Below are 72,089 nucleotides of genomic sequence, written 5' to 3'. Positions count from 1 at the left end.
TTCTTTAGATTCTTTAGATTCTTTAGATTCTTTAGATTCTTTAGATTCTTTAGATTCTTTAGATTCTTTAGATTCTTTAGATTTTTTAGATTCTTTAGATTCTTTAGATTCTTTAGATTCTTTAGATTCTTTAGATTCTTTAGATTCTTTAGATTCTTTAGATTCTTTAGATTCTTTAGATTCTTTAGATTCTTTAGATTCTTTAGATTCTTTAGATTCTTTAGATCCTCTAGATTCTTTAGATTCTTTAGATTCCTTAGATTCTTTAGATTTTTTAGATTCTTTAGATTCTTTAGATTCTTTAGATTCTTTAGATTCTTTAGATTCTTTAGATTCCTTAGATTCTTTATATTCTTTAGATTTTTTAGATGCTTTAGATTCTTTAGATTCTTTAGATTCTTTAGATTCTTTGGATTCTTTAGATTCTTTAGATTCTTTAGATTCTTTAGATTCCTTAGATTCCTTAGATTCTTTAGATCCTTTAGATACTTTAGATGCTTTAGTTTCTTTAGATTTTTTGATTCTTTAGATTCTTTAGAATCTTTAGATTCTTTAGATTCTTTAGATTCTTTAGATTCTTTAGATTCTTTAGATTCTTTAGATTCTTTAGATTCTTTAGATTCTTTAGATACTTTAGATTCTTTAGATTCTTTAGATTCTTTAGATTCTCTAGATTCTTTAGATTCTTTAGATTCTTTAGATTCTTTAGATTCTTTAGATTCTTTAGATTCCTTAGATTCTTTAGATTCTTTAGATTCTTTAGATTCTTTAGATTTTTTAGATTCTTTAGATTCTTTAGATTCTTTAGATTCTTTAGATTCTTTAGATTTTTTAGATTCTTTAGATTCTTTAGATTCTTTAGATTCTTTAGATTCTTTAGATTCTTTAGATTCTTTAGATTCTTTAGATTCTTTAGATTCTTTAGATTCTTTAGATTCTTTAGATTCTTTAGATTCTTTAGATTCTTTAGATTCTTTAGATTCTTTAGATTCTTAAGATTCTTTAGATTCTTTAGATTCTTTAGATTCTTTAGATTCTTTAGATTTTTAGATTCTTTAGATTCTTTAGATTCTTTAGATTCTTTAGATTCTTTAAATTCTTTAGATTCTTTAGATTCTTTAGATTCTTTAGATTCTTAAGATTCTTTAGATTCTTTAGATTCTTTAGATTCTTTAGATTCTTTAGATTCTTTAGATTCTTTAGATTCTTTAGATTCTTTAGATTCTTTAGATTCTTTAGATTCTTTAGATTCTTTAGATTCTTTAGATTCTTTAGATTCTTTAGATTCTTTAGATTCTTTAGATTCTTTAGATTCTTTAGATTCTTTAGATTCTTTAGATTCTTTAGATTCTTTAGATTCTTTAGATTCTTTAGATTCTTTAGATTCTTTAGATTCTTTAGATTCTTTAGATTCTTTAGATTCTTTAGATTCTTTAGATTCTTTAGATTCTTTAGATTCTTTAGATTCTTTAGATTCTTTAGATTCTTTAGATTCTTTAGATTCTTTAGATTCTTTAGATTCTTTAGATTCTTTAGATTCTTTAGATTCTTTAGATTCTTTAGATTCTTTAGATTCTTTAGATTCTTTAGATTCTTTAGATTCTTTTGATTCTTTAGATTCTTTAGATTCTTTAGATTCTTTAGATTCTTTAGATTCTTTAGATTCTTTAGATTCTTTAGATTCTTTAGATTTTTTAGATTCTTTAGTTTCTTTAGATTCTTTAGATTCTTTAGATTCTTTAGATTCTTTAGATTCTTTAGATTCTTTAGATTCTTTAGATTCTTTAGATTCTTTAGATTCTTTAGATTCTTTAGATTCTTTATATTCTTTAGATTCTTTAGATTCTTTAGATTCTTTAGATTCTTTAGATTCTTTAGATTCATTAGATTCTTTAGATTCTTTCGATTCTTTAGATTCTTTAGATACTTTTGATTCTTTAGATTCTTTTGATTCTTTAGATTCTTTAGATTCTTTAGATTCTTTAGATTCTTTAGATTCTTTAGATTCTTTAGATTTTTTAGATTCTTTAGATTCTTTAGATTCTTTAGATTCTTTAGATTCTTTAGATTCTTTCGATTCTTTAGATTCTTTAGATACTTTTGATTCTTTAGATTCTTTAGATTCTTTAGATTCTTTAGATTCTTTAGATTCTTTAGATTCTTTAGATTCTTTAGATTCTTTAGATTCTTTAGATTCTTTAGATTCTTTAGATTCTTTAGATTCTTTAGATTCTTTAGATTCTTTAGATTCTTTAGATTCTTTAGATTCTTTAGATTCTTTAGATTCTTTAGATTCTTTAGATTCTTTAGATTCTTTAGATTCTTTAGATTCTTTAGATTCTTTAGATTCTTTAGATTCTTTAGATTCTTTAGATTCTTTAGATTCTTTAGATTCTTTAGATTCTTTAGATTCTTTAGATTCTTTAGATTCTTTAGATTCTTTAGATTCTTTAGATTCTTTAGATTCTTTAGATTCTTTAGATTCTTTAGATTCTTTAGATTCTTTAGATTCTTTAGATTCTTTAGATTCTTTAGATTCTTTAGATTCTTTAGATCCTCTAGATTCTTTAGATTCTTTAGATTCCTTAGATTCTTTAGATTTTTTAGATTCTTTAGATTCTTTAGATTCTTTAGATTCTTTAGATTCTTTAGATTCTTTAGATTCCTAAGATTCTTTAGATTCTTTAGATTTTTTAGATGCTTTAGATTCTTTAGATTCTTTAGATTTTTTAGATTCTTTGGATTCTTTAGATTCTTTAGATTCTTTAGATTCTTTAGATTCTTTAGATTCTTTAGATTCTTTAGATCCTTTAGATTCTTTAGATTCTTTAGATTCTTTAGATTCTTTAGATCCTTTAGATTCTTTAGATTCTTTAGATTCCTTAGATTCTTTAGATTCTTTAGATTCTTTAGATTCTTTAGATTTTTTAGATTCTTTAGATTCTTTAGATTCTTTAGATTCTTTAGATTCTTTAGATTCTTTAGATTCTTTAGATTCTTTAGATTCTTTAGATTCTTTAGATTCTTTAGATTCTTTAGATTCTTTAGATTCTTTAGATTTTTTAGATTCTTTAGATTCTTTAGATTCTTTAGATTCTTTAGATTCTTTAGATTCTTTAGATTCTTTAAATTCTTTAGATCCTTTAGATTCTTTAGATTCTTTAGATTCTTTAGATCCTTTATATTCTTTATATTCTTTAGATTCTTTAGATTCTTTAGATTCTTTAGATTCTTTAGATTCTTTAGATTCTTTAGATTCTTTAGATTCTTTAGATTCTTTAGATTCTTTAGATTCTTTAGATTCTTTAGATTCTTTAGATTCTTTAGATTCTTTAGATTCTTTAGATTTTTAGATTCGTTAGATTCTTTAGATTCTTTAGATTCTTTAGATTCTTTAGATTCTTTAGATTCTTTAAATTCTTTAGATTCTTTAGATTCCTTAGATTCTTTAGATTCTTTAGATTTTTTAGATGCTTTAGATTCTTTAGATTCTTTAGATTCTTTAGATTCTTTGGATTCTTTAGATTCTTTAGATTCTTTAGATTCTTTAGATTCCTTAGATTCCTTAGATTCTTTAGATCCTTTAGATTCTTTAGATGCTTTAGTTTCTTTAGATTTTTTGATTCTTTAGATTCTTTAGAATCTTTAGATTCTTTAGATTCTTTAGATTCTTTAGATTCTTTAGATTCTTTAGATTCTTTAGATTCTTTAGATTCTTTAGATTCTTTAGATTCTTTAGATTCTTTAGATTCTTTAGATTCTTTAGATTCTTTAGATACTTTAGATTCTTTAGATTCTTTAGATTCTTTAGATTCTTTAGATTCTTTAGATTCTTTAGATTCTTTAGATTCTTTAGATTCTTTAGATTCTTTAGATTCTTTAGATTCTTTAGATTCTTTAGATTCTTTAGATTCTTTAGATTCTTTAGATTCTTTAGATTCTTTAGATTCTTTAGATTCTTTAGATCCTTTAGATTTTTTAGATTCTTTAGATTCTTTAGATTCTTTAGATTCTTTAGATTCTTTAGATTCCTTAGATTCTTTAGATTCTTTAGATTCTTTAGATTCTTTAGATTTTTTAGATTCTTTAGATTCTTTAGATTCTTTAGATTCTTTAGATTCTTTAGATTCTTTAGATTCTTTAGATTCTTTAGATTTTTTAGATTCTTTAGATTCTTTAGATTCTTTAGATTCTTTAGATTCTTTAGATTCTTTAGATTCTTTAGATTCTTTAGATTCTTTAGATTCTTTAGATTCTTTAGATTCTTTAGATTCTTTAGATTCTTTAGATTCTTTAGATTCTTTAGTTTCTTTAGATTCTTTAGATTCTTTAGATTCTTTAGATTCTTTAGATTCTTTAGATTCTTTAGATTCTTTAGATTCTTTAGATTCTTTAGATTCTTTAGATTCTTTAGATTCTTTAGATTCTTTAGATTCTTTAGATTCTTTAGATTCTTTATATTCTTTAGATTCTTTAGATTCTTTAGATTCTTTAGATTCTTTAGATTCTTTAGATTCTTTAGATTCTTTAGATTCTTTAGATTCTTTAGATTCTTTAGATTCTTTCGATTCTTTAGATTCTTTAGATACTTTTGATTCTTTAGATTCTTTTGATTCTTTAGATTCTTTAGATTCTTTAGATTCTTTAGATTCTTTAGATTCTTTAGATTCTTTAGATTCTTTAGATCCTTTAGATTCTTTAGATTCTTTAGATTCTTTAGATTCTTTAGATTCTTTAGATTCTTTAGATTCTTTAGATTCTTTAGATTCTTTAGATTCTTTAGAATCTTTAGATTCTTTAGATTCTTTAGATTTTTTAGATTCTTTAGATTCTTTAGATTCTTTACATTCTTTAGATTATTTAGATTCTTTAGAATCTTTGGATTTTTTAGATTCTTTAGATTCTTTAGATTCTTTAGATTCTTTAGATTCTTTACATTCTTTAGATTATTTAGATTATTTAGATTCTTTAGAATTTTTAGATTCCTTAGATTCTTTAGATTCTTTAGATACTTTAGATTCTTTAGTTACTTTAGATTCTTTAGATTCTTTAGATTCTTTAGATTTTTTAGATTCTTTAGATTCTTTAGATTCTTTAGATTCTTTAGATTCTTTAGATTCTTTAGATTCTTTAGATTCTTTAGATTCTTTAGATTCTTTAGATTCTTTAGATTCTTTAGATTCTTTAGATTCTTTAGATTCTTTAGATTTTTTAGATTCTTTAGATTCTTTAGATTCTTTAGATTCTTTAGATTCTTTAGATTCTTTAGATTCTTTAGATTCTTTAGATTCTTTAGATTCTTTAGATTCTTTAGATTCTTTAGATTCTTTAGATTCTTTAGATTCTTTAGATTCTTTAGATCCTCTAGATTCTTTAGATTCTTTAGATTCCTTAGATTCTTTAGATTTTTTAGATTCTTTAGATTCTTTAGATTCTTTAGATTCTTTAGATTCTTTAGATTCTTTAGATTCCTAAGATTCTTTAGATTCTTTAGATTTTTTAGATGCTTTAGATTCTTTAGATTCTTTAGATTTTTTAGATTCTTTGGATTCTTTAGATTCTTTAGATTCTTTAGATTCTTTAGATTCTTTAGATTCTTTAGATTCTTTAGATCCTTTAGATTCTTTAGATTCTTTAGATTCTTTAGATTCTTTAGATCCTTTAGATTCTTTAGATTCTTTAGATTCCTTAGATTCTTTAGATTCTTTAGATTCTTTAGATTCTTTAGATTTTTTAGATTCTTTAGATTCTTTAGATTCTTTAGATTCTTTAGATTCTTTAGATTCTTTAGATTCTTTAGATTCTTTAGATTCTTTAGATTCTTTAGATTCTTTAGATTCTTTAGATTCTTTAGATTCTTTAGATTTTTTAGATTCTTTAGATTCTTTAGATTCTTTAGATTCTTTAGATTCTTTAGATTCTTTAGATTCTTTAGATTCTTTAAATTCTTTAGATCCTTTAGATTCTTTAGATTCTTTAGATTCTTTAGATCCTTTATATTCTTTATATTCTTTAGATTCTTTAGATTCTTTAGATTCTTTAGATTCTTTAGATTCTTTAGATTCTTTAGATTCTTTAGATTCTTTAGATTCTTTAGATTCTTTAGATTCTTTAGATTCTTTAGATTCTTTAGATTCTTTAGATTCTTTAGATTCTTTAGATTTTTAGATTCGTTAGATTCTTTAGATTCTTTAGATTCTTTAGATTCTTTAGATTCTTTAGATTCTTTAAATTCTTTAGATTCTTTAGATTCCTTAGATTCTTTAGATTCTTTAGATTTTTTAGATGCTTTAGATTCTTTAGATTCTTTAGATTCTTTAGATTCTTTGGATTCTTTAGATTCTTTAGATTCTTTAGATTCTTTAGATTCCTTAGATTCCTTAGATTCTTTAGATCCTTTAGATTCTTTAGATGCTTTAGTTTCTTTAGATTTTTTGATTCTTTAGATTCTTTAGAATCTTTAGATTCTTTAGATTCTTTAGATTCTTTAGATTCTTTAGATTCTTTAGATTCTTTAGATTCTTTAGATTCTTTAGATTCTTTAGATTCTTTAGATTCTTTAGATTCTTTAGATACTTTAGATTCTTTAGATTCTTTAGATTCTTTAGATTCTTTAGATTCTTTAGATTCTTTAGATTCTTTAGATTCTTTAGATTCTTTAGATTCTTTAGATTCTTTAGATTCTTTAGATTCTTTAGATTCTTTAGATTCTTTAGATTCTTTAGATTCTTTAGATTCTTTAGATTCTTTAGATCCTTTAGATTTTTTAGATTCTTTAGATTCTTTAGATTCTTTAGATTCTTTAGATTCTTTAGATTCCTTAGATTCTTTAGATTCTTTAGATTCTTTAGATTCTTTAGATTTTTTAGATTCTTTAGATTCTTTAGATTCTTTAGATTCTTTAGATTCTTTAGATTCTTTAGATTCTTTAGATTCTTTAGATTTTTTAGATTCTTTAGATTCTTTAGATTCTTTAGATTCTTTAGATTCTTTAGATTCTTTAGATTCTTTAGATTCTTTAGATTCTTTAGATTCTTTAGATTCTTTAGATTCTTTAGATTCTTTAGATTCTTTAGATTCTTTAGATTCTTTAGATTCTTTAGTTTCTTTAGATTCTTTAGATTCTTTAGATTCTTTAGATTCTTTAGATTCTTTAGATTCTTTAGATTCTTTAGATTCTTTAGATTCTTTAGATTCTTTAGATTCTTTAGATTCTTTAGATTCTTTAGATTCTTTAGATTCTTTATATTCTTTAGATTCTTTAGATTCTTTAGATTCTTTAGATTCTTTAGATTCTTTAGATTCTTTAGATTCTTTAGATTCTTTAGATTCTTTAGATTCTTTAGATTCTTTCGATTCTTTAGATTCTTTAGATACTTTTGATTCTTTAGATTCTTTTGATTCTTTAGATTCTTTAGATTCTTTAGATTCTTTAGATTCTTTAGATTCTTTAGATTCTTTAGATTCTTTAGATCCTTTAGATTCTTTAGATTCTTTAGATTCTTTAGATTCTTTAGATTCTTTAGATTCTTTAGATTCTTTAGATTCTTTAGATTCTTTAGATTCTTTAGAATCTTTAGATTCTTTAGATTCTTTAGATTTTTTAGATTCTTTAGATTCTTTAGATTCTTTACATTCTTTAGATTATTTAGATTCTTTAGAATCTTTGGATTTTTTAGATTCTTTAGATTCTTTAGATTCTTTAGATTCTTTAGATTCTTTACATTCTTTAGATTATTTAGATTATTTAGATTCTTTAGAATTTTTAGATTCCTTAGATTCTTTAGATTCTTTAGATACTTTAGATTCTTTAGTTACTTTAGATTCTTTAGATTCTTTAGATTCTTTAGATTTTTTAGATTCTTTAGATTCTTTAGATTCTTTAGATTCTTTAGATTCTTTAGATTCTTTAGATTCTTTAGATTCTTTAGATTCTTTAGATTCTTTAGATTCTTTAGATTCTTTAGATTCTTTAGATTCTTTAGATTCTTTAGATTTTTTAGATTCTTTAGATTCTTTAGATTCTTTAGATTCTTTAGATTCTTTAGATTCTTTAGATTCTTTAGATTCTTTAGATTCTTTAGATTCTTTAGATTCTTTAGATTCTTTAGATTCTTTAGATTCTTTTGATTCTTTACATTTTTTAGATTCTTTACATTCTTTAGATTATTTAGATTCTTTAGATTCTTTGGATTTTTTAGATTCTTTAGATTCTTTAGATTCTTTAGATTCTTTAGATTCTTTAGATTCTTTAGATTCTTTAGATTCTTTAGATTCTTTAGATTATTTAGATTCTTTAGATTTTTTAGATTCCTTAGATTCTTTAGATCCTTTAGATACTTTAGATTCTTTAGTTACTTTAGATTCTTTAGATTCTTTAGATTCTTTAGATTCTTTAGATTCTTTAGATTCTTTAGATTCTTTAGATTCTTTAGATTCTTTAGTTTCTTTAGATTCTTTAGATTCTTTAAATTCTTTAGATTCTTTAAATTCTTTAGAATCTTTAGATTTTTTAGATTCTTTAGATTTTTAGGTACTTTTGATTCTTTAGATACTTTAGATTCTTTAGATTCTTTAGATTCTTTAGATTCTTTAGATTCTTTAGATTTTTTAGATTCTTTAGATTCTTTAGATTCTTTAGATTCTTTAGATTCTTTAGATTCTTTTGATTCTTTTGATTCTTTAGATTCTTTAGATTCTTTAGATTCTTTAGATTCTTTAGATTCTTTGGATTCTTTAGATTCTTTAGATTCTTTAGATTCTTTAGATTCTTTAGATTCTATAGATTCTTTAGATTCTTTAGATTCTTTTGATTCTTTAGATTCTTTAGATTCTTTAGATTCTTTAGATTCTTTAGATTCTTTAGATTCTTTAGATTCTTTAGATTCTTTAGATTCTTTAGATTCTTTAGATTCTTTAGATTCTTTAGATTCTTTAGATTCTTTAGATTCTTTAGATTCTTTAGATTCTTTAGATTCTTTAGATTCTTTAGATTCTTTAGATTCTCTAGATTCTTTAGATTTTTTAGATTCCTTAGATTCTTTAGATTCTTTAGATTTTTTAGATGCTTTAGATTCTTTAGATTCTTTAGATTCTTTAGATTCTTTAGATTCTTTAGATTCTTTAGATTCTTTAGATTCTTTAGATTCTTTAGATTATTTAGATTATTTAGATTATTTAGATTCTTTAGATTCTTTAGATTTTTTAGATTCTTTAGATTCTTTAGATTCTTTAGATTCTTTAGATTCTTTAGATTCTTTAGATTCTTTAGATTCTTTAGATTCTTTAGATTCTTTAGATTCTTTAGATTCTTTAGATTTTTTAGATTCTTTAGATTCTTTAGATTCTTTAGATTCTTTAGATTCTTTAGATTCTTTAGATTCTTTAGATTCTTTAGATTCTTTAGATTCTTTAGATTCTCTAGATTCTTTAGATTCTTTAGATTCTTTAGATTCTTTAGATTCTTTAAATTCTTTAGATTTTTTAGATTCTTTAGTTTCTTTAGATTCTTTAGATTCTTTAGATTCTTTAGATTCTTTAGATTCTTTAGATTCTTTAGATTCTTTAGATTCTTTAGATTCTTTAGATTCTTTAGATTCTTTAGATTCTTTAGATTCTTTAGATTCTTTAGATTCTTTAGATTCTTTAGATTCTTTAGATTCTTTAGATTCTTTAGATTCTTTAGATTCTTTAGATTCTTTAGATTCTTTAGATTCTTTAGATTCTTTAGATTCTTTAGATTCTTTAGATTCTTTAGATTCTTTAGATTCTTTAGATTCTTTAGATTCTTTAGATTCTTTAGATTCTTTAGATTCTTTAGATTCTTTAGATTCTTTAGATTCTTTAGATTCTTTAGATTCTTTAGATTCTTTAGATTCTTTAGATTCTTTAGATTCTTTAGATTCTTTAGATTCTTTAGATTCTTTAGATTCTTTAGATTCTTTAGATTCTTTAGATTCTTTAGATTCTTTAGATTCTTTAGATTCTTTAGATTCTTTAGATTCTTTAGATTCTTTAGATTCTTTAGATGCTTTAGATTTTTAGATTCTTTAGATTCTTTAGATTCTTTAGAATCTTTAGATTCTTTAGGTTCTTTATATTCTTTAGATTCTTTAGATTCTTTAGATTCTTTAGATTCTTTAGATTCTTTAGATTCTTTAGATTCTTTAGATTCTTTAGATTCTTTAGATACTTTAGATTCTTTAGATTCTTTAGATTTTTTAGATTCTTTAGATTCTTTAGATTCTTTAGATTCTTTAGATTCTTTAGATTCTTTAGATTCTTTAGATTGTTTAGATTCTTTAGATTCTTTAGATTCTTTAGATTCTTTAGATTTTTAGATTCGTTAGATTCTTTAGATTCTTTAGATTCTTTAGATTCTTTAGATTCTTTAGATTCTTTAGATTCTTTAGATTCTTTAGATTCTTTAGATTCTTTAGATTCTTTAGATTCTTTAGATTCTTTAGATTCTTTAGATTCTTTAGATTCTTTAGATTCTTTAGATTCTTTAGATTCTTTAGATTCTTTAGATTCTTTAGATTCTTTAGATTCTTTAGATTCTTTAGATTCTTTAGATTCTTTAGATTCTTTAGATTCTTTAGATTCTTTAGATTCTTTAGATTCTTTAGATTCTTTAGATTCTTTAGATTCTTTAGATTCTTTAGATTCTTTAGATTCTTTAGATTCTTTAGATTTTTTAGATTCTTTAGATTCTCTAGATTCTTTAGATTCTTTAGATTCTTTAGATTCTTTAGATTCTTTAGATTCTTTAGATTCTTTAGATTCTTTAGATTCTTTAGATTCTTTAGATTCTTTAGATTCTTTAGATTCTTTAGATTCTTTAGATTCTTTAGATTCTTTAGATTCTTTAGATTCTTTAGATTCTTTAGATTCTTTAGATTCTTTAGATTCTTTAGATTCTTTAGATTCTTTAGATTCTTTAGATTCTTTAGATTCTTTAGATTCTTTAGATTCTTTAGATTCTTTAGATTCTTTAGATTCTTTAGATTCTTTAGATTCTTTAGATTCTTTAGATTCTTTAGATTCTTTAGATTCTTTAGATTCTTTAGATTCTTTAGATTCTTTAGATTCTTTAGATTCTTTAGATTCTTTAGATTCTTTAGATTCTTTAGATTCTTTAGATTCTTTAGATTCTTTTGATTCTTTTGATTTTTTGATTCTTTAGATTCTTTAGATCTTTTAGGTTCTTTTGATTCTTTTGATTCTTTAGATTCTTTAGATTCTTTAGATTCTTTAGATTCTTTGGATTCTTTAGATTCTTTAGATTCTTTAGATTCTTTAGATTCTTTAGATTCTTTAGATTCTTTAGATTCTTTAGATTCTTTAGATCCTTTAGATTCTTTAGATTCTTTAGATTTTTTAGATTCTTTAGATTCTTTAGATTCTTTAGATTCTTTAGATTCTTTAGATTCTTTAGATTCTTTAGATTCTTTAGATTCTTTAGATTCTTTAGATTCTTTAGATTATTTAGATTCTTTAGATTCTTTAGATTCTTTAGATTCTTTAGATTCTTTAGATTCTTTGGATTCTTTAGATTCTTTAAATTCTTTAGATTCTTTAGATTCTTTAGATTCTTTAGATTCTTTAGATTCTTTAGATTCTTTAGATTCTTTGGAATCTTTAGATTCTTTAGATTCTTTAGATTCTTTAGATTCTTTAGATTCTTTAGATTCTTTAGATTCTTTAGATTCTTGAGATTCTTTAGATTCTTTAGATTCTTTAGATTCTTTAGATTCTTTAGATTCTTCAGATTCTTTAGATTCTTTAGATTCTTTAGATTCTCTAGATTCTTTAGATTCTCTAGATTCTTTAGATTCTTTAGATTCTTTAGATTCTTTAGATTCTTTAGTTTCTTTAGATTCTTTAGTTTCTTTAGATTCTTTAGATTCTTTCGATTCTTTAGATTCTTTAGATTCTTTAGATTCTTTAGATTCTTTAGATTCTTTAGATTCTTTAGATTCTTTAGATTCTTTAGATTCTTTAGATTCTTTAGATTCTTTAGATTTTTTAGATACTTTAGATTCTTTAGATTCTTTAGATTCTTTAGATTCTTTAGATTCTTTAGATTCTTTAGATTCTTTAGATTCTTTAGATTCTTTAGATTCTTTAGATTCTTTAGATTCTTTAGATTCTTTGGATTCTTTAGATTCTTTAGATGCTTTAGATTTTTAGATTCTTTAGATTCTTTAGATTCTTTAGAATCTTTAGATTCTTTAGATTCTTTATATTCTTTAGATTCTTTAGATTCTTTAGATTCTTTAGATTCTTTAGATTCTTTGGATTCTTTAGATTCTTTAGATACTTTAGATTCTTTAGATTCTTTAGATTCTTTAGATTTTTTAGATTCTTTAGATTCTTTAGATTCTTTAGATTCTTTAGATTCTTTAGATTCTTTAGAATCTTTAGATTCTTTAGATTCTTTAGATTCTTTAGATTGTTTAGATTCTTTAGATTCTTTAGATTCTTTAGATTCTTTAGATTCTTTAGATTCTTTAGATTCTTTAGATTCTTTAGATTCTTTAGATTCTTTAGTTTCTTTAGATTCTTTAGATTCTTTATATTCTTTAGATTCTTTAGATTCTTTAGATTCTTTAGATTCTTTAGATTCTTTAGATTCTTTAGATTCTTTAGATTCTTTAGATTCTTTAGATTCTTTAGATTCTTTAGATTCTTTAGATTCTTTAGATTCTTTTGATTCTTTTGATTCTTTTGATTCTTTAGATTCTTTAGATTCTTTAGATTCTTTAGATTCTTTAGATTCTTTAGATTCTTTAGATTCTTTAGATACTTTAGATTCTTTAGATTTTTAGATTCGTTAGATTCTTTAGATTCTTTAGATTCTTTAGATTCTTTAGATTCTTTAGATTCTTTAGATTCTTTAGATTCTTTAGATTCTTTAGATTCTTTAGATTCTTTAGATTCTTTAGATTCTTTAGATTCTTTTCTTTTGATTCTTTTCTTTTGTTTCTTTAGATTCTTTAGATTCTTTAGATTCTTTAGATTCTTTAGATTCTTTAGATTCTTTAGATTCTTTAGAATTTTTAGGTTCTTTAGATGCTTTAGATTCTTTAGATTCTTTAGATTCTTTAGTTTCTTTAGATTCTTTAGATTTTTTAGATTCTTTAGATTCTTTAGATTCTTTAGATTCTTTAGATTCTTTAGATTCTTTAGATTCTTTAGATTCTTTTGATTCTTTTGATTCTTTTGATTTTTTGATTCTTTAGATTCTTTAGATTCTTTTGATTCTTTAGATTCTTTAGATTCTTTAGATTCTTTAGATTCTTTAGATTCTTTAGATTCTTTAGATTCTTTAGATTCTTTAGATTCTTTAGATTCTTTAGATTCTTTAGATTCTTTAGATTCTTTAGATTCTTTAGATTCTTTAGATTCTTTAGATTCTTTAGATTCTTTAGATTCTTTAGATTCTTTAGATTCTTTAGATTCTTTAGATTCTTTAGATTCTTTAGATTCTTTAGATTCTTTAGATTCTTTAGATTCTTTAGATTCTTTAGATTCTTTAGATTCTTTAGATTCTTTAGATTCTTTAGATTCTTTAGATTCTTTAGATTCTTAAGATTCTTTAGATTCTTTAGATTCTTTAGATTCTTTAGATTCTTTAGATTCTTTAGATTCTTTAGATTCTTTAGATTCTTCAGATTTTTTGGATTCTTTAGATTCTTTAGATTCTTTAGACTCTTTAGATTCTTTAGATTCTTTAGAATCTTTAGATTCTTTAGATTCTTTAGATTCTTTAGATTCTTTAGATTCTTTAGATTCTTTAGATTCTTTAGATTCTTTAGATTCTTTAGATTCTTTAGATTCTTTAGATTCTTTAGATTCTTTAGATTCTTTAGATTCTTTAGATTCTTTAGATTCTTTTCTTTTGATTCTTTTCTTTTGTTTCTTTAGATTCTTTAGATTCTTTAGATTCTTTAGATGCTTTAGATTCTTTAGATTCTTTAGATTCTTTAGTTTCTTTAGATTCTTTAGATTCTTTAGATTCTTTAGATTCTTTAGATTCTTTAGATTTTTAGATTCTTTAGATTCTTTAGATTCTTTAGATTCTTTAGATTCTTTAGATTCTTTAGATTCTTTTGATTCTTTTGATTCTTTTGATTCTTTTGATTTTTTGATTCTTTAGATTCTTTAGATTCTTTAGATTCTTTAGATTCTTTAGATTCTTTAGTTTCTTTAGATTCTTTAGATTCTTTAGATACTTTAGATTCTTTAGATACTTTAGATTCTTTAGATTCTTTAGATTCTTTAGATTCTTTAGATTCTTTATATTCTTTAGATCCTTTAGATTCTTTAGATCCTTTATATTCTTTAGATTCTCTAGATTCTTTAGATTCTTTAGGTTCTTTAGATTTTTTAGATGCGTTAGATTCTTTAGATTCGTTGGATTTTCTAGATTCTTTAGATTCTTTAGATTCTTTAGATTCTTTAGATTCTTTAGATTCTTCAGATTCTTTAGATTCTTTAGATTCTTTAGATTCTTTAGATTCTTTAGATTCTTTAGATTCTTTAGATTCTTTAGATTCTTTAGATTCTTTAGATTCTTTAGATTCTTTAGATTCTTTAGATTCTTTAGACTCTTTAGATTCTTTAGATTCTTTAGATTCTTTAGATTCTTTAGATTCTTTAGATTCTTTAGATTCTTTAGATTCTTTAGATTCTTTAGATTCTTTAGATTCTTTAGATTCTTTAGATTCTTTAGTTTCTTTAGATTCTTTAGATTCTTTATATTCTTTAGATTCTTTAGATTCTTTAGATTCTTTAGATTCTTTAGATTCTTTAGATTCTTTAGATTCTTTAGATTCTTTAGATTCATTAGATTCTTTAGATTCTTTAGATTCTTTAGATTCTTTAGATTCTTTTGATTCTTTAGATTCTTTTGATTCTTTTGATTCTTTTGATTCTTTAGATTCTTTAGATTCTTTAGATTCTTTAGATTCTTTAGATTCTTTAGATTCTTTAGATTCTTTAGATACTTTAGATTCTTTAGATACTTTAGATTCTTTAGATTTTTAGATTCTTTAGATTCTTTAGATTCTTTAGATTCTTTAGATTCTTTAGATTCTTTAGATTCTTTAGATTCTTTAGATTCTTTCGATTCTTTAGATTCTTTAGATTCTTTAGATTCTTTAGATTCTTTAGATTCTTTAGATTCTTTAGATTCTTTAGATTCTTTAGATTCTTTAGATTCTTTAGATTCTTTAGATTCTTTAGATTCTTTAGATTCTTTAGATTCTTTAGATTCTTTAGATTCTTTAGATTCTTTAGATTCTTTAGATTCTTTAGATTCTTTAGATTCTTTAGATTCTTTAGATTCTTTAGATTCTTTAGATTCTTTAGATTCTTTAGATTCTTTAGATTCTTTAGATTCTTTAGATTCTTTAGATTCTTTAGATTCTTTAGATTCTTTAGATTCTTTAGATTCTTTAGATTCTTTAGATTCTTTAGATTCTTTAGATTCTTTAGATTCTTTAGATTCTTTAGATTCTTTAGATTCTTTAGATTCTTTAGATTCTTTAGATTCTTTAGATTCTTTAGATTCTTAAGATTCTTTAGATTCTTTAGATTCTTTAGATTCTTTAGATTCTTTAGATTCTTTAGATTCTTTAGATTCTTTAGATTCTTCAGATTTTTTGGATTCTTTAGATTCTTTAGATTCTTTAGATTCTTTAGATTCTTTTCTTTTGATTCTTTTCTTTTGTTTCTTTAGATTCTTTAGATTCTTTAGATTCTTTAGATTCTTTAGATTCTTTAGATTCTTTAGATTCTTTAGATTCTTTAGATTCTTTAGAATTTTTAGGTTCTTTAGATGCTTTAGATTCTTTAGATTCTTTAGATTCTTTAGTTTCTTTAGATTCTTTAGATTCTTTAGATTCTTTAGAATTTTTAGGTTCTTTAGATGCTTTAGATTCTTTAGATTCTTTAGATTCTTTAGTTTCTTTAGATTCTTTAGATTCTTTAGATTCTTTAGATTCTTTAGATTCTTTAGATTCTTTAGATTCTTTAGATTCTTCAGATTTTTTGGATTCTTTAGATTCTTTAGATTCTTTAGACTCTTTAGATTCTTTAGATTCTTTAGATTCTTTAGATTCTTTAGATTCTTTAGATTCCTTAGATTCTTTAGATTCTTTAGATTCTTTAGATTCTTTAGATTCTTTAGATTCTTTAGATTCTTTAGATTCTTTAGATTCTTTAGATTCTTTAGATTCTTTAGATTCTTTAGATTCTTTAGATTCTTTAGATTCTTTAGATTCTTTAGATTCTTTAGATTCTTTAGATTCTTTAGATTCTTTAGATTCTTAAGATTCTTTAGATTCTTTAGATTCTTTAGATTCTTTAGATTCTTTAGATTCTTTAGATTCTTTAGATTCTTTTCTTTTGATTCTTTTCTTTTGTTTCTTTAGATTCTTTAGATTCTTTAGATTTTTTAGATGCTTTAGATTCTTTAGATTCTTTAGATTCTTTAGTTTCTTTAGATTCTTTAGATTCTTTAGATTCTTTAGATTCTTTAGATTCTTTAGATTCTTTAGATTCTTTAGATTCTTTAGATTCTTTAGATTCTTTAGATTCTTTAGATTCTTTAGATTCTTTAGATTCTTTAGATTCTTTAGATTCTTTAGATTCTTTAGATTCTTTAGATTCTTTAGATTCTTTAGATTCTTTAGATTCTTTAGATTCTTTAGATTCTTTAGATTCTTTAGATTCTTTAGATTCTTTAGATTCTTTAGATTCTTTAGATTCTTTAGATTCTTTAGATTCTTTAGATTCTTTAGATAATTTAGATTCTTTAGATTCTTTAGATTCTTTAAATTCTTTAGATTCTTTAGATTTTTTAGATTCTTTAGATTCTTTAGATTCTTTAGATATTTTAGATTCCTTAGATACTTTAGATTCTTTAGATTCTTTAGATTCTTTAGATTCTTTAGTTTCTTTAGATTCTTTAGATTCTTTAGATACTTTAGATTCTTTAGATACTTTAGATTCTTTAGATTCTTTAGATTCTTTAGATTCTTTATATTCTTTAGATCCTTTAGATTCTTTAGATCCTTTATATTCTTTAGATTCTCTAGATTCTTTAGATTCTTTAGGTTCTTTAGATTTTTTAGATGCGTTAGATTCTTTAGATTCGTTAGATTTTCTAGATTCTTTAGATTCTTTAGATTCTTTAGATTCTTTAGATTCTTTAGATTCTTCAGATTCTTTAGATTCTTTAGATTCTTTAGATTCTTTAGATTCTTTAGATTCTTTAGATTCTTTAGATTCTTTAGATTCTTTAGATTCTTTAGATTCTTTAGATTCTTTAGATTCTTTAGATTCTTTAGATTCTTTAGATTCTTTAGATTCTTTAGATTCTTTAGATTCTTTAGATTCTTTAGATTCTTTAGATTCTTTAGATTTTTTAGATGCTTTAGATTCTTTAGACTATTTAGATTCTTTAGATTCTTTGGATTCTTTAGATTCTTTAGATTCTTTAGATTCCTTAGATTCCTTAGATTCTTTAGATTCTTTAGATTCTTTAGTTTCTTTAGATTCTTTAGATTCTTTAGATTCTTTAGATTCTTTAGATTCTTTAGATTCTTTAGATTCTTTAGATGCTTTAGATTCTTTAGATTTTTAGATGCTTTAGATTCTTTAGACTCTTTAGATTCTTTAGATTCTTTAGATTCTTTAGATTCTTTAGATTCTTTAGATTCTTTAGATACTTTAGATTCTTTAGATTCTTTAGATTCTTTAGATTCTTTAGATGCTTTAGATTCTTTAGATTTTTAGATGCTTTAGATTCTTTAGACTCTTTAGATTCTTTAGATTCTTTAGATTCTTTAGATTCTTTAGATTCTTTAGATACTTTAGATTCTTTAGATTCTTTAGATTCTTTAGATTTTTTAGATTCTTTAGATTCTTTAGATTCTTTAGATTCTTTAGATTCTTTAGATTCTTTAGATTCTTTAGATTCTTTAGATTCTTTAGATTCTTTAGATTCTTTAGATTCTTTAGATTCTTTAGATTCTTTAGATTCTTTAGATTCTTTAGATTCTTTAGATTCTTTAGATTCTTTAGATTCTTTAGATTCTTTAGATTCTTTAGATTCTTTAGATTCTTTAGATTCTTTAGATTCTTTAGATTCTTTAGATTCTTTAGATTCTTTAGTTTCTTTAGATTCTTTAGATTCTTTATATTCTTTAGATTCTTTAGATTCTTTAGATTCTTTAGATTCTTTAGATTCTTTAGATTCTTTAGATTCTTTAGATTCTTTAGATTCTTTAGATTCTTTAGATTCTTTAGATTCTTTAGATTCTTTAGATTCTTTAGATTCTTTAGATTCTTTAGATTCTTTTGATTCTTTAGTTTCTTTTGATTCTTTTGATTCTTTTGATTCTTTAGATTCTTTAGATTCTTTAGATTCTTTAGATTCTTTAGATTCTTTAGATTCTTTAGATTCTTTAGATTCTTTAGATTCTTTAGATACTTTAGATTCTTTAGATTTTTAGATTCGTTAGATTCTTTAGATTCTTTAGATTCTTTAGATTCTTTAGATTCTTTAGATTCTTTAGATTCTTTAGATTCTTTAGATTCTTTTGATTCTTTAGATTCTTTAGATTCTTTAGATTCTTTAGTTTCTTTAGATTCTTTAGATTCTTTAGATTCTTTAGATTCTTTAGATTCTTTAGATTCTTTAGATGCTTTAGATTCTTCAGATTCTTTAGATTCTTTAGATTCTTTAGATTCTTTAGATTCTTTAGATTCTTTAGATTCTTTAGTTTCTTTAGGTTCTTTAGATTTTTTAGATGCGTTAGATTCTTTAGATTCGTTAGATTTTCTAGATTCTCTAGATTCTTTAGATTCCTTAGATTCTTTAGATTCTTTAGATTCTTCAGATTCTTTAGATTCTTTAGATTCTTTAGATTCTTTAGATTCTTTAGATTCTTTAGATTCTTTAGTTTCTTTAGATTCTTTAGATTTTTTAGATTCTTTAGATTCTTTAGATTCTTTAGATTCTTTAGATGCTTTAGATTCTTTAGATTTTTAGATGCTTTAGATTCTTTAGACTCTTTAGATTCTTTAGATTCTTTAGATTCTTTAGATTCTTTAGATTCTTTAGATACTTTAGATTCTTTAGATTCTTTAGATTCTTTAGATTCTTTAGATGCTTTAGATTCTTTAGATTTTTAGATGCTTTAGATTCTTTAGACTCTTTAGATTCTTTAGATTCTTTAGATTCTTTAGATTCTTTAGATTCTTTAGATACTTTAGATTCTTTAGATTCTTTAGATTCTTTAGATTTTTTAGATTCTTTAGATTCTTTAGATTCTTTAGATTCTTTAGATTCTTTAGATTCTTTAGATTCTTTAGATTCTTTAGATTCTTTAGATTCTTTAGATTCTTTAGATTCTTTAGATTCTTTAGATTCTTTAGATTCTTTAGATTCTTTAGATTCTTTAGATTCTTTAGATTCTTTAGATTCTTTAGATTCTTTAGTTTCTTTAGATTCTTTAGATTCTTTATATTCTTTAGATTCTTTAGATTCTTTAGATTCTTTAGATTCTTTAGATTCTTTAGATTCTTTAGATTCTTTAGATTCTTTAGATTCTTTAGATTCTTTAGATTCTTTAGATTCTTTAGATTCTTTAGATTCTTTAGATTCTTTAGATTCTTTAGATTCTTTTGATTCTTTAGTTTCTTTTGATTCTTTTGATTCTTTTGATTCTTTAGATTCTTTAGATTCTTTAGATTCTTTAGATTCTTTAGATTCTTTAGATTCTTTAGATACTTTAGATTCTTTAGATTTTTAGATTCGTTAGATTCTTTAGATTCTTTAGATTCTTTAGATTCTTTAGAATCTTTAGATTCTTTAGATTCTTTAGATTCTTTAGATTCTTTAGATTCTTTAGATTCTTTAGATTCTTTAGATTCTTTAGATTCTTTAGATTCTTTAGATTCTTTAGATTCTTTAGATTCTTTAGATTCTTTAGATTCTTTAGATTCTTTAGATTCTTTAGATTCTTTAGATTCTTTAGATTCTTTAGATTCTTTAGATTCTTTAGATTCTTTAGATTCTTTAGATTCTTTAGATTCTTTAGATTCTTTAGATTCTTTAGATACTTTAGATTCTTTAGATTCTTTAGATTCTTTAGATTCTTTAGATTCTTTAGATTCTTTAGATTCTTTAGATTCTTTAGATTCTTTAGATTCTTTAGATTCTTTAGATTCTTTAGATTCTTTAGATTCTTTAGATTCTTTAGATTCTTTAGATTCTTTAGATTCTTTAGATTCTTTAGATTCTTTAGATTCTTTAGATTCTTTAGATTCTTTAGATTCTTTAGATTCTTTAGATTCTTTAGATTCTTTAGATTCTTTAGATTCTTTAGATTCTTTAGATTCTTTAGATTCTTTTGATTCTTTAGATTCTTTTGATTCTTTTGATTCTTTTGATTCTTTAGATTCTTTAGATTCTTTAGATTCTTTAGATTCTTTAGATTCTTTAGATTCTTTAGATTCTTTAGATTCTTTAGATACTTTAGATTCTTTAGATTTTTAGATTCGTTAGATTCTTTAGATTCTTTAGATTCTTTAGATTCTTTAGATTCTTTAGATTCTTTAGATTCTTTAGATTCTTTAGATTCTTTAGATTCTTTAGATTCTTTAGATTCTTTAGATTCTTTAGATTCTTTAGATTCTTTAGATTCTTTAGATTCTTTAGATTCTTTAGATTCTTTAGATTCTTTAGATTCTTTAGATTCTTTAGATTCTTTAGATTCTTTAGATTCTTTAGATTCTTTAGATTCTTTAGATTCTTTAGATTCTTTAGATTCTTTAGATTCTTTAGATTCTTTAGATTCTTTAGATTCTTTAGATTCTTTAGATTCTTTAGATTCTTTAGATTCTTTAGATTCTTTAGATTCTTTAGATTCTTTAGATTTTTTAGATTCTTTAGATTCTTTTCTTTTGATTCTTTTCTTTTGTTTCTTTAGATTCTTTAGATTCTTTAGATTCTTTAGATTCTTTAGATTCTTTAGATTCTTTAGATTCTTTAGATTCTTTAGATTCTTTAGATTCTTTAGATTCTTTAGATTCTTTAGATTCTTTAGAATTTTTAGGTTCTTTAGATGCTTTAGATTCTTTAGATTCTTTAGATTCTTTAGTTTCTTTAGATTCTTTAGATTCTTTAGATTCTTTAGAATTTTTAGGTTCTTTAGATGCTTTAGATTCTTTAGATTCTTTAGATTCTTTAGTTTCTTTAGATTCTTTAGATTCTTTAGATTCTTTAGATTCTTTAGATTCTTTAGATTCTTTAGATTCTTTAGATTCTTTAGATTCTTTAGATTCTTTAGATTCTTCAGATTTTTTGGATTCTTTAGATTCTTTAGATTCTTTAGACTCTTTAGATTCTTTAGATTCTTTAGATTCTTTAGATTCTTTAGATTCTTTAGATTCTTTAGATTCTTTAGATTCTTTAGATTTTTTAGATTCTTTAGATTCTTTAGATTCTTTAGATTCTTTAGATTCTTTAGATTCTTTAGATTCTTTAGATTCTTTAGATTCTTTAGATTCTTTAGATTCTTTAGATTCTTTAGATTCTTTAGATTCTTTAGATTCTTTAGATTCTTTAGATTCTTTAGATTCTTAAGATTCTTTAGATTCTTTAGATTCTTTAGATTCTTTAGATTCTTTAGATTCTTTAGATTCTTTAGATTCTTTAGATTCTTTAGATTCTTTTCTTTTGATTCTTTTCTTTTGTTTCTTTAGATTCTTTAGATTCTTTAGATTCTTTAGATGCTTTAGATTCTTTAGATTCTTTAGATTCTTTAGTTTCTTTAGATTCTTTAGATTCTTTAGATTCTTTAGATTCTTTAGATTCTTTAGATTCTTTAGATTCTTTAGATTCTTTAGATTCTTTAGATTCTTTTGATTCTTTTGATTCTTTTGATTTTTTGATTCTTTAGATTCTTTAGATTCTTTAGATTCTTTTGATTCTTTAGATTCTTTAGATTCTTTAGATTCTTTAGATTCTTTAGATTCTTTAGATTCTTTAGATTCTTTAGATTCTTTAGATTCTTTAGATTCTTTAGATTCTTTAGATTCTTTAGATTCTTTAGATTCTTTAGATTCTTTAGATTCTTTAGATTCTTTAGATTCTTTAGATTCTTTAGATTCTTTAGATTCTTTAGATTCTTTAGATTCTTTAGATTCTTTAGATTCTTTAGATTCTTTAGATTCTTTAGATTCTTTAGATTCTTTAGATTCTTTAGATTCTTTAGATTCTTTAGATTCTTTAAATTCTTTAGATTCTTTAGATTTTTTAGATTCTTTAGATTCTTTAGATTCTTTAGATATTTTAGATTCCTTAGATACTTTAGATTCTTTAGATTCTTTAGATTCTTTAGTTTCTTTAGATTCTTTAGATTCTTTAGATACTTTAGATTCTTTAGATACTTTAGATTCTTTAGATTCTTTAGATTCTTTAGATTCTTTATATTCTTTAGATCCCTTAGATTCTTTAGATCCTTTATATTCTTTAGATTCTCTAGATTCTTTAGATTCTTTAGGTTCTTTAGATTTTTTAGATGCGTTAGATTCTTTAGATTCGTTAGATTTTCTAGATTCTTTAGATTCTTTAGATTCTTTAGATTCTTTAGATTCTTTAGATTCTTCAGATTCTTTAGATTCTTTAGATTCTTTAGATTCTTTAGATTCTTTAGATTCTTTAGATTCTTTAGATTCTTTAGATTCTTTAGATTCTTTAGATTCTTTAGATTCTTTAGATTCTTTAGATTCTTTAGATTCTTTGGATTCTTTAGATTCTTTAGATTCTTTAGATTCTTTAGATTCTTTAGATTCTTTAGATTCTTTAGATTCTTTAGATTCTTTAGATTCTTTAGATTCTTTAGATTCTTTAGATTCTTTAGATTCTTTAGATTCTTTAGATTCTTTAGATTCTTTAGATTATTTAGATTCTTTAGATTCTTTAGATTCTTTAGATTCTTTAGATTCTTTAGATTCTTTAGATTCTTTAGATTCTTTAGATTTTTTAGATGCTTTAGATTCTTTAGATTCTTTAGACTATTTAGATTCTTTAGATTCTTTGGATTCTTTAGATTCTTTAGATTCTTTAGATTCTTTAGATTCCTTAGATTCCTTAGATTCTTTAGATTCTTTAGATTCTTTAGATGCTTTAGATTCTTTAGATTTTTAGATTCTTTAGATTCTTTAGATTCTTTAGATTCTTCAGATTTTTTGGATTCTTTAGATTCTTTAGATTCTTTAGACTCTTTAGATTCTTTAGATTCTTTAGATTCTTTAGATTCTTTAGATTCTTTAGATTCTTTAGATTCTTTAGATTCTTTAGATTCTTTAGATTCTTTAGATTCTTTAGATTCTTTAGATTCTTTAGATTCTTTAGATTCTTTAGATTCTTTAGATTCTTTAGATTCTTTAGATTCTTTAGATTCTTTAGATTCTTTAGATTCTTTAGATTCTTTAGATTCTTTTGATTCTTTAGTTTCTTTTGATTCTTTTGATTCGTTAGATTCTTTAGATTCTTTAGATTCTTTAGATTCTTTAGATTCTTTAGATTCTTTAGATTCTTTAGATTCTTTAGATTCTTTAGATACTTTAGATTCTTTAGATTTTTAGATTCGTTAGATTCTTTAGATTCTTTAGATTCTTTAGATTCTTTAGATTCTTTAGATTCTTTAGATTCTTTAGATTCTTTAGATTCTTTAGATTCTTTAGATTCTTTAGATTCTTTAGATTCTTTAGATTCTTTAGATTCTTTAGATTCTTTAGATTCTTTAGATTCTTTAGATTCTTTAGATTCTTTAGATTCTTTAGATTCTTTAGATTCTTTAGATTCTTTAGATTCTTTAGATTCTTTAGATTCTTTAGATTCTTTAGATTCTTTAGATTCTTTAGATTCTTTAGATTCTTTAGATTCTTTAGATTCTTTAGATACTTTAGATTCTTTAGATTCTTTAGATTCTTTAGATTCTTTAGATTCTTTAGATTCTTTAGATTCTTTAGATTCTTTAGATTCTTTAGATTCTTTAGATTCTTTAGATTCTTTAGATTCTTTAGATTCTTTAGATTCTTTAGATTCTTTAGATTCTTTAGATTCTTTAGATTCTTTAGATTCTTTAGATTCTTTAGATTCTTTAGATTCTTTAGATTCTTTAGATTCTTTAGATTCTTTAGATTCTTTAGATTCTTTTGATTCTTTAGATTCTTTTGATTCTTTTGATTCTTTTGATTCTTTAGATTCTTTAGATTCTTTAGATTCTTTAGATTCTTTAGATTCTTTAGATTCTTTAGATTCTTTAGATTCTTTAGATTCTTTAGATTTTTAGATTCGTTAGATTCTTTAGATTCTTTAGATTCTTTAGGTTCTTTAGATTCTTTAGATTCTTTAGATTCTTTAGATTCTTTAGATTCTTTAGATTCTTTAGATTCTTTAGATTCTTTAGATTCTTTAGATTCTTTAGATTCTTTAGATTCTTTAGATTCTTTAGATTCTTTAGATTCTTTAGATTCTTTAGATTCTTTAGATTCTTTAGATTCTTTAGATTCTTTAGATTCTTTAGATTCTTTAGATTCTTTAGATTCTTTAGATTCTTTAGATTCTTTAGATTCTTTAGATTCTTTTCTTTTGATTCTTTTCTTTTGTTTCTTTAGATTCTTTAGATTCTTTAGATTCTTTAGATTCTTTAGATTCTTTAGATTCTTTAGAATTTTTAGGTTCTTTAGATGCTTTAGATTCTTTAGATTCTTTAGATTCTTTAGTTTCTTTAGATTCTTTAGATTCTTTAGATTCTTTAGATTCTTTAGATTCTTTAGATTCTTTAGATTCTTTAGATTCTTTAGATTCTTTAGATTCTTTAGATTCTTTAGATTCTTTAGATTCTTTAGATTCTTTAGATTCTTTAGATTCTTTTGATTCTTTTGATTCTTTTGATTTTTTGATTCTTTAGATTCTTTAGATTCTTTTGATTCTTTTGATTCTTTAGATTCTTTAGATTCTTTAGATTCTTTAGATTCTTTAGATTCTTTAGATTCTTTAGATTCTTTAGATTCTTTAGATTCTTTAGATTCTTTAGATTCTTTAGATTCTTTAGATTCTTTAGATTCTTTAGATTCTTTAGATTCTTTAGATTCTTTAGATTCTTTAGATTCTTTAGATTCTTTAGATTCTTTAGATTCTTTAGATTCTTTAGATTCTTTAGATTCTTTAGATTCTTTAGATTCTTTAGATTCTTTAGATTCTTTAGATTCTTTAGATTCTTTAGATTCTTTAGATTCTTTAGATTCTTTAGATTCTTTAGATTCTTAAGATTCTTTAGATTCTTTAGATTCTTTAGATTCTTTAGATTCTTTAGATTCTTTAGATTCTTTAGATTCTTTAGATTCTTTAGATTCTTCAGATTTTTTGGATTCTTTAGATTCTTTAGATTCTTTAGACTCTTTAGATTCTTTAGATTCTTTAGATTCTTTAGATTCTTTAGATTCTTTAGATTCTTTAGATTCTTTAGATTCTTTAGATTCTTTAGATTCTTTAGATTCTTTAGATTCTTTAGATTCTTTAGATTCTTTAGATTCTTTAGATTCTTTAGATTCTTTAGATTCTTTAGATTCTTTAGATTCTTTAGATTCTTTAGATTCTTTAGATTCTTTAGATTCTTTAGATTCTTTAGATTCTTTAGATTCTTTAGATTCTTTTCTTTTGATTCTTTTCTTTTGTTTCTTTAGATTCTTTAGATTCTTTAGATTCTTTAGATTCTTTAGATTCTTTAGATTCTTTAGATTCTTTAGATTCTTTAGATTCTTTAGATTCTTTAGATTCTTTAGATTCTTTAGAATTTTTAGGTTCTTTAGATGCTTTAGATTCTTTAGATTCTTTAGATTCTTTAGTTTCTTTAGATTCTTTAGATTCTTTAGATTCTTTAGAATTTTTAAGTTCTTTAGATGCTTTAGATTCTTTAGATTCTTTAGATTCTTTAGTTTCTTTAGATTCTTTAGATTCTTTAGATTCTTTAGATTCTTTAGATTCTTTAGATTCTTTAGATTCTTTAGATTCTTTAGATTCTTTAGATTCTTTAGATTCTTTAGATTCTTTAGATTCTTTAGATTCTTTAGATTCTTTTGATTCTTTTGATTCTTTTGATTTTTTGATTCTTTAGATTCTTTAGATTCTTTAGATTCTTTTGATTCTTTAGATTCTTTAGATTCTTTAGATTCTTTAGATTCTTTAGATTCTTTAGATTCTTTAGATTCTTTAGATTCTTTAGATTCTTTAGATTCTTTAGATTCTTTAGATTCTTTAGATTCTTTAGATTCTTTAGATTCTTTAGATTCTTTAGATTCTTTAGATTCTTTAGATTCTTTAGATTCTTTAGATTCTTTAGATTCTTTAGATTCTTTAGATTCTTTAGATTCTTTAGATTCTTTAGATTCTTTAGATTCTTTAGATTCTTTAGATTCCTTAGATTCTTTAGATTCTTTAGATTCTTTAGATTCTTTAGATTCTTTAGATTCTTTAGATTCTTTAGATTCTTTAGATTCTTTAGATTCTTTAGATTCTTTAGATTCTTTAGATTCTTTAGATTCTTTAGATTCTTTAAATTCTTTAGATTCTTTAGATTTTTTAGATTCTTTAGATTCTTTAGATTCTTTAAATATTTTAGATTCCTTAGATACTTTAGATTCTTTAGATTCTTTAGATTCTTTAGTTTCTTTAGATTCTTTATATTCTTTAGATCCTTTAGATTCTTTAGATCCTTTATATTCTTTAGATTCTCTAGATTCTTTAGATTCTTTAGGTTCTTTAGATTTTTTAGATGCGTTAGATTCTTTAGATTCGTTAGATTTTCTAGATTCTTTCTTTAGATTCTTTAGATTCTTTAGATTCTTTAGATTCTTTAGGTTCTTTAGATTTTTTAGATGCGTTAGATTCTTTAGATTCGTTAGATTTTCTAGATTCTTTAGATTCTTTAGATTCTTTAGATTCTTTAGATTCTTTAGATTCTTCAGATTCTTTAGATTCTTTAGATTCTTTAGATTCTTTAGATTCTTTAGATTCTTTAGATTCTTTAGATTCTTTAGATTCTTTAGATTCTTTAGATTCTTTAGATTCTTTAGATTCTTTAGATTCTTTAGATTCTTTAGATTCTTTAGATTCTTTAGATTCGTTAGATTCTTTAGATTCTTTAGATTCTTTAGATTCTTTAGATTCTTTAGATTCTTTAGATTAGATTTAGATTTAGACATTTTACATTTTACATTTTACATTTTACATTTTACATTTTACATTTTACATTTTACATTTTACATTTTACATTTTACATTTTACATTTTACATTTTACATTTTACATTTTACATTTTACATTTTACATTTTACATTTTACATTTTACATTTTACATTTTACATTTTACATTTTACATTTTACATTTTACATTTTACATTTTACATTTTACATTTTACATTTTACATTTTACATTTTACATTTTACATTTTACATTTTACATTTTACATTTTACATTTTACATTTTACATTTTACATTTTACATTTTACATTTTACATTTTACATTTTACATTTTACATTTTACATTTTACATTTTACATTTTACATTTTACATTTTACATTTTACATTTTACATTTTACATTTTACATTTTACATTTTACATTTTACATTTTACATTTTACATTTTACATTTTACATTTTACATTTTACATTTTACATTTTACATTTTACATTTTACATTTTGCATTTTGCATTTTACATTTTACATTTTACATTTTACATTTTACATTTTACATTTTACATTTTACATTTTACATTTTACATTTTACATTTTACATTTTACATTTTACATTTTACATTTTACATTTTACATTTTACATTTTACATTTTACATTTTACATTTTACATTTTACATTTTACATTTTACATTTTACATTTTACATTTTACATTTTACATTTTACATTTTACATTTTACATTTTACATTTTACATTTTACATTTTACATTTTACATTTTACATTTTACATTTTACATTTTACATTTTACATTTTACATTTTACATTTTACATTTTACATTTTACATTTTACATTTTACATTTTACATTTTACATTTTACATTTTACATTTTACATTTTACATTTTACATTTTACATTTTACATTTTACATTTTACATTTTACATTTTACATTTTACATTTTACATTTTACATTTTACATTTTACATTTTACATTTTACATTTTACATTTTACATTTTACATTTTACATTTTACATTTTACATTTTACATTTTACATTTTACATTTTACATTTTACATTTTACATTTTACATTTTACATTTTACATTTTACATTTTACATTTTACATTTTACATTTTACATTTTACATTTTACATTTTACATTTTACATTTTACATTTTACATTTTACATTTTACATTTTACATTTTACATTTTACATTTTACATTTTACATTTTACATTTTACATTTTACATTTTACATTTTACATTTTACATTTTACATTTTACATTTTACATTTTACATTTTACATTTAACATTTAACATTTTACATTTTACATTTTACATTTTACATTTTACATTTTACATTTTACATTTTACATTTTACATTTTACATTTTACATTTTACATTTTACATTTTACATTTTACATTTTACATTTTACATTTTACATTTTACATTTTACATTTTACATTTTACAATTTACATTTTACATTTTACATTTTACAATTTACATTTTACATTTTACATTTTACATTTTACATTTTACATTTTACATTTTACATTTTACATTTTACATTTTACATTTTACATTTTACATTTTACAATTTACATTTTACATTTTACATTTTACAATTTACATTTTACATTTAACATTTTACATTTTACATTTTACATTTTACATTTTACATTTTACATTTTACATTTTACATTTTACATTTTACATTTTACATTTTACATTTTACATTTTACATTTTACATTTTACATTTTACATTTTACATTTTACATTTTACATTTTACATTTTACATTTTACATTTTACATTTTACATTTTACATTTTACATTTTACATTTTACATTTTACATTTTACATTTTACATTTTACATTTTACATTTTACATTTTACATTTTACATTTTACATTTTACATTTTACATTTTACATTTTACATTTTACATTTTACATTTTACATTTTACATTTTACATTTTACATTTTACATTTTACATTTTACATTTTACATTTTACATTTTACATTTTACATTTTACATTTTGCATTTTGCATTTTACATTTTACATTTTACATTTTACATTTTACATTTTACATTTTACATTTTACATTTTACATTTTACATTTTACATTTTACATTTTACATTTTACATTTTACATTTTACATTTTACATTTTACATTTTACATTTTACATTTTACATTTTACATTTTACATTTTACATTTTACATTTTACATTTTACATTTTACATTTTACATTTTACATTTTACATTTTACATTTTACATTTTACATTTTACATTTTACATTTTACATTTTACATTTTACATTTTACATTTTACATTTTACATTTTACATTTTACATTTTACATTTTACATTTTACATTTTACATTTTACATTTTACATTTTACATTTTACATTTTACATTTTACATTTTACATTTTACATTTTACATTTTACATTTTACATTTTACATTTTACATTTTACATTTTACATTTTACATTTTACATTTTACATTTTACATTTTACATTTTACATTTTACATTTTACATTTTACATTTTACATTTTACATTTTACATTTTACATTTTACATTTTACATTTTACATTTTACATTTTACATTTTACATTTTACATTTTACATTTTACATTTTACATTTTACATTTTACATTTTACATTTTACATTTTACATTTTACATTTTACATTTTACATTTTACATTTTACATTTTACATTTTACATTTTACATTTTACATTTTACATTTTTTTTTTTTTAGAATTCGGAGCCTCGGAGCCAATGACTTATTATTACTAAACACGGAATTCTCTAAATCTTTATTACCCTACATATCTATATCAGTGGGAAGGAAATGTAACCTTGAAATGCTTAATCGACACTGGATCTACAAAATCCTTCATCAACCCTGAGATTGCCAAAAATTACTTTTCTAAACACATAGAGAACGACCCATACACATAACTTCAGCATAACTATTGCCCTCCCAGATATTTTTAAAGCCAAAAATAAATCTGTTAAATTTCACCTTTTTAAATATCATAAAGTTTTTGATTGCCTACTAGGGTTAGATAATCTCATATTGCTTAACTCAAAGATTATTACACCCGCCAAGAAATTAGATCTACCTAATACAAAAATTAACATTAAATTTGTATGTCTCGAACAACCTAAAACTCATACTATTCTCGATCTCAGATCAGTTAATGTGGCTAAAGTACGTGTAAAAAAATGTTATGGACGGTATTGCAATTTTACCCCATCAAAAAATTCACAATGTCGAGATCCTTGAAAGTTTAGTTAATATAAAAAGTAAAGAAGCCATTACAACAGCTTTAAACGCTTCAGAAGACACTATTTCTGTCAATCTATATAATCCAATCGAAGTTATCCCAAATTCAGAATTTGATATTAAACCACCCGATTTTGAACAAATTCTAAATAATTTCAACGTAAAGAAATTTGAGTTGGATTTAAATAAAGTTAGATTAAATCACATGAATAAAGAGGAAAAAACCGAAATTATAAAACTTTTAAAATCATACTCAGACATATTACACTTTGACTCTAACAAATTAACTTTTAGCAATACAGTAAAACATAGAATAAAATTAAAAAACGAAACCCCTATCTATACAAAAATCTACAGATATCCCCAGATTCATAGACAAGAAGTACAAAGCCAAGTTAGGAATGTGCTAGAGCAAGGGATTATCAAACCATCAGAATCTCCGCGGTCATCCCCTATTTGGGTTGTATCTAAAAAGAAAGACGCGTCAGGAAAAATAATATGGCGTATTTTTATGGACTACCGCAAACTTTAAAACTCAATTAGATAAAAGTGAATTTTTATGTAAAGAAGTAAATATTAGATCATGTAGTAACTACCAAAGGAATTAAACCAAACCCCGATAAAATCATTGCAATAACCGAATATCCAATTCCAAAAGCTACCAAACAATTAAAAGGATTTTTAGGATTACTCGGATATTACCGAAAATTCATAAAAAATTTTGCTAAAATAACTAAACCCCTCACAAACTGTTTGAAACAAGGTAACGGACATAAACGTTAAAGATCAAAATTATATTAATTGTATAAACTTTTGTAAGAAACTATTGTCCAATGATCCAATACTTCAATATCTAAACTTCGAAGAACCATTCATTTTAACTACCGATGCTGCAAATTATGCAATAGGCGCGGTCCTAAGTCAAGGAAAAATCGGATCCGACTTACCTATCGTATACGCATCCAGAACACTAAATGAACACGAAATAAATTACAGCACCATCGAAAAAGTGTTGTTATCAATAGGGCTACAAAATATTTTCGGCCGTATTTATATGGACGAAAATTTACCATAATAACCTTGGTTATTACATCGGTTATTACAATGGTTATTTTCATCGAAAGAACAAAATTCAAAACCAATACGGTGGCGTTTACGCCTAGAAGAATTCGATTATGTAATCGTTTATAAGTAAGGCAAATTAAATTCCAATGCAGACGCACTTTGCACTCGACCACCTAATCTAAATATTCTTGAAACAAATTCAGAATCGAACCCCATTTTTCAGTATATGCAAGAGTTTAATGAAAATCTCACTGGAAGAGGTCCATATCATTCGCTTAAATCTCGACTTTTCACCAATAAATGCGAAGGTATACGAAAGCCGGCCGCGGGATGGCTTTGTGCGAACAGCGGCGCGACGGATTTGGACCGGGGCTATCGACCAATAACTGCGTGTTCAGTATAGCAAACCGTAGAATATACAAATTTATCTTGGTAACTCTGGTAGAATTGCGTAGGTATTTTGTAATATGCGAAGCAGATATAAATCTTTTTTGGAGTAAAATTAAGTATTGTTTATGTCAACATAGGAAGAATCTTCGTTTATAAATTAATGACACGGTTTATGAAGTTATTTTAATACTAACTACTCAAGACTAAAAATTTGTTTAATAATTTTAATAAAGAAATATTGAAATTCAATTCTTTTGAAACATAATGTACAAAATGTGAAATTTTATAAATAAATTTTAAAACAAATATGATATTAATAAATAACGTAACCAAGTAATTTTAAGTCACAATTAATTTCAATAATTTTATTTATTATTGTAAGTAATATCTCGTGAATTTTTTTCTGTTATTTTGTTTATGTGTTATATATATATCCATATATTTTCAATGTTCAAATCTTTAAAAATTGTAATATTCATTTCAAAAAATTGTTATATACAATTATTTATCTCTGCATTTTAAATTCGAACATTAAAATATAATATTAAAAATTTGAATATACACACGGGCTTGTAAATATATGTAACACAACAAACGTATATAAAAATAAAATATATGACTAATATTATTGTTTTAAAATTATCCATTAAAGTGAACCTTTTGGATTATGTTCTTTGTTTTTAACGGAAAATCGGAGCAGTTTAACCTTTTTAAATATGGACAAAAACACATTTCAAAAATAATTCTTTATTTTATGGATTTTATCGTTAAAGCTTAGTAATATATAAAATTATTTTAAATATTTTTATTATCATGAAAAACTCAATGTCAATTAATAAATATTAACACACATGTTTCTTCATATGTAACGTGATTATAATCAATAAAATTTTAAACTTTAAAAGCAACGTCTCCCTATGTTAAATTCACTATACAAACGCCGTCGACGACTTGGAACAATTCTCAAAAACTTCGGAATCAATCTATTTCACATTTTGGGTGTGGATTAATAAATGTTTGATCTTTGACATGATATAGTTTTGAAGTCGTAATATTCTTTAATAACAAAGATATTAATGGTCAAACTTAGGTCATTTTCTACCAAGTTTATACAGCAAATTCTAACCTAACCTAACCTAACCTAACGTAATTAAAATTAACAAAATATATTGTTGAAAATGTATTTTAGCACCGGTTCTCCCCCATATATCTTCATACAGTGAAAAAAGACATTTAATTGGAGGGAATTCAAATTAATTAGACATATTGTTGAAATTTGGCACGGGATTAAGTTTAAAGCTAAATTTGTGTATAATTACGTGGCAAGATCTGTATCAATAAGGTAATTAATTATATAAAAAAATTGGTAAAATGTCTAATTTGAATAAGTATTTCAGCTCCATATAATAGAGATAATATGTATATTTAAATATATAATATATTATAATTCATATTTTAACCTTTACAATACGATATTTTATTTTACAAAGCTGTAATTGTTGTGCAGATGACAATAAATGCTTCAGATTATTATTATTGGTAATTGTATCCCTATATAAGGTAAAATGATTTAAATAAGAACTATTCAATGTTAAATTATCTTTATATTACAAATTATCCACCAAGGTGATATTACGTGAACTTAGTCTAATAGTTTTAGATTTATTTTCTTATGATTTATATAGTTTAATAAATTAAATTACTAATAATAGGATTGATTGACAATTAGTTGTTAATTACCATATTAATTGTTGTTGCTTACAAATTTTAAGTAATATTATTACATTAATACTTTTTACTTTCAATCCCACCCAAACATGTTTTAATTTATATACATTCTTCATTAACATGTTCGTTATATATAACTACATCAAGCAAATAATAAACATTAATGTACTACAAATAAGTTTCCAACTGTTTTGACTTAAAAATATTAACGTTATATTAAGATTTAAACCCTGTGATAAATTATCATTTAGAAGTCTTTCCCAGATTAATAACCCGATACATACAACTGTTACATTATTCATTGACAACTATTGTCAAACAGATAATTATTCAAGGTAGTGCTTACAATCCCTTACATATATACCGTCGAAATTAATTTCTATTTATATTTGATTATTAAAAATTTCACATATTTAATAAACTCTAAATAACGAGCCGTCCTACGTTACGTTTGAAAATTTTGAGTGGGAACACAAGAACTTCGGGCGCGTACGGGTACCCTTCGCATTTAATCGGATGATACTTTATTGCAATGATATGACACCACTGGAAGTACTACAGAATTCCAAACTGAGGACAACGTTTCTTTAATCGTTCAAGTACCTCCTGATAACGAACAGCAAATGGAGGAAGACAATGACATGTTCCACACAAAAATCGAAAATCCTATTTGCGAAGTGCCAATTTCCGAAGAACAATCAAAATTAGCTACTATTATGCGACTATTCGATAACACAAAACAAAGAACTACAGTTTAAATATCAAAAACTAATTATCTAAGCGATTTTAAGAAATTCATTAAAGAATATGTTGGCCCAAAAATTAATTATTATTGCTACTTTGACAACGATACTTTGTATGAACAATTCTGTTCAATTCTGGCACAGAACTTTAACAAAAACCTTAAATTCAGAAAATGTAACAAAACAATGGCTTAATAGAGAGATTTCCTTTCTTCATCATCTGAACATATTAAATAATAGACCGAAATTCTCCGATGATTCTCTAAAGGTACAACCAAGTTAATACCATTCGAAATCCTAAATTACGATATGCAAGAACCTTTAGATATTAGTTTAGAAACCACTATTCTCAACAATTTTATTCAAAACCATAAAGAAAAATTGGTCGCTCTATACGAAATCGTAAACGAACGACTTTTAACGAATAAAACTACAATTATTAATAAATTAAACGAGACTCGCGAATATCCACCCGAAATCCTCGAAACGGTCTTTGTAAAAAGTAATTTCAGATCTAAACAAAGAAATAAATATAAAAAAGAAAAGGTCTTGGAAAGCGATGAAAAAAGGAAAACATTTAAACCGGAAATTCCAAAACACAAAACGGGTAGGAAATTTAACAAACTACATTTAGAAAATGTAAAGAGACCAACTAAAAATGAAACATTTCCGAATATGTCCATCATCATCCAATGGATAACCATAATGGCAGAAACAGATATAAGTGATAACCCTGGTATACTCTCAATAAATTTAGGAACAGCCAAATTGCAAAACTTTTCTCATACTTTTCTACATTATTACGATACTTCTATAATCATAGCAAATTACAAAAAATTAGTGAATTATTACGAGGAAACAGAAATGTTGATCAATAATAGTACTAAATACAAAAATACACCTAAAACTACACTAAAGTTTTAAGTTATCTTATTACCCTTATAGACGAAAAAATAATCCTATTTAAAAACTCAGATAGAACTAAAAGAGGTCTAATAAACGAACTAGGATCTATAATAAAACAAATTACTGGAAATATGAATGCAGAAGATAACCGAAGAATAACAAATATTATCGATCACATAAAACAAAATCAAGAAAATATAGTACATCAAATTAATAACCAATTTTTAGTTAACATTCAAATCATTCGTAAGTTCAACCGGACTGTTGAAGACATTCAACATAATGAAAAGTCTATTGTCAAAAATATATATTTGATACAAAAATTATTAAATGGTTCCCAGGAATGTTTTATGGGAGGGAAATACACTAAATCAGCTTATTCAGTTATTTAACATTGTTTTGAATATATTATCTCAATTCTATTCACCCGAGTATAATTTCGAAAGTTGAACTCATTAAAGAACTCAACAGAATCGCATCGTATTACCCTAGTAAACTACCCTTTTTATCGATAAGCCAAAATATCCATAACTATCAATTAATTAATAAACCAAAATGTTTAATTCACAAAACAGAAATTTTATATTTTCTTACGTTATCTCTTTTTAGTACTACCCCATATCAACTTTATTACTTTGTGACTATTCCAAATTTAAAATTTCAAACAATCATCCCTCCTTCAAAATATATCTTAAAAGCAGATTCCGACTTAATACCCCTTTCTAGTATCTATGATTATATTCATAACCAGTATTTGTGCCGTAAGCATTTAACGAGTAACATAAATACTACTTGTCAATCCGAAATTTTAAAAAATAATAATTTTGGTAATTGCCCATATACCCAGTTAAAAAAATAAGAAACGCTGGAGTATATTCCTGAAATAAACCAGTACCTGGGAGTTTTTCCTAACACCGTACTGTTTAAACTACATTGCTTAGAAAAATTGTCTCGATGAAACATACAAGGAACATTCCTTTTTAAACATCAGAACAGTTGCGACCTATTTATTAATGAACAATCATTAATATTCAACGACACCTATCTGGGAAAACCTTTATTACTGGAACCCACTAACCTACAACCACTCATCACAGAGATGGACAAACTTCTCCAAATTAACTTAAAACAACTAGAATTCACAAAATTGTCAAACAACATACAACAAATAGAACCAGAAAGTATTCAAACGCTAGACATTTACCATCTATCTGGAACCATCTTTTTATACGTTTTGCTACTAGGTGTAGAAGATCAACCGATCCAGAAGAGACCAGCAACAACGTCCAGTCACCCCAATTCAACGTTGGCGACGCCAAAATTTAACATTCACCGTGGTTGAAGGACTACGATGGGAGGAATTACATCGCACAATACGATGACTCCGAAAGAAACCCGTGACCGCTTGATCAGCAGAACAGAGTTTATATATTAACATTTTTTCCGTTGTAAAAACACTGTATGTCTTGCCATTGTTAAATAAAGTCTTTTTAAACAGTCAATCGTGTTTTTCAAAAACAAAAGTTATACAATATTTAAGTTTTTTAATTTTAAATCAAATAATGCAATTACATTTAAATTAATTAATTTAAATGTAAAATTGTAATTAAAGCGAACAATTATTTTTCAATTAAAAATTGTTTTATATTTAATATTTAATTATTTTTTTAATTTTAAATCAAATAAATCAACTATTTTTAAATTAAATTATTTTATTATCATTTTTTTTTTTAATTTTAATCAATTTATATCCTACATTTTATTTTTTTTAACTTTAAATAAAATATTATTTTTAATTTAAATCTTTTTAAATATAATATTTAATTGTTTTTTAATTTTATCTCAAAGAAATCAATTAAAAAAAAATTTAAATTAATTTAATTCGAATTTAATATTTGTTTTTCATATTTAAAATTAAATAAAATAATTTTTAAATTCAATCAGTTTATATTTAATATTTAATTATTCTTTTAATTTTTAATGATATAAAACAATTATTGACGATTTTTTAATTTTAAATCAAATAATCAAATAATTTTTATTAATTTAAATCACTATATATTTAATATTTATTTTTTTTTTTTATTTTTTAACTAACAAAACAATTTTTAATATAATTCAATTATATTTAATTTTTAATCAAATAAAACATATATTTTTAATTAAATTAATTTAAATTCAATATTTTATTGCTTCTTTAATTTTAAATGAAATAAAAAAATATTTTTAGTTTATATCAATTTATATTTATCATTTATTTCTAATTTTAAGTGAAATGGAGCAATTATTTTTTATTTAAAACAATATATATTTAATATTTATTTATTTATTTTTTTGTAATCTTTTTTGTAATTAAATAAATATTTTGTTCAATTTTTTTTTCAATTTTAAAAATAAAACAATTATTTTTAAGTTAAATCGACTTGATTAAGCTTATTCTTTATGCTGTCTGTGCATAAATATTTTGTTTCTAATTTTAAATTCGTTATTTTATATAACCATAAACTAATTACAAAGTTCAAAGATATAAAACATAAATTTTATTGTAGTATGATTACTCTAGAAGAAATAAATAAAACAATATTTAATAATTTAAATCAATTTATATTTGATTTATAATTGTTTTTATAATTATAAAATAAAAAAAAATATTATTTTAAAATTAAATCGATTTTTGTTTCTTTAATTTTATATCAAATAAAACAATTATTTTTAAATTAAATAAATTTATATAATTGATATTTAATTGCTTTTTCATGAGACTGAAATATAAAACAGCGGCTAAAAACCGCGCTTGAATTAAAATGTAAGAACTTTGTTAATTAATGATTCATTAGTATTAAATAATACTGCGATTATCACAAATATTTCATATATATATATATATATATATATATATATATATATATATATAAATAATATAGTCATACAATGATGATTCATTTTTAGTAAACATATCGAGATGAGTTTGCATATTTTGTAGCAAATATATAAACTTTCTTATATTTATATACATATATATAACACAAATTATCTTGTAAAAAACGTTGAATTAATTTTTATTTGAAAAAAGATATTTTTTTTTTAATGATTCCTTTATTTGCGTTCACACTGTATTGCATAATATTCTCTAAATAACATTTCAAGCACTGGTATTGTAGATGAATTGTTACTTAAAAACAATGATTTAATAAACTAATCTTTAATCATATGGAATGGAATCTATTATTTCATAATAAATTAATTATAACTATTATTAATCATTTTTTAGACTACTATGAAATGAAACTCATCGAATATACAATAGATATAATTTATAATCTGTTATATCTGATACCAATTAATATATAGTCAAATACTTTCGCTTGATAAGAATAATGTATCTGGTGTGATCACATAGACAGACACACTTGTTATTATTGTATTAGTGAACTCCTCTTGGAATAACATATGGTTTAAGTAAGTACTAGTAATGATAATTAATGTTGCAATTATATACATAAATATGTATTATATTTTTTATACACTATTTTTTATTAAATTAAAAGATAAAAAGTGTAAAAATGATAAATTATATATTACTTGGATACACTGTGGCAATATATTATGAATATTTGTAAATTGAATAAAATAAATAATTTGAAAAATGTTTATATCTCAAAAGTAAATAACATTTATTTTAGTTTAATAATTTGATATATATTTATAGTCAGGTGACTTTGTTTGATAAGATTATATTACCGAATGGAGAGACACGTGTATCCTTTATGATTTTTATTAGAATATTATGATTTAAGATAATAATAATCTATTTACAAAGAAGAAAATAATGTCATAGCTTACGCTAATAGATATTTTATTATTAATATTTTTATATTATAATTTGTATTTAAACCAAATTAAATACACGACAGCAAAATTAATAAAAAATTTCTCTGAAAATTCGATTTATTTTGAGCATTCCAACCAAAGTTTCTTATGAATATAACATGAAAAAAATGTTTTTCGTTCATTAGCATTTTGTTACTCGGGTACAAATAAATATAAAATAATATTATCAAGTATCTGAGGTTAAATACTTTTTTTGTTCAATATATATAGATGGATTCTAAAATCTGTAGCCTGTGTTAATATCAGAACCAATATATTTCTCTAACGAATTAGAGCATACTTCTGTTTTCAAGTTGTAATGGTTATTCACTAAACTTGATTCCATTTTTATCAGTGTATAATCAGATCATTAATTTTCAGAAAGTAATAAGTATTTTAAATCGATCTGAATTATGTAAAAATGAAGATTTCAGGAAGGGTTTAATATTGGTTAATAATTAAACTAATGGAAGAATATTTTGTATTCTAATTAAGAATCCAGAATAGCATCAATTTTTATCAGAATATAAGCAATATTATACTGATACACGAAAAAGCTTAGTCACTGATAATACAAAAATTGATTAAGGTTATGTATTCAAATAGTCATATTTCATCGACGCAACATACTTATTGATTACAACTAAAAAAAACATTATATTTACATAAATTATTGATAAATAAAATAACTAACAAAATGTAATATATTTTAAAAACAAGTGTTTATTATTTATTTTATAAATATATTTGATAATGAGTTTATTTTTGTAGAGCGTTAAATTCTCTATTCTCTAATACGTATATCTCATTATTTTAAATATATTTGTCCCCGAGTAACAAAATTCTAAAGAACGGATATTATTATCATAAAAAGCTTTGGTTTTCTTTTATCAATTTTGAACTATTTAAGCCCCTGGGTCCAATTAAATTCGAAAACATCTTTGCTAGATGAGCCAAAAAATCGACTATTTTTTTTAATTTAATTTTATACTGAAAAATTGTTTCCTAGATACCTTTAAAAAATGCTTTTCAAAGATGAGCTCTTATTTTTAATAGAAAAGTCCTCCTCTTCTCAGTTTTCCATTTTTTCTTCAGTTCCATCTAGCAAAATAGATATCTCGTCATTACTTGATCGTAAAGAAAATTTCTATTTATAATTTTTATAGAAAATTGAACGCTCTACAAAAAAGGTATCTTACAATTTTTTCATAACTATTACCGTTTAGAAGACATCGGAGCCAAAGTTTGAAGAATTTAACAAAAATTTCTGTTTTACTTATACGTATATAAATATTTTATAAAATTTTCTGTACATTCAAGTAATAAGTGTCAGAAAATAGTCGATTTTTTTGCCCCCCCCCTAATACACTCATTACAAAATGTATCGCATAATTTTTAAAATAGGAAAAATGATTAAAATTTAATCATAATTCTTATTAAAACCTTTTTATATTTGTGTATGATTTATTTTTTTATGGTAAATATAAACCACCACTTTAAATTCTGGCGTATAAATTCATTTTTATTTTAAAATTATTTGAGTAAAGTACATTTGATTTATTTACTAATTTAAGTTTACAACGACATTTAAAAAAAATAATGAGCATTTTAACACATGAACAAGCAGCTCAAATCGGGAATGTAATTGAAGATGGTAAGTCGTAGCAATATGATGGGAATCAATTTTAAGGGTTGTAAAAAGAATTAGAGAAACAGGGGAGGTATACTATGGCTGTATGTGACGTATATAAACATTGCGTCTGTGGCATGTTACACTTCTGCAACTGCAAAACGATTTGTCCAAGGAGCCCACATAGAATGAGGGAAATCATTAGAACCAGAGGCGGCAATACCAGATTTTAAAATGATTCAAGTGGCGTTAGAAATGTTTTTTTTTTTGTCATTCTAATTTTTCTCATTTTTGGTGATTTTCAATTTTTATACAATAAACCCTTATTAACCATTTCTAAGTTGTGTTACTTGCCACGTCCAAACAATTTTAGAAGGTAAAAATTATAATTTTTAGTCAAAAAATATGGAAGTGAAATCAGGTAACTCATATAAACTACTTTCTAATATAAATAAAAATTTAATGAAGTAACGACTTTTTTATTATTTTTGTATGAAAGAATTTGAAGTATCATTTCTTATATGTGGTATATTTGAAAAATAATGTATATATTTAAAGAATTACACAATATTATCTTAAATCAGGAAGAAAATACAGTAATCATACAATTATATATTAAACCCTTAATTTTACAATTATATTATATTATATTTCCAACTGAATTTTATGACTGAGATATTAATTACAAAACACAATTTAATTTTGTAGCAACTTTAGGCAACCATGACTAAAAAAATATTAAGCAGTAAGTCGGATCAATATAATGTTGAGTAAGTAAATGCAGTTTAATATATACTTAATTATTAAAATGAGATGTTATTTAGGGAAGAAAATAAGAAATCTCAAGAACAGACAAAAAGTGACGTACCTCCAGTATCATTTTTAAAATTAGTACGTATATACATATATTTAATTTTGTAACCACATTCAACATTCAGTAAAACTTTCAGTTTAGGTATACAACAGCCTGTGATAAGTTTTTCATTTTTATTGGAATATTAGGATGTGGCGGTACCGGGGCATTAACTCCACTCAATACTTTATTATTTGGAGATTTGCTTGGTTCTTTAGTTGATTATACCAAAACTATTACAAATATTACCAACAGTTCACAAATAGATGATGCCAATAGTGAACTTATGGACGCTATTTCTCACTTTGCTGTAATGAATTCACTAATTGGACTAGGAATGTTTATTTTAACATATGTATCTATAGAAACATTCAACTATACAGCTTTAAGACAGGTATGATTATTGATTATAAATTGTAAACAACTACTTTATATCAAATACATATTTCAGATTTTGAAGATTAGATCACTATATTTAAGGAGTGTCCTAAACCAAGATATATCATGGTACGATGTAAATCAAACAGGAGATTTTGCTAGTAGAATGTCGGAGTAAGTAAAATAATATACAAAATGTATAAATAAATATTAAAATTATTATTTATTGAAATTTTGATGTAGGTAAGTATTATCTAAGAATTTCAGTATTAAATTATTATCGGGACTCTTTTACAGAAAATATGTCATAAAATCTAGAGGCCAAATATGTTATCAAATTATCTACGAAATAATTGCTAAAAATATTATTCAATAAATAAAATTTTATAATTTTTATTTTATAAATATTATGCTTGCAAGGACAGCCTCTTTATACAACTCTTCATTATTGTAGGGATTTAACAAAGCTTGAAGATGGCATTGGCGAAAAAATTCCAAACTTTTTAAATGCTCAGTTTGTATTTATCTCATCTTTAATAATGGCCCTAGTTAAAGGCTGGGAATTATCACTTATTTGTTTGACGTCTTTGCCACTTTCCATGATTGCCATGGGAATAATACAGTTTGTAAGTAATATTATTTTATCTTTAAAGCAGATTAATTAATTCTGAGAAAAAGTTAATCAAGGCAGTTTTGTGATTAAATGTTATTTTTAGATAACAGCAAAATATGGTAAAAATGAATTAGATGCTTATGGTTCTGCAGGAGCAATAGCTGAAGAAGTATTGACCTCTATTCGAACAGTAATTGCCTTTGGAGGCCAAAAATTAGAAGTGAAAAGATATAATAATAAATTAGAATATGCAAAAAAGAACAATATTAGACGAGCTCAACTATTTGCTACCGGATTTGGATTATTATGGTTTTTTATTTATGGTAGTTACGCTCTTGCTTTCTGGTATGGGACCCAATTAGTGGTTAAATATATTAAAGGGGATAATAGTACTTACTCGCCTGCAACAATGATCACTGTAAGAAAATATTTCTGTATATCGCTTTATTCATACAAAATGCATAATTAGATTAGATAAGGATATTATATTTTAGGTATTTTTTGCTGTTATGACCGGCTCAATGAATTTTGGTTTCTCGTCACCGTTTATAGAAGCTTTTGGTTTGGCAAAAGCTGCAGGCGCCAGAATTTTCCAAGTAATTGACAATGAACCTGTTATTAATGCATCCAAGAAAAATGGTGAGAAAGTTGCTAACTTAAAAGGAAATATTAAATTCACAAATGTCAAATTCCACTACCCCTCTAGAAAAGAAATATCCGTGAGTAATATTATTATCGCAATGAATATTGTACTCAAGATTATTTTTCAGATATTGAATGATCTCTCTTTAGAGATCAATGCTGGAGAAACGGTAGCCCTAGTGGGAAGCTCGGGTTGCGGCAAATCCACAGTGATACAACTACTTCAAAGATATTATGATCCTATAGAAGGAGAAGTAAGTATCTTAGACTATTATGTTACTTATTCAAAAATCTATATTTCATGTGATTTTCTAAAGATTAGGGCAAATTATTTTTTTTGTGAATAGTATAATTAATATTATTAAATATTACACGAACCACAAAATATAAGGACAGCCTTCAGAAAGTAATTTAAGATGTTCCTAAAAATTTTTTCCATAAAACCATCAGAAAGAGAATATCGATCATTGTTAAATCATAATTTTTAATGTATTTTTACTAATTTTCACTTTCAAGTAAACTAAGGTGAATTCCTTCCCAATTATTTGTTTGTTTTAAAAAAAAATTATTCGTAGGTAACAGTGGATGGAAAAAATTTGAAAAATTTAGATTTAACATGGTTTAGAAATCATATAGGAGTGGTGGGACAAGAACCAGTTTTGTTTGGTACTTCAATTTTGGAAAATATTAAATATGGTAACCGAAATGCTACGGAAGCACAAATAACTGAAGCAGCAAAAAAAGCTAACGCACACGAATTTATAAAAGCTCTACCAAATGGTTACAATAGTTTGGTCGGTGAAAGAGGTACCCAATTATCAGGGGGACAGAAGCAAAGAATAGCCATTGCTAGAGCTCTAGTCAGAAATCCAACTATTTTACTTCTTGATGAGGCTACATCAGCTTTAGATAATAACAGTGAAGCAAAGGTTCAAAAAGCTATCGATTCTGTAAGTTATACTAATTTTGATAGAAAATTTGTTGCAATGAAATCATTACATGTATAAATATATTACTTTCAGGTCAGTAAAGAATGTACCACAATTATTATTGCACATCGTTTATCAACTATTAGAGGAGCCGATAAAATTATTGTGATGTCAAAGGGAAAAGTTGTGGAACAAGGTACTCATGCTGAACTAATGTCACTTAAAGGTGAATATTTCAATTTGGTTACCGCTCAAGTACAAGGAACTGAACCCATGACTCCGGACATTGATGAAGATACCCAATTAGTAGAAGATCAAAAAAGATCATCCGTTATATCCATAAAAAAAGTAAAGAGAATCTTTTACAATTAATAAACTGGCATATTGTTAATATACTTTTTTGTAGGAGGAAGATATTATATTTGATGACAATATCGAACAAAATGGTTCAATATGGCCAATTTTGTATAAAAACAAACCTGAATGGTTACAACTCTTCTTGGGATGTATTGCAGCCTGCGTTATGGGAAGTTCCATGCCATTATTTGGTGTTATTCTAGGAGATGTTATGGGTGTAAGATATGTACACATATTTTTATAAACAAAATCCTGATATAATGTTTCAGGCCTTATCGAAACCGGTTGATGAAATTCAAGATGCAACAAATATATATTGTGTTTATTTTGCTGTAGCAGGTGTGATAAGTGGAATAGCTACATTCTTACAAGTATTCTTAGTTTAAATTATTAAAAATATTTTATGATTAATATTTTAATTTATTAGATTTATCTGTTTACTGATGCTGGTGAAAAATTAACTAAACGAATTAGACACGAAATGTTCGATGTAATGCTTAAGCAAGAAATTGGATTTTTTGATAGAAAAGAAAACGGAGTAGGAGCACTTTGTGCTAGGCTTTCTTCGGAAGCTGCACAAGTTCAAGGGGTACTTCATTTTCATATTTATATAAATTATTTCAATCTGTCTAGAGACAGCATGCATGACAGAGACAGTAAAAGATTCCCACTACGGAGCAAACTCCAAATAAAGTCGGATCAAAAATTTTTTTTTTTTTTTGGTATACATACAGTATCGGACAAAATTAGGACAACTATAGATATGGACACATAGTTTTTAAAAATTGTATTTAATATTTAAGGTGGTTGCTCTAATTTTTTGCTATACTGTATGTATTATTAACAATATCGTAAGTTCGTAATAACAACTGAATTTTTATTTTTAGGCTACGGGACAACGTATAGGTACAATTGTCCAGTCATTGGCTACTTTTGTTTTAGCAATTGGTTTATCAATGTATTACAATTGGAAGTTGGGTTTTGTAGCTCTGGCTTTTACACCTGTAATTTTAATTTCCATGTATTTACAAAGAAAACAATCTGCCGATGATGCAAAAGGAACTAAAAATTCAGTTGAAAACTCAACAAAGGTATTCATTCATATGATAAATGACTGGCTAAAATTTATATAAACGAATTTTTAAAGATTGCAGTGGAAGCTGTTTCAAATATTAGGACAGTCGTCTCTTTATGCAGTGAGGACCATTTCTACATGCTGTATATGGCTGAGTTGGAGAATCATAATAAAAAACAATTACTGTATAGTCATGGAAGATCTTTAGTAATGGCCGTTTCCCGAAGCATAATGTTTTTTGCGTATGCAGCCACTATGTATTATGGAGGACAATTAATCAAAGACGGATTAGAATACACAAATGTCTTTAAGTAAAATTAAAATATTTACTTAAGCAAATTCACAAATCTAAATGATAAATCTATTTTAGAGTTTCACAGACATTGATAATGGGTACTATGAGCATTGCAAATGCACTAGCTTTTACACCAAATTTACAAAAAGGACTCAAGGCAATTCAAAAAATAAATATGTTGTTAAACAGAACACCAGCAATAATAGATAGAGCAAATGTCAAGGAAGTAGACCTAGTAAGAAATACCTATATAAATATATCGATTTGAAAACCTTTGATCCTACTGAAATTTGAGAGAGACATTATGCATGACAGAGACAGTAAAAGATTCCCACTACGAATCAAATTTGCAGAGTTTTACTGTCTCTGTTGTGTATGACCTCTCCCTCTCTCTCCCCCAAAATTCAGTTGGAACAAACGGTTTTTGATTGGTATGTGTAACTTAATTAAATTGATTGTTTGTAGAAGGGAAACGTAAAATTATCTAAGATAGAATTTAACTACCCAACCAGACCAAATATAAAAATTCTAAAAGGGTTAAACTTAGACATAATTCAAGGGAAAACTGTGGCTTTGGTAGGACCAAGTGGTTGTGGCAAATCAACAATCATCCAGCTAATCGAAAGATTTTATGACCCCCTAAGTGGAACTGTTTCTGCAGACGGAAACGATTTAAAAACAATTAAACTTGAGAACTTAAGAGCCCAGATTGGTATAGTTTCTCAAGAGCCAAATCTATTCAGCAGAACAATTGCAGAAAATATAAAATATGGGGACAATTCTCGGGAAGTTGATATCAGTGAAGTAATAGAATCAGCTAAAAAATCAAATATACACGAATTTATTGCGACTCTTCCACTGGTAAGTTGCTGCTTATCAAATTTTCTTTGGTTAAATAAACTTTTGTCTTTTAGGGTTATGACACTAAACTAGGAGAAAAGGGTACTCAGTTATCTGGTGGACAGAAACAAAGGATAGCAATTGCTCGAGCTTTAGTTCGTAATCCCAAGATACTTTTACTCGACGAAGCAACTAGTGCCTTGGATACTGAAAGTGAAAAGGTAGTTATTACTCATAGTATTTCAAAAATAATAACAATATTTAAAAAAAATATAGGTCGTACAAGAAGCCTTAGATAAAGCTAAGGAAGGAAGAACATGTATCACAATCGCGCATCGTTTGACTACAATACAAGATGCTGATGTCATATGTGTAGTAAACGAGGGGGTCGTAGAGGAAATGGGCAGACACGAAGAACTTCTTAGTCAAAGAGGACTTTATTACAAATTACATTCGTTGCAAAATAAAAATAAGTGACTTTAGTTTTTAAGAAATAACATTGAAATAATTACGCTACAGCTTTGAAAAAATAGTAATTGCTTTAGCTTTTTAATTGTTTTGTTTGTTTCCTGTGAACAAACTTCTAATTCGAAACTTATGACCCATTTATAAACAACTTTTTTAAAATTGTATACAAAATGATTATTATTAATATTTTCTGAAAATGGGAAAATAAACGTAGACACACTTTGTATATTTATTTGAATAGGTTTTTATTTATAATTGTTACAAAAAATATTGTTTTTATAAAAAAAAATTAACAAAATTTGATGTTAAAAATAAAAATGTTTACTTAATATGAGGAATTTCAACATTCTACTCAAAATCTGGGTTAAAATTTCACTCATTTTGGTCCAAATTCTCCCAAATTTTGAGTAGTAGACGCTCCATATTTTATTTATATTATTAAGTTATTCGGTTAGGATGGTCCTTTGAACGTCTTCATAGAATGTTCCAGGTATGTCCTATTGAGTTAAGGTCTTGATTAGAGTAAAACAGTGTATAGCACTATTCCCAACGTCAGCAAAATAATATTGTATGTAGTCGTTTATTTAGTAAAAAATTTGCATCTATAAAAGGGACATACTATATGGTACAACAAGTTCTTCTAGAATGTTCAAAATGAAATGCTCAACATTAAAGTTCCTATTCTAACTACGCACTAGGAATCAGAAGATTTAAACAAAATCACATAAACAACAACAAGCTTAATATTTATCACTTTCTTGTCTAAGTAGATCAAGATAAGTGATAGATAGGAAGGTGATAATTTTGTGGTTTTTACTATTAATATAAATATAAATTATATATTTTAATGTTTAAATGTGTATTTTTTTAATTTTGTTGTTATTTATAGAATGATTATATAATTATTTATTTTATTAAAATAGGCATTTATTACTTAGAATCTTTTATTTTGTGTGAAACATATTCTTAATTTTTAATTTATTTGTTTTACTAAGGTTATAAATTTAAATTTTAATTACGAATACGATATGGTAAAAAACTGTAATTCTTTCGTACGATATGAATATAAATTTTAATTATCAACATATATCATAATTGAGTAAAATTTCTTTTAGAATAAATATATCAGAAGTAGGACAACAATTAGACAATTCTACGATTTAAACAATAATTACTGTAACTATACTGTATACATTAATATATATTAATGTATATATTAATATCCTATTCGATATACATAATGTGAACACAATGGAGAACAACATTTTAAAAACTTATCTTATGTAGGTGTAAAAAAAAAACATATTAATGTTTCATTTAAAATAAAATACATAATTTAAGTTTTTAATCCCTAAATGAACTAATTCCACTTTGATCGTACTTACTCATTTGTCTTAATGCGATGAAAAATATTCCGCATTTTTATAAAATTTATAACCATAAATGACTTGACGTAAATTATCTTATTGTCCTTTAACAAAACCTTCGTCCGCCATAAAAAAAATAAGACAAAAAAAAACACAAAGCCGGAAGAAAGTCAGAAATAAAATGCTAAACACTCAGAAAAAAACTAGTACGCTAGTAATAGTAACAATATTTTATTAGAAATTGTTCCTTTAGAACTCTATACAGTACAAAAAGAGTTGATCCATCTGAATCTTGAACATCATGTGCAATAGAGATAGAAAATCTCCCACATAGGGATAGACTTCTACTGTCTCTGTCATGCATGATGTCTCTCTCTAAATTCAGACGGGTCAAAAGCTTTTCCTACTGTATATATCTAGCCATACTAAATATCAGGTAGATAATACCATATCCCTCGAATTTCATGCTTGACATATGGCAGGATCTCTGCCTCTAAGAAGAATAGTCCGTCTCTTTCCTAACATATTGTCACATATGGGCAATAAGACATTCCAGAATATTTATTATTATTATATTTGACGCAGACTCTGAATGAGTGAATCGTCCAAGTCATGTTTTGTTTAATTAAATAAAATATAAAAGTATGTTAGTTGATTAGTTGTGAAGATGGTAGAGAAGATAGTGAAGATAGAAGATAAGTATCAAGGTACAATCACGTAAGGGTAAGTGTCATCCTTAAATATGGTAGTTAGTATAATTAATATTGTTTGCTTCCTGTATGTAACTATTTCTTAATAAAGTATTTTGTATATATTAGGAATCTGTTTACTTAACTACTCGCCACACGGGAATAAGTCGGAAGAACGAGGTGGTTAAAGGAAAACTATGGGCTTGTTCTAAACATCCAATAAGTTTTGATGAAGTTTAGATCGGGAAAATGACACGGTCAGTTCATAACATTAATTTTTTGCCTAAAAAAACCACAACTTTTAATAATTTAAAGTATGCTTCAAATTTTAGTGGCATATTTTTATCTGAATACCGTACTATGTTATTCCTCGGTATTTCTTTATACATAAAACGATTAATTACCCTCTATTCAAAGGAGAGGACCCATCCAAATCCCGAAAAACTTTCGCTTAAACTTTTCATGAATAAGTGCTATACATATAAAATCCCACCATTGCTAACCAGTGTGTTTATAATTGTATTAGATTTGCATATACAGGGTGGTAGCAATTTATATATTTTTAAAGTTGCCCTACTTTCTACCAATAGTGTATATGCATTCAAACAATGTAATATAATATAACTATAAAATTCAATTTAATGTAAAAAATACAATAAAATTTTTTTATATTAATTTTATTACATCCCACTTCTTTTAGAGCTTCCTGTTACGGTTGGAATTATTTCAACAATATTTTTAATTTCAAATTTAACCACAAGTAAACAGTGATGAACTAATTTAGCCTATTATCATGTGAATTGACCCAACTGGAAATAAATCCTGCTGTTTCTTGGTGACCTGCAAGGTATATTTAGTTTAAATTCAAATCTGTAACTGTTATAGAAGGAAAGCTAGTTACAGAATATGTATATAATTTTATTACCGTGAGAAGAAGCAATTACAATGGGATGGGGATAAACGGACACCGAAGCATTTTTATTAAGCAACCACTTTGCAAGGGGAGTGTGACCGAACATTGCAGCCATCTGTAAAGGCGTATATCCGTTACCATTGGGCGCATTAATATCACAACCAGCATAATACAGTTCTCGGATACAAGTGGCATTTAAATCTCCGGGATTTCTAATGTAGTGGAACATTGCCAAATAAAACACGGAATCATTATAAGGTGTATTTTTGTGTATATCGGCACCTACAAATAAATTTTATTAATGAATAGGAAACAACACTTATGAGATAAGATAACGCAAAAATAAACTACACTCCATTTACATAAGGTATAGATTGACGTAAACAATGATCACGTTCTATTCACGCACGTAAATATGATTTCCGACAATGACGTATTTAAAACTAAAAGTAACTACCATATATAGATTCAATTAGTATTTGGATAAATATTCTTATGGATTTCTTAAAAATATATTTTTATCCATCAGCCAACCGAACTGCAAATTTACCACGTCCCGATACTTATCAGGCAACTAAATTTGTTTATATTAGTCCGTAGATTATCTAAATAGACTATACTATATGGTGAGATTATTATGACAAACATAATTTAAAGTAATAATGGTCTTGCATTGTCTAATTGCAAAATGTCGTCTTGATTGGTGAAGATTGGTTCACTCGATCCAATTGCTCACAATAAAAATCCGCGTTAACAGTTTGTACAGATTCAGCACTTCAATATGAACAATTTAATTTACTAACAAGGCTAAGCAAGCGATTTTTACGAAATTTAGAAAACAAGTCACAAATTAGTAAATCTTAATGAAATTAAATTAGATTTTGGTAGTAAAGAGAAAATTAACTATGCGATTACTGATACAGCATGCCAGTAAAATATTTAATGTATAAATTGATTTCGGTCCTTTTGGCATACTTATTAATCACCATCGAAGAAAATAATATTACTCTACAACTTCGTTATCTCATTATAATTTAAAATGAGATTAAAACAATTCTTCAACAATTTTAAGTTATCTAACAATCTTAAATATCTGTACTAGAAATATCAAAGCATTGGTTGAAACTATTATCTTGGTGTATACAAATAGAAACATACTTTTTATCAAAAAAAATGTATGAAAATCATCAAAAATTATATGGATTTTTATCAACTGCAACTCAGTGCAGTGCACTTCCCATCTGATGAGACGAATTGGGTACCATTAAACAAATAAAGCCAAAACACACAATTGGCTCAAATGAGAAATAATTGATGTTTTTCATTTTCAGTTCAAATTGTATTAATATGTAAAATAAAATTTCTATATTTTTTAAATTTATTTTTTCTTACCTTTGGATAACATAAATTTAACTAACTGAGTGTTGTTCATCGAACATGCTATCTAGAAAATTAACAAGTAAGTAAAAATTATTAAGATTTAGTACATGATTACCATAAAAGGTGTATATCCATTATTTGAAATGGGCTCATTGATGATATTAGGGTACATGGTTAATATTTCTATAATATCCACAATTCTATGTTCCTGAAATACAACCAGAAATAAATAATAATTGTTGATGTTGCTGTGGTACCATCAATGAACCATAGCCATTATTGTTTAATAACTTGTTGTGTTTACTGTTTAATAAAAATCGTTACTAATAAACAATTATTTATTGTGAAATTGGTAAAACTGCATTATAGCGGCCTAGAATTAAGTTGTCAATTCTGGAATCTCAACGTCAGTGTGGCCATTTTGTAAAGGGACTCTCTGTGAACTTTGTATTTTCGTTAGACAAGTTCGGCGCCAAAGGCAAGGTTCGATTTCTGAATCAACAGCAGTCGTGTTTCAACTCGGAAACCGATACGTGCCGAACGTAGTAAACGAAAACGAGCACTCCAAAATGGTCTTAGACCCCAGAAAGTCGGTTTCCGAAATAGCCACACTGCTCAACGCTGCTGATGTGAATTTTTATATTTTCTAACATTTCATTTGTTAGTTTGATTATTCATTGATTTATAGACAATTTTTATTGTGTTTGATTTGTGTGATTTATATAAATTTTGTTAGAAAGTAAAAAATTACTTTTTGTATATTATATTATTAATTTTATTTCAACTATTTCAAATTTTGATACAAAAAAATTCAAGCAAAATACGTAATATCGGTATTTTTTCAAATTTAAAATTAATTAAGTAATTAATTTTTAATAATTAATTATTTTTTTTTACTCGGTCCTTATTTAATATTAATATTTGAAAAAAAAATTGTCGATGGGTCAATTTTTCGATTTTTTATGGCTCAAAACAGGTGGAGCCGTGATTCTAAACAATTACCTTATCTCAAATGGGTGGAGTACATATAATTGAAAAGATGAAATTAAGAATGAGATGAACACTCATCAATTAATTTTGATACCTATACGGACGAAATCTCTTTGAGAATGTATGTGAGATGTCTATATTTATATAATAAATAAATTTGAATGTAAATGTAAAACAAGTGTTTTATTTATTGATTATACTACTAGCATAGAAGACTGTAGACGGCAAAAAATGTATGTATTGCAATCGACAATCGAGAAATAATGTGATGACTGGATAACAAAAACGTCAGCTTATCTCTGTCTGAACTCGAAATATCCAAAACACTCAAAATGAGCTAATTTAACAGTCTATACTCATGATACCAATCTAATTGAAAAATTAACCATGAGGTTTGTCATTGAACATCTCAGATCTGTGTCGTCACCATTTCTAAAGAGTACTCCTTCAAAACTTAAGTGAGATTAAATATAAAAATTGTGATTACTCACGATTTGTGGAAATCGACTTACTAGAGAATTAAACTCTGAACGGTCTAAAAATAGTCAAATAGAGAACCAACTCGGCTCTCGGATTAAGTAATTATAGCGTCCTTGAGATAAATCGTCAATCAATGCACAAACAATAAATTTTAATTTATATACTAGACATCGAACAGTCGTGATAACAAAATTACACAACTCCATTTAGCTTCAATTTAAATGTTCAAAAAAATTTACATACATACATACATTTAGAGGAATCTATTACCTGTTACTGCCAATTTAGATCCTTAGGATTTATTATACTTTGCAACATTTTTAGTGGACCATTATTATTATCCATAGTAACATCAATAGAATAGGAAACTTAAATATATGATTATAGAGAGTATCCTTAACAACATTGAAATCGATTAACTTTAAATTAAGGGCAACAGAATAATTCATCAAAAAATAAAATATGGTACATTACACAGATTTAGTTTCAATCAATTGTCAATTACTTCTTACTAAAGCAATACTAAATGTAAATGCAGAATAACTATAGTGATTCATACTCTTTTGGAATGATTCCAATTAACAAGATAGTATGAATGAAGCAGATTCAATTTATAAAATAATATATACAAAACTAGAATACATTATTGAGACAACAAAAAATTGCACAGAAATTGTTGTCAAAATAAAAAGGGCTCTCCTAAATTAAATGAATCGTGGTGGTTCGGCACCACAGATTTATTTGTTTTTGTTTAATTTAATGATTTTATCGAAATAACTGTGTAATTCTCTAAAAATATAAATAGGATTAGGGGTTTTTTCATAATCTTAAAATGAAGAAAAAACTTGAATAAATTTATTATTTATATTATATTTTTAGTTTATTATATATTTTTATCAATATTTATTTTTAAATAAGCGATAAAAATGTTGATTAAGGGGCAATCCAAAAACAAACACTAATTCACACAAATAATCTTGATTGCCGGGAACATGCCAGACGAAATTTTTTGAGTATGAGTATATATCCGTGTTAATTGAGAATAACAAAATAGGATTATTTTGTAATAAGGTTGCGAGGATGTAACAATAAAAATGATATCAATCATTCAAGACATCTTCAGACCATGCTTTTAAAATAAATTCTAGTTATACTAACATAGTGCATCATTTTGGATATATTGAAGAAAATTAAACAATCAATTAAACAATTGATCAACGGAATATACAAAATAATTTAATTAAAGTACTTGGAATAGAACTAAGAAATTTTATAAGTCATTTTATGTAATTTTAATGGATAAAACCATAAAAGAACAATTAACGAAACTGATTTATGTTGGCACATATTGTTTTGTAATTTGTACATATGATCAGTTCTATGTACTTATATCGGATGCATAAGTGGTCTGCCACTTTTCGAAGCACTTGACCTCGACCGTCACATTCTGTTACCGTGCATCGTTTAGATTCAAAAACTGAATCAGTAAAAATTTTGACATGCCTGAAGTGTATCGAAATTACAGAATAATACTTTATACTATAAGCAGGACTGCATGGATTGAAATACGGCAAATTATTAACTAATTTTATAAGTTTTAGTTATTCAGAGAATATTTTTTGTGTTTTGTTGAAATTGTTATAATTACTACAATATTTAAAACGATTATTTAAATAACAAATATTAAAATAATCCTAATAAATATTATTTTGAATTATTTTAAAAATGATTTAAGTTTGTATTTGAGCTAATGTGATATATTTTAAAAATATTTAAAATATTACATACAAGAAATAAAAATTAACTATTTTCATAACAAAACCATGTATTTACGAAACGTAAAATAGTGCATATTGAAACATTTTAAATGTTATGAAATAATAATATATGTTATTAAGAAATATAATAAAAAAGATCGAGTGATTAGAAATTATTCGTGCCTATGAGTTAAAATTAACGATACACGACAATTTCTTAAATGTTATCAGTACGTAATATTCAATTCAATAATAATGGCAAATTGTTAATTGTATTTCCTCTTATGCTGTTAAATAAATAGTTAACAGTCATGATCCACAACACCCAGCAACATTTTTAAAACTTTATTTTATAGACAATTTTGCTATTAATTTCTTTACGTAGATTAAAATTAAAACAATAAAATAACAATAGTTATTAACAACATACCATACATTTCATTGTAATAAGCGACGAAAACAGAATTTGGATATATAAATTCAAAAATACCACTTTAATTTGTTCAAAAAAGATCCTCACTCTTGTTTTTCATTTATTGTTTCTTTGAACATTATTTGTTATTGTATCTTATAACTTATTCATCATTTGTAATCTGTTTCTATAAATGGTATTCTTTAAATGTTGTTGCATAAAGTTTAAAAAGCCTCGAGTGTAAGATATTAAAAAAATGTATACATTAAGTTTACTTGTTATATTATTTTGTAATTAATATTATTTAATTTTTTTATAATTAAACAAATAAATTAAATAACAATATTGTAAATGAAAATAAAAAAATGAAATTAAGATATAAAATATTTATTGAGTAAACATATGTAATATACTAGTTATAATAATGCTTATTTATTCTATCGTTTCCAGATTCTGTCAGCTATACATATTTTGTACCTTTTTATTTAAATTATTTATAAGATTCTGTACGTAATATTATATTGTATTCTTAAAAATATTCTATACTTTTTTCTCCACTGTACGTAAAAATCACAACAATATTGATTTGATTATGGCCATTCAATGAATGTAATAATTTTTTCATAAATCTCTGGCTTTTCCAGGATAATTCCGACACGGTACTGCATATATGTTAAAGGAAATTATTTAGAAATTTGCAGATGTAAAAAATGAAAATAAAAGTTATCATTTGCATGTAATAAGGGGACTGGAACTAACGTTCATAATGAATATCCTCGATTTCAAAACCTATATGCCTAGACTGTTAGAAAAGGTGCATTGTACATATGAATAAAACGTAATTAATGCTAATTTAAATTTAGTAATTTAAGAGAATAAGTTACTCTAAAAAAAGAGAATTTTCTAAGGCAAATAAAAATAAATCCTTCCTAGTAGATTTAAAAACCTAACTAATTATGCTCAGTGGCGGTTAGTCAGGTGAGCTAGGCCTTTTTAGTTTCAAAAACTACTTGGTCGTGTATATGTGTTGTGAATTTTGTTGTGCAAAGGTTTCAACACTGCATCTCTTTTTTAATACCGGTAAGAACACGAAAGGAATTATTAACATAAGAAATGCTATGGACGAGATGGATTTATTATTAATAAATAAATTATTTTGCTGGCCATGTCTTTTATTTTCAAAGGGTAGTGAAGACATTTGTTATAAAAGGTGTTTTTGTGATTGCGGATTAAATACGAGGGTGGTTTGAAAAGTTTCTCACATAACAATGATACAACAATTTATTTTTCCACATAGTCTCCTTATACCTCTAGACACTTCTCCCTGCGATGCACCCATCTCTCTAACTCGTCTAAATAGTACTCGGCGTTTTTCTTTGCAAAAGAAAATCTCTGTCCTCCGAGCGCCCTTTTTATATGAGGGAACAAAAAAAAGTCACTTGGGGCTAGATCTTGTGAGTAAGGCGGATGGTCAACTGCGCTTCTCAAATAGCCGAAACATTGGTGAGTAACTGTCAAAGGATGCACAACTACGTTCACTAGTTTTTATTAACGAGTGCCGCCTTCTTTGGGTTGAGGTCGGAAACTTTTCATTCCTCCTTCGTATACATAACAAAAGCATTGCTCATTCAAATTGTATATTATTAATTATGCGCAAATAACAATAAAATATTGTTTTTGATTTTTTTTGTTCATGTTATGTAAAATGTATCCCACGAAACTCAAAACTCATAAGCCACCACTGATTATGCAAAAGTTTAAAAAATAAATGGAATGGAATAATTACTAACCTCAAATGCTACTAACAGATGTGCAACTATTGCTCCATTATTATTGCTTTTATATCTATAACAAATCCAAATTACGACTTGCAAAATAATCAATAGAATGATAAATAACTTTGCATATGCCAAATATTTATTATCAAAATTCCACAACTCAAGTTTTTCCTTTAATTCGTCCTAGAATTTTACTGAATAAATAAATAAATAGGTTAATTTTAAATAGGTACTTACCAAATATGACATTTTAAAGCCTGAATTCCATATTTCAAACATGACATTGATATATTAAAAAATGTAACTGGTAACTGCATTCAACAGATGTCATTTCAAATAAATAAAAATTTTGCATGTTAAATAAACAACAACGGAACTTCTTTTTTTGTTAAAATGAGGTCTTTGTGTGGTCTCTTTTAACAGTCCCCATTTCGCATTTATTCACTATTTCAATATTACATAGAAAACCATCAATATTAAATGGTACCACAATACTTAAATGGTAAACAAAAAGTTACAAACGGATATTTAAGATAATTTGAATTCGAAAATGTTAAATTGGCAATACCGAAAATTTCAGGGGAGGGGGCAAGTGAATTGGGACGAAGGAACAAAAGCCTCATTCGGCACCGTCGGAAATGCACGAGCTTACGCTATGCGTATATGGAGGTGGGGTCAAATGTCAACATCCGTTTAGTATTAACATTTAGTAAATTAGTTATCCAATTTTTATTTTTTGTAACATTTTGTTCTTTTTAAGTATGGTACATATAATATGTATTTTTTTAATTTCTGGGTATATCAATTCAATTAGAATGACTTAAAAAAGATATATGTAATAAAATTAAATGGCAACATCGCGTGTTATTACATTTGCCAATCCGCCACATAGGAAACCTACATAGAAAACCTACAGGGGGAGCCAAGCGAATAGGGATGGAGGGGCAACAGCCGATGATAGACGTTCGGAATCGTCGAAAAGGCACGACCTTTATGTCTGGGGTTGTAGGGATTTTTAATGTTTAATTTTATAAATTGGTATTACAAATTCCCCAAAAATTTCCGAGATGTTTAGGGAATATTTAGTGATTTTAGTTGGAGAAAATAATTTACTAGATTTCAGAATGGCGAAGTCATGGGCGCGAAAGTTCAGTAGTTTTTAAGTTGGGGAAGGGAGAGCATGGCCGGGGAATGTTCATACTTTGAAAAAGTATATTTCTGGTAAGAATCTTTTTATATAACTACTATACATAATTTAATTGTTTGTATTTGTTATTGTATACTATTTTACATAGCGTGATGTTAGAATTTTGTTAATTTTTATTTAAATTATTCAATCATTGAATTTAATGTAAAATTTTTCTTGTTTTAATTCATTTCATATTTTGTTTTGCCAAAATTCATATAGTTCTTATACAGCAGTTGTAATAATTATGTTACAGTTTTAGGTTAGATGGCCTCTCGAAGAGATGTGTCTTTAAGAATCCCCATAGTAAAAAGTACTTTCAGGTATAATACTTTTTTATTTGTTTTTTGTTATTTATTTGGAACACAAATTTTCAGGTTCGATCTTGTAAGCTGTGATATTTTTATTTATTTATATATATTCCATTAAAAAATAATATATATATATATATATATATATATATATATATATATATATATATATATATATATATGTATGTATTGTAATGGATTTTTCTCAGCAATCTCTAGTTTCTGGTTATAGTAGTAAATATTGTAGTTATCCCAATTGTTCTAACATATATCTTATTAATGTTAAAAATTTCAATTTTAAGAATAAGTCTTTTTTTAAACCACCATCAAATTCAGATATTAATCTATCTTGGTGTTATATTTGTAATATTAAAAGTTCTGTATAAGCAAAGGCCTCTCCTAAAAAAGGGAACTGTACCTGTTCCACTTCTTCAAGAAATTTCTACAGTTCTTTCTACTTCTATAAGTACTGTAAATGTTCAAGTATCTGAAATTCCTAGTTCTAGTTTTTCCCATTCACATTCTCATAATTCAAATTATCTTAATAAAAGTATTATCCATCCCAATGTTCTGTTAAAAAGTTCTGATACTATTTCTAATGATTCTACAGTTCCTATTTTTCATTCCAATTCTAGTATCTCTCAAATGACTGAAAATTCTCTCTGTGATAAAAGTACAAATATCGATATTTTAAAAGATTTTATTAGCAAGCAAAATTCCAATATTCTTACAGATAATTCATATTGTAAATTTTTATCTTCTGACTGTGATAAAACTACAAATAGTAAAAATAATGCTGAGAAAAATTCTTTGCTGTATAAGATGCATCGAAATGCTATTTCTAAAATTTCAAAGTTAAAAGCTCGTTGTCGAAAACAAAAGTCTGACATTTTCAATCTCCGTAATATCTTTAAAAATGAAAAATTAGAAGAAATTTGTTCCAATTTAAATCTGGTTACAAGAAATTTTATAGCATCCCAATTGAGAAATTCTTCTCGAAAATCTAATTGTAAAATTTGGTTTCTTGACGATAAAACTTTCGCTCTCTCTATGTATAAACGAAGTGGTAAACTATATCGTTATTTGCAAACTCATTTTTCTCTACCTTCCATTTCTACTCTGAAAAGTCTTCTAAGTAAAATTGAATTTGAGTCTGGTATAAATAAATTATATTTTGAACAATTAAAATTTCCAGTGAATTAAATGATAAAAATTGTTGTTTATTATTTGATGAAGTATCTTTAAGTTCTGGCATACATTTCCAAGTAAAAAAAACAAGAAGGATTATGGTCAACTTGGCAAAACTTCTAAAAAAGCAGATCATGCTTTAGTTTTTATGATTCGTGGGTTGTCATCTAATTGGAAAGAGGTTGTTGCATATTATTTCTCTAAAGGTACAGTTCCCACATTAAATTTAAAGTTAATTATTACTGAAATTATCTCTAATCTTCAAAGTATAGGTTTAAACGTAAGGGCTACAGTTTGCGACCAAGGTAGCACAAATAGATCTGCTTTAAGTTCATTATCTTCTCAGACTTCTTCCTCTTCTGATACATATTTTCTAGTTAATAATCGTCGTATTTATATTATTTTCGATGTTCCACATCTCTATAAAAATTCGAGAAATGCTCTTTTACGAAGCAATATCTTATTTGAGGACAATAAACTTGCAAAATTTGAACACATTATTCAAGCTTTTCTTCTAGATAAATCCAATGTTAATTTTCGAATGTGTCCTAAACTCACTGATCAGCATTTCAATTTCAAAAATTCTTAAACTAAAATAAAGGTTTCGTACGCTGCTCATCAACTTTCTTTTTCAATGTCTGCCTGTATTCTCTCTTTAGTCTCTTCTACTCAATTACCTAATGATGCATATAATACAGCAGAATTTGTACACATGATGAACTCTCTCTTCGATTCTTTAAATGGCATGGGTATTCAAAGTAAATCTGAAAATAAAATTCCGAAACATTTGGTCATGGAAACTGAAGATGACGATGATTTAGGGCCTATTCCAGAAAAACACGACATAAACTTTTTAAAAGGCTGGATAATTATTTTAACGTCTGTTGCTTCACTATGACACGAGTTGAAAAATGAAGGCTATGGAGTCTCTGAATACCAGGTTTCTTAATCAAGACCTCATAGAAAATTTATTTTGTCAAATACGCCAGCATGGTTTTTTCAATACCAATCCAACATGTCACCAATTCATCGCAGCATTAAAAACTGTCGTTGTTAATAAATTAAGTGTTTCTCCATTTGTTAAAAGTAATTCAAAATATGATGGTGGCAAATCTTTAGGGGCATTTTCAAAATTTTTTTCCAATTCCGTCACTTCGACGACTATACCAGATGTTTCCATTTTCGAGTCTGATTTGAATTTAGTTCAAAAATATATTAAAGATTCTAGTTCACTTCAAGATGCCTCTTATGTTGCTGGGTATTTATTAAATAAAATTCAAATTCCAAATTGCGACACATGCCATGGAACCCTTTTCTCAGAAAATGTAACTGAAAAACATATTTTTATATCTTTTAAGGAATATGATCAAAGTTTGAATAAATTAATTTAGCCAGCGATTCACTTGTTGATTTTGTTTCTAATATTCATATTCACTTATATATGTTTTTAAATGATAATTCGCATAAAAGTTCATTAGAAATTAATTTCAAAAAATATTTTTCTAAAATTTCCGAACAATTTCTCTTTTGTCAAATTCATGATTGCATGTTAGTTATAGGTGTCATTTTGTTTATTGTTGAATATTTTTTAATTTGTTGTTGAATTGTTTTTAATTTGTTTATTTTTGAATGTTTTTTATTTTAGCATTGTGCAATATTTTTTTATTTTATTCTGGGAAAGAATTAAAATACTCTCATGAATTATATTAACAATACATTTCCGTCCATTAGACTAAAATAGTAATTTGATCTCCTTTTTATTCATTTATTATATTCAAAAAGGTGCTTAGTATAGTTCATGTTCGGGTTACAATGTAGACTGCCTCCACGTGGTGTAACCTGGGTAATTCTAAATAGTCTACTGTAGTATAGTATTGACACATTTATATAATTCATTTTACAATGATAATTATTTATTGTATTGATATTATATTGCATTGTTTATATAAACCACTTACATATGTATATAGTATGTATATTTTTATGATTATTGTTTTTACCATTAATATGTAATAAAGTTTATACGAAATGTTTAATTTTGTTTTTATATACCATTAAAAAAATCTAACCTATACACATTTGATATAAATTTTAAATATAAAGTTTCCCGTCCTATATGAAGTGACAGATGGACCAAAAGATATCTATAATCTGTAAGAAACGGCAACACTGTATTCAAAATGGTAACACAGCTACATCCCCAAATCGTGCCCAGTTATGTTTCTCGTTTATAACATTGGGTTGGTAATTTTCTTTGAAAACCTAAGGATCTCGGGATGCAGCCATATTGCAATTTTGAACGGAGTGTTGCCATTTCTTATAGATTACAGATATCTTTTTGTCCCTCTCTCACTTTTTATTTAAAATTTATGTTAAACTAGCTGTATTAGAGACTTCGTCCGATAGCGTGTTGAATACCATCGTTTTCTAGACGGTGATCTCGAGATTCCAAAGATTCTTGAGCCTATAATATATATATATATATATATATATATATATATATATATATATATATATATATATATATATATATATATATATATATATATATATATACATAATAAATTTTATTATATATTCATGATAAAAACAAACAAATTAAAAAAATATACATTATATATAAATATAATAAAATATAAATATTATAATAATATAATATAATATCACTTCAACACTCATCTAAACTAAAACTGTAATATAATAATTATAACTAATATAACTGCTGTAAAAGTAACTTTCTGAATTTTGACAAAAGCAATAACTAAGCAGGAAGCATGAAATTAATTAATACAAATGAATCTTTCGGCGATTCCAAACGTCTATGATCGGCTGTTGTCCCTCCGTTCGTATTGGCTTACCCCCCTGATCCGCCACTTATCTTTGAGCCCAATAATGTTTCTCTTTTATAACATTGGGTTGGTACTTCTTAGATTTTCTATAGGAAGTCTTTTTAAAGAACTCGTTTCTTCAGCTAAGCGAGTGACTTTACACCACTTAAATTATTGAAGATATTTCTGAATTGTTTTATTTTTAGTATTACTAACCTTTGATTCCGTTGTTTCACTCACTCACAAAATTCAAGTTTAAACAAAATCGTCACTAACTAACTAAAGGTCAGGCTGGTAAGGATCTGCATCATTTAAAACTCATTGGGCTTATATAAAGTCCAGTTGCCAAAATCAGATCTTATCTGAGAAGTGTGCAGTTTTCATTTTAACGTTTCTATTCACAAATAACCAACGCATACAGCGTGTATAAAAATGTATGATTAAATTTTTATCTTGGTCATTACCTCAATGTCTAGTATTTAGCTTAATAATTTAGAAAATGTGGTCAAGGGTCAGTTACTTGTTACGTATATAATAATACGACTACATTATCATTATTTTAGGCAGTTTAAAATCGACTGTAAATATTATACTTATGTTTACTTCCTTTAAAATTGAATCAAACATTCCTTCGTTGATAATATATTTTTTTCTAATTTTCCCTACAAAAAGCCATAGTTTAATTTTATTTGCGCAAGTCAGTATAGTGCTACTTTAATAGGGGGCAAAGATATTTATCTTGACATGAAATTATAAGAGCGATAGGTCCTTTGGAAGGTGGCATGAATCAAGCTTAGCTCGACCTCACACTTAAAGGATTGCAATGGAATGTTTCAAAAACAACAATAATGATGTGTTACCGTGGCCAGCACATATACCAGACCGGAACTTCATCAAGCACTTGTGGTGCATGTTTTACTCTTTTTTTAACACTTCACAATGATTGCAATGAGATTCCCCAACATGACATCGATAATCTAATTCAGCACACCTAAACGATATAGAGATGTTGTCACGAATCGAGGAGGTCGTACAAATTGTTAAACCATACTTTTGTTAAGTTTTACAATCTAGAGTTGGGTTAAGTTAAGCACATTATCGTATACACCGATAATGTGCTTTACTTATTTCAATTTTATAATTTTGGTGGAACGAATATAATATTATGGTTTATTTCGAGTTTTGTAACTAAAAATTTTCAACACCTTTTGAAAATTTTGTGACTTTGTCTATTGTTAAACGTCTATTAGGGGAGAAATTAATTATAAGCATATTTCTGATAATTGCTAATGGTTTTATTATTGTCCAAATACTGAGTGAATTTGTTCGAAAGCTATGTTTGACTAAGACTGACTTCGGCATATCTTGTATTTAGTGCATACCCATTTCAGAAGGTTTCGTGGTAAAAAAATACTTTATATGTTTCGGTTTTAGGCTAAAAACGTTTTATCTATAAGTTAATATTTTCATGCATTATAATTGAAAAAAAGTTAGGTCAAAAAATTCAAATTTTATGAGGGTGTCCCGCTTTCAAATGGGCCTCACTGGATGTCAATATTTTTTACATAGACTAAGTCTATATATATATATATATATATATATATATATATATATATAATTTGGATAATGAAGAAATGTTCGAATTAAGCTTGTATAATAAGTTTGATAAAGATAGAAACGTTCTTCTTTAAAAGTAAAAATCCGTCAAACATACGAGGATACATATTTCTGCTCATCTAGGTTATCATGACGTAACCGTTCTCTCAATAAACGGACTATGCAAATTTTAATAAAAAGAAAAGTTTTTCACTTTCCAAATACAAATTGAATTAGACAAAAGATTATGTAAATAATAGCAGTAATTTTAACATGACAGTAAGTAATGTTTAAAATTGAAATAATATCACATAATACAAAAAGCAGAAGTGACAGGAACTTTAACGAAATGTTGTGGTATAATAATTTTATTGAAGATTAGTTAAAGTATATAAACTGTGTCAGGAATATTGATTCTTTACTTTCATATATAGTTTACACTCCGTGATTTTCTTTTGTAATTAGTAATAAACATTTTATAATATCGTATCTTATACACACAAAATAAATTAAGAAAAAAACAGGTTCTACTATTAAAATACGCCGATTTCTGGGATAGGTGAGGTTAAATTTTTGAGAATAAAAACAAGATAAAATCAAAAAATTACTTTGATCCTCTGATCAAAACATTTGCAGACCTATGTTCATTAATTTGTTTTGTAAAAGAAAAGTATATATGAAATCGGTTGTTTACAGGGCAATTTAGGCGGAATAAATCCGGGTTTTGGCACCGATTAATTACTGTATATGAAACAGTTAAATCAAAGGACTGCAAACGGGGAACCGGCTCCAAAAAAAAAAAACAAAAACTGTTTTTTCGACTGGGAAAGTGATGGCGACTGTTTTTTGGGATAGTCATGGATCTTAATTGATTATCTTCAAAAAGGAAAAAAACCATTACAGGAGCATACTACGCATGATTACTTGACAAACTGAAGGCAGAAATTGCGGAAAAATTACCACATTTGCAGAAAAAGAAAATCCTGTTTCACCATCCGCCTTACACACCAGATCTAGGCCCAAACGACTTCTTTTTGTTCCTTCTTCTAAAAAGTGCGCTCGGAGGACAGAGATTTTGGTCAAATGAGAAGACAATTACCTTTATGAACAATTATTTTGCAGAGAAAAACGCCGAGAAAGAAAAAAAAAATTAAGAAAAAATGGTTAGGTCGGAAACTTTTCATTCCACCCTCGTTTCAGAAATAATAGCCCTCGGTATATCTGAAATCGGTTATTTACGGACCTACGTTCATTAAGACTTTGCGTCATTTTATATGCGATATTACCATATTTAGATAAAATTAACAGGATCTTACAATCCATTTTTCAGGCTGGTTAAAAAATTGTAAGAATTATATTACATACGCTTTTGCTAGGGTATTATTTTTCATAAAAATTTTAACAAAAACCAAAGGGGTTCGTTCAGAAGTGGCTGATTTAGCATGTGCTACCTCATTTATAGTTATGATTCACAACATAGAAACACTATTTTTAAATCCTTTGGATTATAAATGTATTTTGGTCTATAAATTTGTACCAATGTTCATACTTTTAGCAACGTTGCGATTACTGGGACAGGAACGTCATTTCTGATTTTGATTTTGTGTTTAATAATTTTACTTGAAGATTATCATGTTTATTATAGAAAATGGAGTACTATTTTTAATGCTTTACAATTCTCTCTTTTTCTTCTTTATTTTAAGTTCTAGTATTACTTAAAATGTTGAAATATTGTTTGTCAGTATTTCATTGAGATTATTACTTCATTATTAATTGATTTATTGATCAATTCATAATGCATATGTTAATTACTATCGCCACTGGTCCTAAAACACTATGTTTTATGATAAATTTTTATTCCTAATGAATTACCTAAAAAAGCCTCATACGTCTTACATCAGTCTACAAGATGTATTTTATATTGTTTTCACAGTAAGCTACTTAATCTATCAACAATAAATGCTTTTGCTCTATAATATAACATATATGGAGTAACTTTAAAGGAACTTCATCATCAGAAGCTATCGAATATTGAATTTTGAAACGTTTATATTGTTAGTAAGTTCATCATCAACAGATCAGCGGTTGTTCAACAATTCTTGCTGTATAAAAAAATAGAAGGATTCTTAGTAGACTGAAACCTTCAAATATGACTTAATTAGTGGCGAATGGATCTGATCCGCCAAAATTATAACCGTGTTTAATTTAATGATGTTAATATCACTGTAAATACATTTCCAGGAATTTTCACTAAAAATTTTACGATGAAGAACATAAATACAGTGATGGAAAAAGGTATGGAATATTTATTTACTTGTTACAAACGTTTTCCCTAATCACAATGATTATTATAATCACTGGTTTTTATTATTATTTTTTTTTTTAATAAAAAGTCAATTTGGTTTGGAAAATGTTTCAATATTTGGGGGCGTAAACTTTGACATCTAACAGTGGTTATCATCATCTACGAATCTACCAGTTTCTGTAATGTGTCCACAGGAATTTGTTGCCACTGCTCCTGTATTGAAAACAATCCATTTTAAGAGAAAAGCATCCCAAACCATAATGCTTCCACCACCACATTTAACCGAAGGAATTTGATATTTAAAATTAAATTTACCCTCATCACTCCAAAGAACAGTACTTAATTTATCCTGAGTCTATGACAAGTGAGATGTTGCAAATGCCAGACGAGACTCTATTTTTCATTGATAGCAGATAATTCAGCATCAGTAAGAAGACAAAATTGTCTAAAAATTTCCTCCGTGATGTCCTAATGTTTTGTGAGGATCGTTGAGGAAGAGCCTTATTATAATTTTGTCTGTCTTGGGAATGGTTTTCAAGTTTTCGATATATTTTTGCCATGACACGTTGCGTTCGGCCACTTTTTGACAAAGTTCGACTACGCTTTTCTTAAATTGAAGTGAAAAGTAAACGTGTTTACGCATTACTACTTTGAAAATGTTTAGAATTTAAACACAACTAACAGGAAGTAAGATACTATTCCATACTTTAACATATCAGATAAAGACCTAAACCACGATAAAAGCAAACTAACGAATATGTTTATCAACATTACAACAGATATGAAAAATCCCAAGGGATCAAATATTCCATACATTTTTCACTACTGTAAGAAAACTTCAGAAATGATTATCAAGTAATAAACTTGAATATTTATATCTAAATTGTACAGATTCAAAATTATCAAACACTTACCTTATTTGTATAATACTACATTAAGATTGCAATATACTTAATTAATAAAATGCAGGTTAAATACAATTACAAATTAATTCTATATTACGTCAAGTTTACAATTTAAAAAATACACAATTACATAACATTCAAGAGTTATTCTTGCATCATATCTATACTTAATTCTTCGCCAATGTTGCTCGGTGAAGTCTCAAGTTCACCTATGTCATTAGATTCACTAAAATAAAACAAAAACATAAATTTATATTATATAAATATTCTTATTTATAGATATAACTAACCTGTCTAAAGATGGTTCATTACTGAACATTTCTGTTGGTACTGTTGGAGGTGCACGTTCAGGAAGTAACTCCATAAAACTTTGTGACTGCAAATGTCGTTCAACTTCCTCAGGCGTCATATGACCATCAGATAATATGTTATTACTGTTACTCGACAACTAAAATAATATTGAATAAAAATTAACAAATGTAAATACAACATAATCCTTTCCATTATCTTATAATGATTATTATTATATAATTACTGTAAGATTATTTCAAAATACTACTAAGCTAAAAAAACTGGTAAGCTTCTCTTGCAAATCATTTCAGTTATATATATTGCTGTTCTTATGATTGAAATATGGAAAAATTGTTGTAAGCAATATTCTATTTGAAAATAAGGAAAGACAAGTTTTCTTTAAGAAACCTATGTTAAATTAAGTTTATTTAATAGATCAGAATTTAAACACAATCTATTAAATGTATTTAAATGAGGGTTGTTAAAATAACTCTTTTTTATTTATGACTAATATTGTGAGATATTCCCTCATATATTATTAATCATATTGTAGATAAAGATAGATTACTAACAATATAGAAAATTGCAAAACTATTTAATTTTTAACTTAAGCAACAGTGATAACCACTGGACATTAATTATTAATTTACACAGCAATCCATATAAAATTTAAAGGATAACATTACCATAGTTTGCTGGATGGATTTTGGTTGTTTTGGTGGTGGCAGCGGACGTTTTTTCTTTACTGGCTGCAAGACTTTACCAGTACTTGGATGTTGTACATTATTTTGAGATACAGATTCCAATTTTCTCCTAAAACATATTTCTTTACATTCTCCATCTAGAATGACTTAAGTGCTAACCTTCTAGGCATTTCTACTCTAATTTGTTCCCCATCATCTGAAGATTCAGTATCCTCAGATTCAGATGTACTATTCTCAATCTTCTCATGCATTTGTAGTCTATCTAATAGGAATGTCCTATCTCGGGTAACAGTCAACAACCTCTTCTGAGCAGCTCGTAAAGCTTGTTGAAAAGCTTCATTTTCCTAAAAGTTACCATTGGTCAAATAACAATGACATACCGCTTGTGAATACTTACATATACAAGATTCTGAAACTTCCGTTTTAAATATTTGTATTCTTTCTTAAATTTTGACTCTTCTTGAGCACGCTCCTCTTCCTCTGCTGCCATTGCCTCATTTGCCAAAGACCGGCAATACCACCCTTCTAACATTATAATCAGAAATATTTCTTAAAACTCACTTGTTCCGTGATATATTTAACCAACGAAGCACAACTTTATTCCGTGTTATGTGATGTAAATAAACAATTTAGGTTATGTGTACAAAACATTGAAACGTCACAAGAAATAATAAATATACAAACCTGCAAGAGAGATTAAAAAAATTAAGCAAACAAGTTTGTAGAATAATAGAATATAGAATATAAATAATAAATATAGAAATAGAATAATAGAAGTATTTAAAATAAAGCCAACTTTTGGGCCATCTCGCGGTATTTATTGGAACTGTAAACAGATTGACAAGAAACCTTTTCTTAATTCTATTTAAAATTTATATCATAAATATATATCTGTAAATTTTATATTTGGACGAGGGATTAAAATTGCACTAATTCTTAAAATATATTTTGTTCATATATTCACATGATAGTATATATAATTATTGAAATAAATATAATAACGTAAAGAAATAATATATGTTATTAACAGAACCAATTTGTTTCAGATGATGTGAAAAAACAGTGTTCTTTTTAAAAATATTTATCTCAATTCCGGCATTAACACCATAATGAAGAGTAAAGGGGGCATAATTTTGTGAAAACGTGAACATGTATTATAAAATTTAGGACATTTAGGTCTCCCTTAAACGTTTTGTCTTATTTTTGAAAACCCTATATAAGTATTATAACTTCAATTAATACTTGAATTGAATGTCCACGTATGTCATGTTTCTTATTTTTCTGTTATTATTGAGTCCTTTCTCTTTGCAACTTGTCAATAATCTTATTCTTTAAAAAAACCTTGTTATTATAATTATTTAATAATCAAGTCTTAGTCAAACTTTATCATACGCTGTAAGAAAAATTATCATTCATCACTACTAAAACAGAGAGAAGCATTTAGAAGTTACTAAAAGTTTACTACAAAATAAGTCAATTATTTTTTATCTCTTCCAGTGATTCAAGAAGCTTTGATGGATGTATTGAAATTATAAAACAAAAAGAATATTATACAAAATATTAGTGTTTAGATTAGAGTATAAAATAATATTAGTACTACTATATACATAATCTACAATATTTGCAATACACTGTTACATTCTCTTCAAATGACATTCACTGTATTTTTATAAATAAAACAATTAAAATATTATTGAATTTTTTAATTCTAGGTATATGTGAGTTGTGAAGCTATTGTATTTTGAATCATTTTCTTGTCTTTGGTTTTAGTTATGTTTATTTTTAACTATTTTCATACATAAAGTGACAAACTAAAATATCTTACCAACAAATATAATGTTCTTAATATCGACAAAATAATCTTCTATAAGGAACTTTTATTAGTCTTCCACAACAGAGAGTTTGGTAAAATGTTGTAGATTACAAATAATATGTAAATTTCATAAGTCTTCATATTATTTGTCAAATTCACTTATTTCTTAAATGTACACTCAAACTTCAATAAGTCGAAACATATCACGAAAAGAGCTTGATTTATCAAACCCTCGAGTTATCAAATATTTTATTTTACTATGAATAAATTGGTTAATTAATATTAAGATTCAACTGCATCTTTAGAATACAAAACTTTTAATGAATTTACCACCATTAAAGGCGGTTACGCATTTCTTCTGTTTATTTCAACTACATAAAATGTATAGAGGATAATAGTATACATTACTCATTCTCTAATAGATAAAAATCAAATGGTTTGTGAGGGTTTTGGATACAATCTAGTTTATAAAGTTTTGGAAATAAAGCAGCAACGAATGTAACACGCCGTAATTGATGCTGATTGATTACCCAACTCATCTTCAATCTTTAACTTATCATTTTCTGTATTGTATTATTGGAGCATACCAATCGAAAACCGTTTGATCCTATTGAATTTGATACCATGCACGACAGAGACAGTAAAAATCTCAAGAAAATTTGCTTCGTAGTGGGATCTTCTACTGTCTCTGTAATACATGAAGTTTCAAAATTCAGTAGGATCAAAGACTTTCCAATCGGTATACAACCGAAACACTTTACGGTTTATTTTACCATTCCGACGCATATGTCAGTTCATGGTTAAGTGACTTCTCTTTGTAGATTACATATCATACATAATGATGGACTGTTTAATTTGTTGTCTTAAAATTACATGTTACCAACGACTTTGGAATATGAGATCGCATTTGTGCAGAAGAAGGGCACAGCACATTAGAATTTTTAATATTTATTAGTTCCTACAAAAAAGACCAAGCCTCCCATATCGATTGTGTTGAAAAGGCGCTTCTGTGTGTTTGGTGGAGTGCTCGTAGAAGTTCTGAAACCTGGACAACTTCCAATGCAAGACCACACTGTGCAACACGAACACTGAAAAAAATTAATGAATTGCGGTGAGAAATAGTATCTCAGCCACCATACTCACCCGATATTGCACCCTCAAATTTCCATTTATTCCGATTCCTACAACTTTTTTGTTGCATTCCATAATTCTGCAGAAGTTATCCCGAATACAAAAATTCTCATTATACTCGAAACTCAAAATTTTCAAATTTTAGAACAATAAAATGTGCTTTAACAATAGTTTTTGTTTTTCATTTGTTATTATTTTAATAAATAGGCAGAAAATATTACATATATTACACAAAAATTCATAATAAAAATAAATTTAAATTTAATAAGAAGTGATGTGGATTTCTAATTTGGACATACGTTGCCCAAATTTTCTCATAATATTATTATGTTGAAAAAGGAATTAATTTACAATGACTCCATTCTTTTGGACTCTCAGGAGACTGATATACACAAAGAAAACATTTCTTCTAAACAGCAACATAAATATGAGAAAATTAATAATAAAATATAATAATTACATCTCAATGAAATACCACTAAGTCTGAACACAATTACACAAATTATGCTGTATTTTTTCAGTTTCAAGAGTGTTTTTTTTTTTGGTTAAATGAGACCATTTTTTTTCCACTTCATTAGTTTACAGCGAATGGCACTTCTTGTCAGTTTGAAGAATGGGTTGGAGCTGTTAAACATGGCTTATTACTCAAAGACAAGCTTCTTTAATCAATTCGAAAAGGAGTTCTACTT

At 25.2% G+C, this 72,089-nt stretch overlaps 3 protein-coding genes across 4 annotated transcripts; 1 reads left to right on the top strand and 2 right to left on the bottom strand.

Annotated features, from left to right (window-relative positions):
- Positions 1-41,627: 41,627 nt before the first annotated feature.
- On the top strand, positions 41,628-48,295 carry LOC109605960 (ATP-dependent translocase ABCB1-like). Its single transcript, XM_049963192.1, has 19 exons — positions 41,628-41,696; positions 41,751-41,817; positions 41,877-42,173; positions 42,231-42,331; positions 42,612-42,783; positions 42,874-43,188; positions 43,265-43,489; positions 43,541-43,666; positions 43,988-44,362; positions 44,435-44,689; positions 44,748-44,915; positions 44,968-45,069; positions 45,126-45,287; positions 45,586-45,789; positions 45,846-46,084; positions 46,144-46,303; positions 46,534-46,929; positions 46,983-47,129; positions 47,185-48,295. The coding sequence occupies exons 1-19, from the start codon at positions 41,650-41,652 to the stop codon at positions 47,383-47,385; spliced, it is 3,759 nt and encodes a 1,252-aa protein (XP_049819149.1). The 5' UTR covers positions 41,628-41,649; the 3' UTR covers positions 47,386-48,295.
- Positions 48,296-49,981: 1,686 nt separating this feature from the next.
- On the bottom strand, positions 49,982-57,480 carry LOC109605962 (alpha-latrocrustotoxin-Lt1a). 2 transcript variants are annotated; one of them, XM_049963027.1, is made up of 7 exons: positions 57,380-57,479; positions 57,264-57,325; positions 57,155-57,209; positions 51,841-51,933; positions 51,738-51,789; positions 50,358-50,627; positions 49,982-50,272 (listed from the first exon to the last, which is right to left on the bottom strand). In XM_049963027.1, the coding sequence occupies exons 1-7, from the start codon at positions 57,419-57,421 to the stop codon at positions 50,208-50,210; spliced, it is 639 nt and encodes a 212-aa protein (XP_049818984.1). In that variant the 5' UTR covers positions 57,422-57,479; the 3' UTR covers positions 49,982-50,207. The 2 variants fall into 2 exon arrangements, with proteins under 2 accessions (XP_049818984.1, XP_019878115.2); XM_020022556.2 differs by having other exon boundaries at positions 57,155-57,325; positions 57,380-57,480.
- A 10,051-nt stretch (positions 57,481-67,531) lies between these two features.
- LOC109599786 (uncharacterized) lies at positions 67,532-69,232 on the bottom strand. The gene is made up of 5 exons (XM_020015816.2): positions 68,854-69,232; positions 68,616-68,800; positions 68,439-68,565; positions 67,752-67,909; positions 67,532-67,687 (listed from the first exon to the last, which is right to left on the bottom strand). The coding sequence occupies exons 1-5, from the start codon at positions 68,986-68,988 to the stop codon at positions 67,606-67,608; spliced, it is 687 nt and encodes a 228-aa protein (XP_019871375.1). The 5' UTR covers positions 68,989-69,232; the 3' UTR covers positions 67,532-67,605.
- Between the last annotated feature and the right edge of the window lie 2,857 nt (positions 69,233-72,089).

Source organism: Aethina tumida, chromosome 2 (genome assembly GCF_024364675.1).
Source record: "Aethina tumida isolate Nest 87 chromosome 2, icAetTumi1.1, whole genome shotgun sequence".
NCBI lineage: Eukaryota > Metazoa > Arthropoda > Insecta > Coleoptera > Nitidulidae > Aethina > Aethina tumida.
Note: the sequence above shows the minus strand (reverse complement) of the source record. Positions and strands in the feature narration are given on the sequence as shown.

What these genes read in the sequence shown, in the direction of transcription:
- LOC109605962 (XM_020022556.2), bottom strand. Translation starts at nt 57,421, where the DNA reads ATGTTTGAAATATGGAATTCAGGCTTTAAAATGTCATATTTG. An exon ending in ATCTGTTAGTAGCATTTGAG is followed by an intron (nt 51,934 to 57,154) that starts GTTAGTAATTAT and finishes GTTGTATTTCAG; the next exon opens with GAACATAGAATTGTGGATAT. An exon ending in ATGGATATACACCTTTTATG is followed by an intron (nt 51,790 to 51,840) that starts GTAATCATGTAC and finishes TTAATTTTCTAG; the next exon opens with ATAGCATGTTCGATGAACAA.
- LOC109599786 (XM_020015816.2), bottom strand. Translation starts at nt 68,988, where the DNA reads ATGTTAGAAGGGTGGTATTGCCGGTCTTTGGCAAATGAGGCAATGGCA. An exon ending in AGTTTCAGAATCTTGTATAT is followed by an intron (nt 68,801 to 68,853) that starts GTAAGTATTCAC and finishes GGTAACTTTTAG; the next exon opens with GAAAATGAAGCTTTTCAACA. An exon ending in AATGAACCATCTTTAGACAG is followed by an intron (nt 67,688 to 67,751) that starts GTTAGTTATATC and finishes GTTTTATTTTAG; the next exon opens with TGAATCTAATGACATAGGTG.
- LOC109605960 (XM_049963192.1), top strand. Translation starts at nt 41,650, where the DNA reads ATGACTAAAAAAATATTAAGCAGTAAGTCGGATCAATATAATGTTGA. An exon ending in GAATACACAAATGTCTTTAA is followed by an intron (nt 46,085 to 46,143) that starts GTAAAATTAAAA and finishes AATCTATTTTAG; the next exon opens with AGTTTCACAGACATTGATAA. An exon ending in TTATTGCGACTCTTCCACTG is followed by an intron (nt 46,930 to 46,982) that starts GTAAGTTGCTGC and finishes TTTGTCTTTTAG; the next exon opens with GGTTATGACACTAAACTAGG.